The 72,089-nt window shown below is 42.8% G+C and overlaps 1 protein-coding gene across 4 annotated transcripts; it reads left to right on the top strand.

The window, feature by feature from the left end:
- The first annotated feature begins 14,570 nt into the window (after positions 1-14,570).
- EMCN (endomucin) lies at positions 14,571-59,139 on the top strand. Of its 4 annotated transcripts, none has more exons than XM_083459344.1 (14): positions 14,571-14,737; positions 25,329-25,370; positions 26,050-26,079; positions 27,524-27,577; positions 30,442-30,537; positions 35,230-35,295; positions 36,947-37,054; positions 40,938-40,988; positions 41,865-41,960; positions 43,526-43,550; positions 53,080-53,141; positions 57,005-57,083; positions 57,646-57,722; positions 58,787-59,139. In XM_083459344.1, exons 1-13 carry the CDS (start codon positions 14,647-14,649, stop codon positions 57,671-57,673), a joined length of 828 nt encoding a protein of 275 aa, XP_083315470.1. In that variant the 5' UTR covers positions 14,571-14,646; the 3' UTR covers positions 57,674-57,722; positions 58,787-59,139. The 4 variants fall into 4 exon arrangements, with proteins under 4 accessions (XP_083315470.1, XP_083315471.1, XP_083315473.1 ...); XM_083459345.1 differs by having other exon boundaries at positions 14,572-14,737; positions 25,332-25,370; XM_083459347.1 differs by lacking the exon at positions 57,005-57,083 and having other exon boundaries at positions 14,573-14,731.
- Positions 59,140-72,089: the final 12,950 nt, after the last annotated feature.

Genomic DNA, 72,089 nt, shown 5'->3' with positions numbered 1-72,089 from the left:
ATGACACTTTGTATTGAGTATGAACTTTTGTATATCTTTGGACAAGTTATCAATAAATATTGATATTATAAAAGGGATGGGGGCATTTATATATTTTTGCCAAGAGTCTCATTGAAAATCAATTTTTCTTGATTTTACCGTTTTATCTTTTGTAAATGGCTTTGAGGGTTTTTTTACAATCAAGCAGTGTATACATTTTATGAAACAAACAATGAATAAAATTACAGTAGTGGAAAGTGTCAGGCGTCACATTCCAGAGTGAAGCCAGCTCCCACTGTGGGCAGATCCAGACCAACATACAATCACACACCTTTCACATGCACACAAATATAAAACCACACCTATTTTCCATGGAAACAGAAGCATGCAGGTCTTAATGACTCCACTCAAGTTTCACTTTCATTTTCTTTGCAGACATTTTTCTTTGGCAGTTTGGGGAAGGGGAACCAACCATCTAACATCCTTTATCTCTCCTGGCTCTGCAAAAGTACAGTGGTACCTTGGGTTACAGACGCCTCAGGTTACAGACTCCGCTAACCCAGAAATAGTACCTAAGGTTAAGAACTTTGCTTCAGGATGAGAACAGAAATCGTGCGGCAGCAGGAGGAGGCCCCATTAGCTAAAGTGGTACCTCAGGTTAAGAACAGTTTCAGCTTAAGAACGGACCTCCAGAACGAATTAAGTTCTTAACCCAAGGTGCCACTGTACTCAAGTATCCCAGCAGAACACAAACAAGGCCAATGTACTGTGGAACTGCAAGCCCTGTCTTACTGTTATTTATGACATAATGATGATAATAATAATAATAATAATAATAATAATAATAATAATAATAAATTTATACCCCGCCCATCTGGCTCTGCTTCCCCAGCCACTCTGGGCGGCTTCCAAAAAAATATTAAAATACTGTAATACATTAAACATTAAAAGCTTCCCTAAACAGGGCTGCCTTCAGATGTCTTCTAAAAGTCTGGTAGTTGTTGTTCTTTTTGACATCTGGTGGGAGGGCGTTCCACAGGGAGGGCGCCACTACCGAGAAGGCCCTCTGCCTGGTTCCCTGTAACATCTTGCACTGAGGGAACCGCCAGAAGGCCCTCGGCACTGGACCTCAGTGTCCAGGTAGTTGCATTTCTTTACCAAACATAAAAATACAGTTGCATTTTGAAAAACTGTGTCCATGAAGTTGCAAAACACATGGGCTCTATTTTCCAGATTTGCAAGGAGTGCAAGGCTGGATCTACACTGACCTTTGTAACATTATCAGAACGATGTTAGATATATCGTTCTAAAACGTCACAGGGCATACTGTTAAATTAAGAATGTTCCTTACCTTGTTTTCTCCATCCAAACACAGTTTCCCTACTGCTGGTTCCTGCTTGCTCTGCAGTGCCTTCTGGTGTCACATTTTAATAACGCATTATTAACGTTACAAGCAAAACGTAATGTGTCTATCTACGTTATGAAAATCATTCTTTAACCCTTCCTTAACTTCATCAACCATGAGTGTAGATCCGCCCCAAATTTCCCTCTCTGCTTTAACCTCCTTGCAGAGGAAAACTCGGCAGTAGCACATTTCTCACACCAGGAAAATCCATTTCTCTCTCAGCTGCTCCCCACGGAACAGCTGCTGCTTGGGAGGACTAGATAATGCCTGCCCACAGCTGGCATAGAGAAGGGGTTGCACACCCCTAATGTATATATAACATTCTGATCTGCAAATATTTTTTCAATAAGGCTATATAGCACCATATCAAGGCTCCAAACCCACTTTAGGGTCTGAACGTATCAGAAGATATTAGCAAATCCGCTCCACTTCCCCGTGGGGAGGAGTTGCGGTGGACCGCGTGGTGGGGGACTTAGTCACATGAGAGCCCGGACAGCCAGCCACGTGAGAACCCGAACAGCCAATCCGCTGGCTGGGGGGGTGGGGGTGGCCGGGACCATTTAAACAGAGGCGCCAGCCGGAGGGCTTCCTCTTTGGCTCGCTTCCTCAATCACCCACCCTCCCTCCCTATTTTGCAGGTTTTAGGCATTGGCCTTGCTATGGACCTCAGTTGGTCGCCATTGAGGGGCCTTGGCAAATTGGCACTGGCCATTGGGTTTTCGCCTACCTTGTAGCAATCGTCACAACTTTCTTAGGGTTGCGTTTAGGCATTGTTTAACCTTGTGATGGGGAGGGGAGGCGTGGCCATCACCTGCCCCTCCAAGCTTAAAGGAATCCAGGGGTGTTGATCTTGTCCTAAGCCCAGGGTGGGGCTAGGGCCATGACACGACTCCGATGGGAACACCAGGGGGAGCTCGAGTTGGTCTGCATCAACAGGGCTCCCCCTTCCGGACTTACCGGACTTCCTGCGCATCGGGCAGGAGTCACATATAGTCGGGTCCATTCAATGCCTAAGCCAATACAGCTCGCATTCTGTAATCAATAAAGTTGTGGCCAAAATTTGCCCAATAACATTAACCTAATATCTGTGTCCTTGTGTGTGTTATTTCTCAACAAAATTGTGGCTTCAGGGTCTTGACACGCAACCATCACCCAGCCATCCAGTAAGGTACTAAGGTTGTTTGTGTGACCATCATGATACGTCAGCAACTCTATGCCAGGACAAATTGTTGTGGTTGCTGGGCAATAGGCAACCACTGAGCAAGAGTCAGGAGACATGTCCAGGAGAAGCCAGGAATGAAGGATTTGTTGCAATGGATAAACTAGAAATAAAATACTTCCAAATAAGTGTATTTTGGAGCAGACGAAGAAAGTGAGAATAAAATGTTTATTCTTGGGGGGGAGGGAGCTCAGTGAACAAAATATAGCATTTTTCTTTAAGAGTGGTTGTATATAATGTGATCACCTGTCTTTAACATCCAAATCTCTTTTTTTAAAGAAACAAATTTATTGGCACACAGGGGACCGCACGGCAGGGGACAGTGGCTAATTTGGACAGTGACAAAGAGCCCTTTGTATTTCTTGACTCAAGTGCTTTCACACCTTAATGAAAAGCTGCTTCTAATGGACAAAGCTTTGAACCAAGCCCTTGTGCGTTTGCCAAGGATGTTTTCTTAGAAGTGTTGTAACAAAAAAAACAGGAATCTACATCTTATAAAACAGCTTTATTTGCAGGCTTAATGAAGTAATTTGTTGAGTCACCTCTTCCTTCCCTTTTTGTCTGTTTTCACTAGTGACCCTTACTAATTTGCATACTAATGTACTCCTGGCAGCCATATGTTATGGACAAAGAAAGCAATACACACATATTTGATAAAGTTTGATTTTTCTCCCCAAATGGTTGCAATATGACAGGTCTTCTTGAGCCTGGGAAATAATTATAAACTGTTTTTGCCTGGGGGTAAAATTTTGCTGCGTTTGCTAGGAGAAACAGCGAAGAAATTCACTCCAGCCAAACATGAAAATGGATTCATATAGCTATTATCAAATTTCAACCTCCTTCCTGCACTTTAATCTCTCTTGCTTATTGATCCACTAATCATGGTGTCATAGTTAGAAGCCTCTTCTCTCCCCCCCACACACCACCCCCCACTCTCCCTTTCTAGGCTGTTGCTAGAATTGGATCTGCGATGTTGAGGTCTAGTGCCTGGTTTGCCTACCGGAACTGGGATGATTATTTAGGGAACTTTCAGGTCTTCTCTGAGATCTCCTCTGATTGCCCATTTGCTTCCAGGCCAAGGTCAAGGCATTACTATTAGTGTATAAATCCCTTAACGGTTTTGGGCCACTTTACTTGCTGGATTGCCCTACCCCTTATTTGTCCACTGGACACACACGCACACCCCATTTCCATGATTTAATTTCCCACATAAACCAATGAGACATCCTTCATCCCTTCTGGAGAGGTGGGCAAACGCAGGTGGTGCTGTGGTCTAAACCACTGAGCCTCTTGGGCTTGCCAATCAGAAGGTCAGCTGAAATATACTCTATTTGCACAATGGGCCCCACATGATTGGCTAATTCCGGGATTCTCCTGTAGGCCAATCAGATTACGGATTCACTTCCACCTGGAGCTGGATTGGGTGGCTCCTGTGGAACAATCAGACTGCTGCATTCTGGGTCCTATTGTTCTAGGACCAAGCAGACTGCTGCATTCTGAATCCTATTGTTCTAGGACCAATCAGACTGCTGCATTTTGGATCCCATTCAACTCAGTACATAACACCAGCAGTTTGAACCCCCGTGATGGGGTGAGCTCCTGTTGCTCTGTCCCAGCTCCTGCCAACCTAGCAGTTCGAAAGCATGCCAGTGCAAGTAGATAATTAGGTACCATTGTGGCAAGAAGGTAAACAGCGTTTCATGCACTCTGGCTTCTGTCATGGTGTTCCATTGTGCCAGCAGTGGTTTAGTCATGCTGGTCACATGACCCAGAAAGCCGTCTGTGGACAAATGCCTGCTCCCTCTGCCTGAAAGCAAGATGTGCACCACTTAACCATCCAGGGGTCCCTTACCTTTTTACCTTTACTTTCTGGAGGGGCGGGGGAATGCAGGCATAGCCAACTGCCTGTAATATTATTAAATACCAGCTCAGCAACACAACTCAGTAAAGTTTTGGTTCAAGCATTTAAAATCATGATGCTAACTACAATTGTGGATACATCTCAATAAGAGAACAAGGGTGTTGAGCTTGCAGTTTGTTCAGTTCTTTTAACTGTTTATTGTGGCAGGAGAAACAGCATATGTGTGTCTCAGTTAATTCATTTAACACAGAAATCATTGCTAGCTTGGCTTTTCTACTGCATTAAACCTCTCTTTGGGGGCATCCATCCATCCATCCTTTGTTAACTCATAAGCTTGACATGCTCGATGGATGAAGCTATTATGGAAGCTTCCTCAGCTCTTGTAATGACACATGATAGGCTCAGGTCTGTAATGTACTGTTATCATACTTACCTGAATGGATTAAATTATCCGTCTTTCAGAGCACAAGGCACCCAGTTTCTAAAAGCCCAGCAAGAAGAATGATTGCAGATTGCAGAGGAGAATGTTCATTTTTTTGCTAAAACAATGTGAACTGAATTCAGAGCAATTATGATCCCAGTGTTTTGATGTGATTAAAAAGCTTGTTTCCCTCAAAATTACACCTTCATAAACACAAGATTTCTAACCAATGCTCATGCAGATGTGTATTTATTCCTGGATTTTGCAGGTCTGTGAATTACCCAATCTTGTGAGGCACGGTGTTAAGATGTTGGACAGAGATGGGGGTTTTTCTCCCTTCCTCAAAATACTCTGCTTTACCTTCAGGTAACCAGTTACTGAGGAACAAAAGCAGGAGAGGACTTTTGCCCTTATGACCTGCTTATAGACTTTCCAGAGGCATCTAAATTGATGTGATCCAGCAGTGCTCTTCAAATAGTCTCATGAAAATCTCAATTTTTTGTTTTGATTTCCGAATTTGGTACGGTGAATGTGCAGTCACAATTGAATAAATGTTATTGCTTGCAGCCATAGGTCATTGCTTACAGTACAGATAGAAGAAAAATGTCTGAAACATAGGCATACAGCATGACCAGTTAAGCTACCAGGACAAAGTACGACGAAAACAACAGCTTCCAAAAGCTTTCTCTTTGATCAAATTAGTGCATCGCTTTTACAGCCCACTGCCACTTTTTGCAAAAGGCCTGCAGGGATTTTCTTTGCTCAATAAGATTTATCTGAGTGTTGATAAACCACTGCACAACTTATATTGGCCATACTAGTGCACAGGGACATCAAGAAAGTCCGCTGCAGACTTAGCCAATGCTCTCCATTCATGGATACACATAAAATGTCTGAGTAATATAAGGATGTAAAGGATTTACAGTGCAGGCCTTCTACAGGACTATAAAGAAGAGAGCCCCATTGAGTTAAATGGGATTTAATCCCAGGTAAATGCAACGGATCCATAGTTTATCTAGAATTAGTTTCCATTTCCACAAAATGGAATGAAATAACTTGCCCTCTGATACTCGTTTGCCCAGGCAGGCGCATTATGTGACCCATGAGAGCAGCAAAAAAACCAGACTGTACAACGGTGATGGGATAAAATCAGGCCAAATCTCTATTGACAGTAGCAGGCAGGGCAAGGGTTGGCATGGCACTGGGTCCCAGGTTCAGTTCATCATTCCACAAGCCCCATGTTGATGGAATGGATCCGCTGGGTATGGAGCGCTCCAAACCTGTACGATGGGAGTCAGTCAGTGTTGAACCTTGCCATGGTACAAGCCAAGCAAGGAAGGTGTCAGGGTGGGACCAAGGTGCAGATTCCAACCAGGCAAATGCCAAACCCACGCTTGGACGTGCAATGGTCAATCATCCCCTCAGGCCCCTTGGGGGGGGCTACATTATGTTGATCCTGTCCAATGCCATTTCTGCCCTCATACAAACAACATTCTTCTGCCTAACAGAGGAAAGCCATAATTTCACTTTGGGAAGGGCGGGGGGGGGGACCCCAACCAATTGCCAATCAGGTTGAGAGAGAGAGAAAATTCCTTTCCAGCCTGTCAACCAATGACCCAAAATTGCTTTAACCTGAGGGTGGGTGGGTGGAAAGCTCACAAAGCTCCAGGGGAAGCAGCCTTATATAGGCTTTCCTTCCCTCTCTTCAGCAAGGGTTCATGTGCCCAGGTTTATCCCATGAGCCCATCACATAGAGGAGAGTATATCTGAAGGAACATCTCCACTCCCATCATTCACTGAGGTCCAATGCCAAGGGCCTTCTGTCGGTTCCCTCACTGTGAGAAGTCAAGTTACAGGGAACCAGGCAGAGGGCCTTCTCGGTGGTGGCACCCGCCCTGTGGAATGTCCTCCCACCAGATGTCAAAGAGAACAACAACTACCAGACTTTTAGAAGACATCTGAAGGCAGCCCTGTTTAGGGAAGCTTTTAATGTTTGATGCATTACAGTATTTTAATATTTTGTTGGAAGCCACCCAGAGTGGCTGGGGAAGCCCAACCGGATGGGTGGGGTATAAATAGAAAAGTATTATTATTATTATTATTATTATTATTATTATTATTATTATTATTATTTATTGTGGGCAAAACGTTCCTTGCTTGCTTGCTTGCTTGCTTGCTTCTTTTACCCAGTAGCTTAGTTTAAAGGTTGTCTTCCAACCCTGGCTAGTTAGAAATGCCACAACAACAGATGAGTGCATGCTAGAATATACTGTTACGATGAAAAGCCCAGCAGTGTAATAAATTACTATAAGTGTGCATGTGTGAAAAATCGTCTCTACTTTCAACCTTTCTATGGGTAATTTGAAATATTGGCTTTCAGCAAGTTGCCCTGAACACTTCTGATTTTCGGCTGGTTACTTTACTGGCACAATTGATGGCTTTCCGTGGCATGGAAAATATTTCATCCTGCTTTATATGTCTTATATAAATTGGAAAGTGGAAACACAGACAGCAAGGGTGGGGGGAGGGGAGGTGTGATAGCTGGAAGGAAGCAGATACAAAGCTGATCACCAAGCAGATGTAGTATCGGGGCATGTTTTTTGAACACCGACAGAACTTCTGCCTATTGCTGTTAGGATTTCTGGGCTGATTTCCACAATCACCAGTGTGTGGTAACTGCTAGAAATTTGTGGAACCTGCTGAATTATGATTATTTTTTTACTATACATGGTAAATTAAAATATTCATCTCACACACATATACACATTCTTCCAATCTGAGGGCCAAACGAGACATGACAAGTGCATATTTGCATTTATATATGCCTTTTTTAAAATGCAAATAACATCAGCTGAAGGGGTGGGTGTGTGATAATGATGAGGATTGCAGCAGGCATATGGGGGAATGTAACCTTTTCCTTCCCTGCTGGAGTCCTAAGGAAAATCCCTCCTCTGAAACTTTGCACTGGGAAGAAATCTGCAAACCCCACCCAGCACTAATGGGGCACTTGCTCCCAAGGCCAACACTTCAGAGGAGGGAATTTCTTCATGATTTTAGCAGGGGAATTGAAGAGTTCAATTCCCCATACACAAACTGTTGCAGCCCTAATAATTGCCACATACATTTTTTAAATGTGAATTCCATTTGAATTAAAATGCAGGTTGATAAAATTTAAAGAGATAGAATGGCAATTTCAGAAAATAAGCTATTTCTTGCTTGCTTGCTTCCTCCCCTCCCCTTCCCCCCCCCACCACATACCATTCTAATGCTACCAAGGTGGACTAATGATATAAGTACTTAATGAGTAGACCTGGCATCAATAATAATAATAATAATAATTTATTATTTATACCCCGCCCATCTGGCTGGATTTCCCCAGTCACTCTGGGCGGCTTCCAACAAAACAGGAAAAATACATTACACGCCCAAGCTTTTTCAATAGGTAGACCAGGAGTCTGAAAAATCCCAAAGCATCCTGTATATGTGTATGTTTAGGGAGGGGAAGCCTAGCCTCCCATGTTGGGCATTGGGATGGAAAAATATATATCTCTATCTATCATAACTGTTTCCGACACTTCCTCCAAGGAACACAAGATACACGAGATTTTCCTTACATAACATCATTTCATTTTTTTCAACAACCTTGTGAGGATCTTTAGGCTGCAAAATAGTGACTGGTCCAAAGCCATTGGCTCAATGGGAACTGGAATCTAGGTATCCCAAATCTTTTGCTCACTGCCGCAGCATGGCTTAGCCCTTGAGGTTCCAGGATAACTAGACTCCTCCTTCAAGGGGGAGGCAAAACAGCTGGGAAGCAACAGTCCAGATCTCCATCCCAGATGGTTGGCCAGCCAGCTGGCTGATGCCTCAAGCCATCCCTGAACAGTGTGCACTGGAGTCAGGAACTGCTGACTAACCCATATGGCGATGGGACACTTGTGGAGAGCCATTGTGGTGCGGTGTGGTGCTTGGAGTGTTGGACTAAAACCTGAGAGACTAGGAATCTAGATCCCATTCAGCCATGATTACCTCACTGGGTGACTTGGGGCTGTCACTGTCTCTCCATCTAACCTACCTGGCAGGGTCAGTGTAAGGCTAAAATGAGGAGAGGTAGAACCCTGTACTTTGAGCAACTTGGAGAAGAAGACGGGGTATTAATAAAACATCAAGTCATGCCTACTGATTGAACTCTGTGAAGTGTGAGATTCAAGAGGGGGTTGTTGTTGTTGTTGTGTGTGAAAGAAGCAATGGCAAGAGATCCAATGATGCAATGATTTGCAGCTGTGGAAAAACAATTTAAGCCACTATCAATGTAAGCCTGGTTTGTGCACCAAAATAAAGGAGAGACAGCTGATAGGCACGGCTAATAATGTTAAACTGAAGGAAGTTGTACCTCTTTATCTGCATTGCTAAGGCCTCTGCTCTATGACATAAACTTGGCTTTGACGGGTTTTGGCCCAGGGAAGCTGTTGGCATCATTTCCTGACTCACAGAATTGCTGTATTCTGAAGTGGAAAGCTACACCCAGTGAATTGAAACAAACAAACAAACAGGAGTCTGGGCGCGCGCACGCACACACACACGCGCACGCACACACACAATGGCATAGAAGTCATTGCAGCAATGGAATGCACAAACTATCATCAGGTTGGCTTGCTTAAAAGGCAGACTGAATAAATCCTCACTTGTTCCTGGTGTCTGCTGAGCTGGATGAAGACCAAGGCTGCTAAACCAGTGCTAGAGTATCTCGGCTCACAGGAAGCCCCAGATAGCTCAGGGACTGCATATAAACTCCGTAACAGCCCTACCTCAGAAATATTTAGAGTGGTTAAAGCAAGTCACCCTTGGGGGGGACAGGATTGGATCTTGGGTGTGTAAAAGGTGCTGTGGCCAGGAGTGCTTTTGCCCAGCTTTGGCTAGGATGCCCTAACTGTGCCTCTTCCTGGAGAATAGAGATCTGGCCACGGTGATACATGCTTCTCATTTCAATTTGTGCAATGCACTCTCATGGAGCTACCCTGGAAGACTGTTTGGAAACTTGAGGGGTTGTAAAATGCAGCCACCAGATGGTTGTCTGATGTGTGCTTTATGAACTATTGAAGAATAATCTTTTATCCACTGCACTGGCTTCCAAGTTGCTCATTCTTGCCTATAAGGCCTTAAATGGATTGGGACCAAGAAAGACCACCTCCGTCTCTTGCGAGCATGCCTTAAATGTATGATCTCCATCAGAAACCCTGTTGTATGTCTCACAATTAGGAGAAGCTAGGCTCATTGGTACTTGGGACAGGGCCTTTTTGGTTGCAGCACCCCTCCACACTGTGGAACTTCCTCTCTTGGAAGTTCAAGTTGGCCTGAACTTGCAAAACTTTCAGCAGGCTGTAAAAACTTTTTTTTCTTTTGCCTGGCCTTTGATTCAAAACAATCTGCCCTCCAGTTCTGTTTCAATAAAGATTTTGTCCTGTTTAAGTGGTGTGTTGTTTTTTTAAAAAAAATTCCTGTGTTGTTTTTTATTACTGTATATTGCCAGGTTGCGGGGGTGGGGATGGTGTTCTTGTGAGCCAGAAGGTAATTAATAATCAATCAACTGCTTAGGGGCTTACAAAAAAACGACATCAACTATCTCTTATTTCCCAAAGGCCACAGCACCGTCATGATTTTGTGATTTTATTCCACCACCACAAGGGATGAAATGTTTACAAGATAACTGAGTTATCATCGCCCATGTCCATTTAGCTTAAATATTTTTTCACCCAACCAGCCCATCCTCTCCTCCCCATTTCCATTCCTGTTTTCACGTCGCATGTCATTTGCATTAGGATGTGATTTGTACTTAGATAGATAGCGGTTGAGCTTGCACAGTCTTTTGGAAAATTGAGGCCTGGGCCCGACACACAGCTTCTGTTTTGCTTCGTGCGAGACAGCCAAGAGTATAATCAGAGCAAGCATTTTGAATAACAAAAGATGCCAAGGAGACTGACTCACTGTTTCCGATTTAATTAGCTTGGATCAGGATGTGGGGCTCATAAACACATATTGGGAAGGGGGACTTTATATGACACAATTATTCACAGAGTCCGTGGGCCTCAGTTTTGCTTTGCCTTGTCTCAGACTTCCAATCTCCTAAGCATGATGTTTTGTCTGGCTGCAGCCAACCAATAACCTTTTCCTTAACGGTGTATCGGGTTTTGCTTCTGATGAGCTGCTCAAGATGAACAAATCAACCTATTCCCATGTCAGCTCTGCGTGCTTTCAGTCGTAAGTCTTAAAAGACACAACATTTAAAATGTGTGTTTTACTTGCATGGAGCTTTCCTTTACGTGTGCACTTTCCCTTAAAATATACATTTCATATGCATTTCCCTCCCTAAAAATAAGCACCTTTGAATGCATTTTCTGCGAGGAGAGTAGGATGAGGTTATATCCTTAACCAAAACTGTATTGCAAACTTTGGAGCAGTGCACAAAGTTAATTAAGAAGTGCATTCTGATTTGCAGATAAGTCCAGGGACTGCAAATTAGCTAGGTGAGCATTAAAATATGGACTAAGCTAAATTCTCCTCCAAACCTTACACATTGCAATGCCAAGAATATTGCTCTTTGCCTGATCCAAAGATGGATATGGGCTGGCACTTTCTCTTTTCAACAATGCATAGCAGTGTTTTGGATCAGGTTAGCCATATTGATTTGTATGCTGTTGGTGGATTATTGTCACTGTCCTGTTGGGCTGTATATGTGATAAAGGGGAGCCATACCGGGGTGAAGGCATCTTCTTCTGTTTGTCCCCATGTCAGTTTCAGTTTATTAGTTAATTTTTCTAGTAGGGCTGTTTCCCATACTATTTGGTACCATTGGTCCATGCTTACTCCTGACAGGTCTCTCCAGTGTCTGGTTATGGTGTTTCTGGCTGCTGAGAGCAGGTGGGTTATGAGTTCTTTGTGGTGTAAATGGGCATTGTTGTCTTGGAAGATGTTTAGTAGGGCCAATTCTGGGGTGATGTCTATTACTTGCTTAGTTATTTTACATAAACACCCACCCACCTCACCCACACACGAAAACAAAGATCACCACAGCCAATCACAAGCAAACAATCACACCCTAGGCCAACCCCAACCTCTCTCATCACCAAAGGAACACAAGTGAACAACACAAGCAACGCTGACACCAAACTCTACATACATTAAACATAATAGAAACACCGCCACCCAACCCCACCCCTATCCATCCTCCCTCTCTCCACCCCCTCTCTTTTTTCTTTTTTCTTTTCTTCTCCCCCTAATGCCTCAACAAATGAAATGGATTTGTAAAAATGTTACATGGGGGAAAAAAATACGAGGCACTACACTTCTGTAAAACAAGAAAATCCTATATATATATTATAAAAAAACAATGCATAGCAGTCAACTTTTCCCTTTTCTTGGGAGGAATCCTATTCGGAATAAGGGAATTTCCCTTAAAAAAAGGAAAACATTGACAGCTATGCAACAATGTATTATTTACTTCCTTACTTACAGACTTCTAGTCTGCCTTTCACACACACACCACAAGACACCTTACAGATAATTGTCATAAAAAACTATAAATTCAACAATATGAGCAAAGCAGTAAAAATAAATAAATAAATAAATAACAGCACATCTTAAAACAGAACAAGCCAGTTGGCACACAGAGAAATGAACAATAACACCCTTCTGAACTAAGGTCACGACTACACCATACATTTAAAGCACATTTATAGGACATAGCTCCCCCAAAAGAATCCTGGGAACTGTAAGTTTACCCCTCACAGAGCTACAATTTCCATAACTCTTACCACATTACAGTTCCCAGAATCCTTTAGGGAAAGCAGGAGGAAATGAAAATTTTGAAATTGAAAAATATGCCATTGCTGTGTTTTTTCCAGCACCCTTAGAGATTGAAAGGCATTTTGTTACTTTAGTAACAAAGCATTATGTATAACTTGGCTAGCCATTAAATTATTATGTTTGTTATTTTAAAAATACAATGAATTCAGTTAATAATTAAACATTGAATTTACTTTATTTATTTTAAAAAATGTTTGTTTGATTGATTGATTGATTGATTATACCCTGTCTTTCCCCCAACAGGATTTATTTCTAGCTTTAATTAGAAATGCAAGTTAGTCATGATGATTAACTTCAGTGGGTCTACTCTGAGTAGGGTTAGCACTGAATACTACGCAATGTCTCCTACAGTCCTCTAGAGCAGCTGTTTTGGGACTACAACTCCCATCATCCCTAGCTAACAGGACCAGTGTCAGGGATGATGGGAGTTGTAGTCCCAAAACAGCCGGAGGGCCGAGTTTGGGGATGCCTGCTTTAGAGTATCAAGCAGACTTCAAGCACTCATTTCCACAAAAAGAGCCATGAAAACAAGCCAAGATTCAATTAATATGACTTGAAATGTAATCAGTCCATGCAACTCATACTTCCCTGCTACTAAATTTGTATCTGACAAGGGAAGGCAACTGAGCTTTGAGCAGTTCTTGCCCATGATGTAAATTATTGCCAAGAAGAAGAATCGGGAATGGGCTGCGTTGAGGATTATGTGGAAGGGCTGAGGGGTTTCAGCAAGGTGGGGAATGACTCAGTCATGGGACTGAAAATACATCATATGATTGTCACCCTAGGAGAGATGATGGAGGAAGAAATAGCGTTGCTTGTGGCAGGCCATGAAGACAACAATGATTGCAGTAACTGGCCAATCAGTTGCTTTGGCTGAAGATCACCTTTAGCTTCTCCTGTGAACCTCCTCCAGCTAATCCTTAGATTACAGTGGTACCTAGGGTTACATACGCTTCAGGTTACATACGCTTCCGGTTACACACTCCACTAACCCAGAAATAGTGCTTCAGGTTAAGAACTTTGCTTCAGGATGAGAACAGAAATTGTGCTCTGGCGGCGCGGCGGCAGCAGGAGGCCCCATTAGCTAAAGTGGTGCTTCAGGTTAAGAACAGTTTCAGGTTAAGAACGGACCTCCAGAACGAACTAAGTACTTAACCCAAGGTACCACTGTATCTGGTTCTGAAACTACTTTTGCTCCCCTCTACTCTAACCTCTTGGTTCAGTCCTCAGGGCAGGGGCTAAGGAAAGGAAGACAAAAAATTTGTCTGAAGGCAGGAAAGCAAACTGATGGCTTGTCTTTCATCACTTTATTTCCAGAAGTGCTCAGCTTATTTCTTCCTCTCGGTTGCTTTAATAAGCTGTTCCCCCAAAATGATAAAAAATAATATGAGGAGTGAAGAAAAATCAATTTGAAATTGCATGTTACCTGAATGAGGACATACTGAAGGTGTGTTAGAGCATAGATAAACAGAGATATAGCTATAACTATAGCTATAGATGAAATAGAGATAGAGATAGAGATAGAGATAGAGATAGAGATAGAGATAGAGATAGAGATAGAGATAGAGATAGAGATAGAGACAGAGACAGAGACAGATAGATTGTAGATATATAAAAACTGTGAATCTGGTCCTCTTCTCAAGCAAGATCTGCTCCCTTTGGAACCTTTCCTGACCTCTGAGGCTGAAGAAGAACAAACTAAAGTAGTAACAAAAACATGATTGCCTGCCAAGGAAAAGGAGTTCCTGCTAAAGGGCTGAAACAATAAATCTGAATTCCCAGAGAGAGTCTGTCGTATTTCCTCCTGTTCTTTATCAAGCTCCCAAAAATAAGCAGGACTGGGCAGTGGCCATTCATATGGGGATAGAGTTTGGTGCTTTACTGCCTTTGGAAAAGGAATGCCTGCAGCACAGAGAACAAGCACTATGGAGCTGTTGGGCAGAGTCCTCCTCTCTGTGGCTTTGTTGACCTGCTGTGTCCGCGGTAATGGTACGTTCCTCTTTGCTACTCTTTTCTGGCTTGCTTGCTCGCTCAGAGCAGCTGGGGACAAGTAGAGGTTCCTGGCTAGGAAAAGGTTTGCCTGCTATACTGCTTTTTCTTGGGCTATACTAGAGAGTGCTTCATTGCCACACATGCATGGACTGGCTGATTGCATGACGAGAGAAGGAACAAAGAAGGTTATTTCTTATGGATCTCAGTGTATCCAGAGAATAATATCTCTTGCTGGTCAGCTCTTCTGCAGCTCTAGTATTTGAGAGTGGGCAGAAAAATCTTATTTATTTACCTATTACATAGGGCCCCTAGGCATGGTCACTTAGCCTAATTCACCACAACTGGTAGCTCCTTGAACACATCATACCTCCTGGAGATTAACCCCATCAGACCTTTTATTATAAGCAAAGAATAAGGCTGCATGTCTAAGAACACATACTAGGAACTAAGCGCCTTTGAAGGTAGCAGAAATTGCTTCTGAATACACATGCAGATATTTGTACTTTTAAGAGCAGTAAGGTAAGTGTTGTTCAAAGGAGATTGAAACAGGTAGAGGAGTAAAACTGAGAGGGGAGTGTTGCCTTATTGCAGTGTCATTTTCTAATTTTGTTCTTTTTAAATTTTTAATTTTGAAGGGAATGGGACAAGGAGAATAAGAAATAAACACACAGATTAACACAGAGATATCATTGGGACTATGCAGATCTAGGATTCTTTCTTATTTTAACTTTGGATTCTAATCATTGTATATCATTCAATCAGTTTTTGCAGTCTGTAGTACAGCATTGTTGTGTTTTTTACAGTCCACAGTATTCAATTTTTAAGCAAAACAAAGGCTGATAACCAGAGAACAACTGGAGCTGTTATTTGAAAAGACAGTAATTCCATTTGATGCTAGGAAATGTTGTTTTTTTGCAGAAGGTGCTGTTTTGTGCAGTTGTCTCCTTTAAAAAGATGCAAAGTCTATACCCTTCAACAGATATATTATAAAAAGACCAGTTGATTGAATGGTTACTAACCATGTAGCCGAATGCCTGCTGCTAAGTAATCACAAGTATTGGATCAAAGTCTTTTCCTCGGCTTACTCATTAGAATGGAAATAAACAGAAGCTTGGTGTGGCATAACCCATGTTGTTGGGCAGGCTTGCTGCTGTTCAAAATGCTGACAAGGAGGTTGGCACCAATGGTATCATCACTGAAAGATCTGCTTTCAAACCCATGTCATGTCAGCATACACTCTGAAAATCCTCATTGGAGCCCCATTGGTGTCCTTCAGCATTTAGAAGAAGGAGCCCTGATGCCATGGTTAAACTTTGAAGGGGTTGTATGACTTCTACAATTCAAGATGGAAAGGGGTCAATACCAGCAGACACAGCTCGGTATCCTGGTTATGAGAAAGTAGGGGTGGGGAAATTGGTCAATTTCAATTCTTCCAGTCTTCAGCTTTCCACATCTCCTCATCAGTTTGCAAACTCTTTTTTAAAAAATATCCTCAAGGAAATCAAAAGTCAAAGCATCGCAAGAGGTGTTGAAATTTCGGGAGGTTGGATAGTTACAGTGGAATGGTCTTGAGTGTGGGGTGCACTTTCTTATTATTTATCATTATTAATTTGTTTTAAAAAATCAAAAGCATTTTAGTGCTAATTTATGCCAATATACATGTGTTTGTATGCAAGTTTGCCTAATACAGTGGTACCTCAGGTTAAGTACTTAATTCGTTCTGGAGGTCCGTTCTTAACCTGAAACTGTTCTTAACCTGAAGCACCACTTTAGCTAATGGGGCCTCCCGCTGCTGCCGCGCCACCTGAGCACAATTTCTGTTCTCATCCTGAAGCAAAGTTCTTAACCCGAGGTACTATTTATGGGTTAGCGGAGTCTGTAACCTGAAGAGTCTGTAACCCGAGGTACCACTGTATACCATTTTTGTTGAGCAATTCCCCCCATTATATGCACTTTTGTACATGTTACTTGGCTGCAGAACTGCATTGCAAAATTCAGAGAAGCATGGCTTTTGAAAGATGACTTGCGTTGGTTCATGTATTGTTTCAGCAAGAGCAAGTGCAAAGATAGGTTTACCTTTAAATACAAATGAAATCTAATTCCCCCCACCATCCCCCACTGCAACTTGGAAAGTGCCCCCTGTTGGTTCTTGATGTTTCTCCCCTGCTGTGGCCATGCTTCATTTTCTACGTATCTCTCTTCCTTCCAAATCAATGGCTGCACCTTCCCCCCCCCCCCAAACTGGTGAGTAATTACTACAGGTTGGGGAGGTATATTTCAGCCTGGGCAGGCCTTCTCTATTAGAGCTTCTTCCTAATTGAGTTCAGAGTGGAAGGGTAGCCAAATGACAACTTTGGATAGTGACTTAACCCAAACTGCCTAATGCTGAGTTTCATGACACCCCACATCCAAAACGAACAGCCTACGCCAAGGATGGAGAACTTGGAACTCTTCAGTTGTTGATGGACTACAACGTCCACCATCCCTGACCTTTAACCATGCTGACTGGATCTGATGGGAGTTGTTGTTCAACAGCATCAGTGGGGCAACCAGTTCCCCACCCCTGTGCTATTATTTGAATGGAGGGGCTTGCATTTTCAAGCCCCTTCCCCTCTGCAAATACGTAAAGGTAAAGGGACCCCTGACCATTAGGTCCAGTCATGACCGACTCTGGGGTTGCAGTGCTCATCTCGCTTTGTTTGCCGAGGGAGCCGGCGTACAGCTTCCGGGTCATGTGGCCAGCATGACTAAGCCGCCTCTGGTGAACCAGAGCAGTGCACGGAAACGCCGTTTACCTTCCCGCTGGAGCGGTACCTATTTATCTACTTGCACTTTGATGTGCTTTTGAACTGCTAGGTGGGCAGGAGCTGGGACCGAACAACGGGAGCTCACCCCGTCGCAGGGATTCGAACCGCCAACCTTCTGATCAGCAAGCCCTAGGCTCTGTGGTTTAACGCACAGTGCCACCCGCGTCCCTTGCAAATACATACCCCATCCCTAATTGTACATAAAGATATTTAAATTGTGTGGACAATGCCCCTAGCAATTAGCAACCATTGTCCTCAGTTCTTCTCTTCCTTGTTGGCATAAATTAGAGAAATATTAAAACTACTTTAGGAATAATCCAGTTCTTAAGACATGCTGCTAATAAGCAAAACCATTCACACAATTACCCTAATCCTATTTGTGTTGACCTAGTAGCATCTTCCATATTTTTCATTAATTAGAGATTAAAATGACCTGACCTACTTAGGGATATTATCCAGCTCTTTGAAAGGCAGTATATATATAAAAATACACACATATTCCTTCTTTGAATATATTTTCCACAGCTTTGTCCAATCAAGGTTTTTAATTTACATGTCTTGAATGCCAAGGGGTTTAGCTACTCTCTCTTTTCATTGCAAGCTGATGTAATGGGTCTCACCACATGGTTATTTTGGGTGATATTCCATTTAAACGAATGCTATGACTGTTTAACAAAAATAAAAACCCACCCTATTGCTCTGTGTAATGATCATCCCATTTCCCTTTATCTAGTTTCCATCCTTCTTTGGTTTTTGGGATTCTGATGCTTTGTGGGGTTTTTTTGAAATTGTCGTCCTTAGCTGGGCTTCTCAACCCAGTCATATTGAGAAAGGGCACACCCTGCTAAGAATGGGTGACCCAACTGCATCCCCACAAGTCATTGCTTTTGATAATCTGTAATAGCCATGTGTGGCACTATGGGTTAAACCACAGAGTCTAGGACTTGCCGATTAGAAGGTTGGCGGTTCGAATCCCCGCGATGGGGTGAGCTCCCGTTGCTCCGTCCCTGCTCCTGCCAACATAGCAGTTCAAAAGCACGTCAAAGTGCAAGTAGATAAATAGGTACCGCTCCGGCGGGAAGGTAAACGGCGTTTCCGTGCGGTGCTCTGGTTTGCCAGAAGCGGCTTAGTCATGCTGGCCATATGACCAGGAAGCTGTACGCCAGCTCCCTCGGCCAATAAAGCGAGATGAGCGCCGCAACCCCAGAGTCGGTCACGAATGGACTTAATGGTCAGGGGTCCCTTTACCTTTTAATAGCCATGCGTAACTTTCTACTAGATGCTTTTTACAAGCATGGGCTTCCTTTACAAAGCTCTGCATGCAGCAGGCTGTTATCTCTGCCATTTTATTCAAAGTAGCCTCATAGAAAATGTTGGAAGCTGCCTGATACTACCAAGTCCACACCTTCCAACGCGACACAGGGAAAAACCAGGATGCCATCTTCTGGGGCCGCATTCCCATGCAAGTCATGTGACCTGCATGAGATCATGGCCCTGGGAAAAGTACTTTTCGGGGATGAGATTGCATCCTGAAAGAGCACAAGAGCACAGGGCCCAAAATGGCCATAATAATTTAAAATTCAGAATTAAAAACAGTTAAATTAGGTTACTGTCACAAGAATAGGCTGGTTCCTGAAAACACACGACTCCAGTGTACGAGAACGAGGCTAAATCCCAGGTTAGGGCATCTGGTGAGTTTGGTGTTGTTGTTTTTTCCCCTCAGCCTAAGTCTGCCTCTCCAGATATCACAAAAAAGAGCCCTCCACAGCTTTTGAAATGGCTTTACCATAATCCTTTGGGCTGGCCAAAGTGTGCTCTCCTGAACAAGTAGATCTTTTATATGGAAACTACAAGTGATTCTTTGCTGAGGGGACTAGTTGCACACAGAGAATGCTGTTCAGCGCGAGAGACTGTGGTGGAAGTGCCCCTTCTGCTCCTTCATTGAGGCTGCTCACCCCTGCTGCCCAAGAATTTCAGGCAGCTTATCTTTCTGCGAGTTTAATTAAGAAGAGAGAGCCCTGACCATCCATCAAAATAAACTTCAGTATAAGCCGTAGAATTTCAATGGGGGTGGGGGAGAAAGAGTGATAATGTCAAGAGCTTGGATTCATTATGCAGTGGAACCCTTTTTCTTCCAGGAGGGCAAAGCAAAGCAATGTCAGGAGCTGCCTCATACTCTTTGTTCACCCAGCTCAATACAGTCTGCTCTGGCATCAGCTCTCCAGGGTCTCAAGCATACATCTTCCCCTTCTTTGCTACTTGGTATTTTTCTGTGGAGGTATCAGAGACTGAACCTTGCACCTTTGGTTTGAAAAGCATATGCTCTGTCACCAACCTGTGGTCCTTCCTACCTCATTGACGTCCATCAGACATTACTTTGTTTCTTCATTTAGCTATCTTCTACCAAAGGCTGCTCACATGTAATCATCATCTGGATGATTTGAAGTTCTAGGTGTGTATTTTCAGTGTCCTGTAACGTGCCATATTCCACATTTGTGTACATAGTTTGGGGGACAGGACCCAGACTTGAAGGGAAATTCTGCTTCTATACATAACTGTGGCATTATGGGAAGTCTTGCTTCTTTTCTCTGGCATTCTGGGAAGTCTCGCTTATAAGCTTTTCTCTGCTTCTGCACACACTGTACAACCTGTTCCAAAGACCAAGACATTCCCTCATTTCCCTAGACTGCATCAGTTCATCTTAAGTTCATGAAAAACACTATGACCTGTTCTCAATGCATAGCTGACCACATCTATGGAACTTGATTATTATATTTTTTCATGTTATGATCAATCATTAGTAATTGTTTTAGTCATGTTATATCAATCTTTAGTTATAATTTAATTAGGAGGTTTCATGCCTGTCTAGTTCCAGCTCCGTTTCCCAGCCTTTAATCTATTGGTGATTAATGTCTATATGTAATCCTCACCTTGCACTTGTGTGAACCAATCAGCAACAAGTTGCTTTGTGTTTGTATCAACCAATCAGCCACAAGCACACCTGTGGCAATGTTTGTAATATTCAATAAAACAGAGTTCTCGGGGCTTGCTCCAGGAGACGCCTCTCACATGACACCTGCTACTCGTCTGTCGTGGTTTCATTCCAACATCGACTAACCTGGGTCATGGCTCAGTGGCAACACATCTGGCTTGCATTCAGAAGGTCCCAGGAAAACTAGATAGACCAGTAGACAAACTCTTGCAAGGCAGGTTCCTACTTTCCTTTGTTTACAAGGGAAGGACCATGGTAGAGCATCTGCCTTGCTGCCATCTTCCCTGTGGGTCCCTGCAGGAGTGCTGAGGTTTCCCATTGCAGATTAGCAGCCAGAACCTTTGATGTAACCTGTAGCTATGTATTACATAAAAGTGTACAAGCAGAGATGCTGCCTGACAGTAACATTCCCTTCCCCGATCTAGGATATTTTGATGTGTGATGCAGCTGTTCATATACACTCAGAGCACTTTGTACATAACGTTGTTCTTTTTTAAAATATATATATATTTATTTGGTTTCTCAAATTAAACTTTTACTGTCACATGTCCAACTTACAACATAAAAACAAGATTCCAAGGAATCTCCTTGACTTCCCTCCTCCCCTTTGTGGGTTCTCTTGTTAATCATTTCCTCCTGCACCTTTTATGATAATCCAAAACCTTTTACCTCTCCATTGTGTCCAAAACTCACCATTAAACTACAAGTGATATTCCAATCCTACTAATGATTTTAACTGTTTACGATGGTTTCTAAGATAAGTTATGATTTTTCCCCATTCCCTATTAAAATCTTGCTCTTCCTGATTTCTGATTCTTCTGGTCATTTTGGCCATTTCGGCATAATCCATCAACTTGATCTGCCATTCTTCTCTGGTAGGGGCTTTATCTTCTTTCCATCTCTGGGCCAATAACATCCACACAGCCGTGGTCGCATACATAAATAATCTTATGTGCTCCCTTGGGATTTCAGCACCTAGAATTCCTACAAGGAAGGCTTCAGGGGGGTTTTTTAAAGAAAAGTTTACTTTAAACATTTTTTTTCAACTCATTATATATCATTTCCCAGAATTCTTTTTACTACCTTACATTTCCACCACATATGATAAAAGGTGCCTTCTTTTTCCTTACATTTCCAGCATACATTTGATCCCGTTTTATACATTTCTGCTAATTTACTAGGAGTTAAATACCAGCAGTACATCATTGTCATAAAAAAAAATCTTTCAACGTGTAACATACTGTGAATTTTAAATCCCAATTCCATAACTTCTCCCATGCTGTAAGTTGTATATTATACCCAAAGTCTCTTGCCCAGTATAGTATATACGGTGTTCAAAGGCTCATTTTAATGGCAGTCACAGGATGAGCCCAGACAGGGGAGCCGAGAGGCTGAGGGCCCTCCCAAAAAATTCAAGGAGAAGGCTGAGCCCCCTCAATATTCCACAGCGACCATGCACATGTTGGGCATGCATAACATGCAATGTGCTCACATCACTCACACACACCGCATGGCATGCTCGCGTCACTCATGCAAGCCATGTGGCATGTGGTCAACACATCAGCACATCACATGGCATACGAGAGTGACATCAGCACGTCACATGGCATATGCGAGTGACATCAGCATGTCACATGGCCCCAGCCTCCTCAATCATGGGGGCAAGCCAGCACACTTGAGCCCAGAGATCACCTCTTTGTCCAAGCAGCCACTAAACTTTAGACTCAAGTTTTCACTTTCTGGAGAAAACTGAGCATAAATAAGTCTGTAAACAGGAGCGAGCAGCCATCTCGGGGAGGGGGGGGGAATGCAGTTGGAACCACAGTAATAACTCCTGACATGCTACCTCAGTTCACACTAACGGTTCCTCATATGGAGAAAGGTTGCCATATCCGCGAACGTGTCTGCGTGATGGTGTGGAGGAATTCAGCAGAGAAGCTGTTAGGTAAATGCAACCCTATCATTTCTACTAACTGACACGTTCTGAAACCATTTGCCAATCAAAACACAGCCATCCTTTGAAATTCTCACTTCTCCAAATGTTGTACAAAAATGTATGATATAGGGCAACGTGTGCACAGAAATGCATATATCAGTGCAAACACCGTGCAAAAATACGTTATATTTGCTTTGCTAAAATGTGTGCATGAGGCAAAAGTGCATTGAAAACATGTATATTGGGAGACGTTTGCACTAAAATGCGGTTGGAATTTCATAGGATCTTTGGGGGGGGTGAGGAAAGGCCACAAACTGATGTAGAAATGTGCAGAACCTAGCTAAAGACTGGGGTGGTGGGAGAAACTAAGAAGAACCAAAATGGACAGATTTGCGCATGTAAGAGAAGTCAGTGGATAGAGTGGGGGAAACAGCTCTTCTGTTGTGTAGCAAACGATGGGCGGTGTTCTTTTTGCATTATTCGGTCGTATCTCGGTGTGTTGCTGTCTTGACCTTGCAGCTGTGACTGTAATGCTCATATTTTTAGCATATCCTGTTATCTTTCACACACTCCCTGCAGCCACACCCTCACTGCACTTCTCCCCCTGACACATTCCTGGAAGTGACTGCATTGGGATCAGGGAACAGAGACGGACTCCCACACGAAGCTTTCCGTGGGAATGTTGCTAGTCACTTCCACCAGGGATGGCAAATCCCTGCCGAATCCAGCCCAAGAGAGCCTTTCCTCTCAATGCTTGAAGAGATGAAGCTGTTGCAGCTAAAGGGATATCAGAAAAGCACAGGCTGGGGGAGGAATAAGCAGGTGACTGCTAAATAGAGGAGGCCATGAGAGGACGGGCAATCTTTCTATCACTGTAACAAATAAGGGGAACAAATGAGCGGAAGGGCCATAGCTCAGTGTATAGAGCATCTGCCTGGCAAGTGGAAGGTCCCAAGTTCAATCCCCGGTATCTCCAGGTAGGGCTGGGGAGACCCCTATCTAAAACCCTGAATAGCTGCCTCCAGTCAGTGTAGACAATACTGAGCTAATGGACCAATGGTCTGACTCAGAATAAGACAGCTTCCTAGATTTCTATGACAGCCTTCCCCAACATGAGCCTTCTAGATACATACATACAGTCCAGCAACATCTGGGGGAACCACCCTTGAATTAAAGCAGGCATGAGGAGCCCTGGTCATTCCTGGTCATTGGCCATGCTTGCTGGGGCTGATGGGAGTTGCAGCTCAGCAACATCTGGAAGACCACAGGTTCCTCTCACCTGGATTAAAGGATTAGTCCCATCCCTAAGCAAAATAGCTGACTTGTTGGTAACCACTCTGTGAATGCTCCTAGACAGACATTCATTGTTGACTCTGCTGCTCGTGTGTGCAATTGTTGTTGGGGTTTTTTGCAGCATCCACACAATACTGCTGACATCAAAATGCCAACCCTATTCCTCCCCAGGAATAGTGGACATAGTGGACAGTGAGATGAATAATGCAATATTGGAAGAAACTGAACTGCAGCAGACCAGAAACAGCACCGATTGTGATGAATACAGGTTGGAACAGGAATTGCTGCCTTCTTACATCTCTACCTCTAGGCTGCAATCCTGTCTACATTTACCAGGGAGCAACCCCCATCTTACTGAGTGTGATTTTATTCAGAGTAAACATACACAGGATTGCTCTACACATCATTTAAGAGGGAATAAGCTATTAAAATGTGAACTTAAAAATTGCCCCCCAACAAATCAGGGGCCTTAACAATAAACAAAGTCTCTGAAATGACACGCTCTTGAAGGGAGAGGCTCACAACTAAAGTTGCTTAAAATCCTATAAACTTCAGCTTCTTCTATAGATGCAAACCAGGCTTTTCATCCATTCATGAAGTAATAAGATGGTTCGAATGTCACATAATTTTCTCTGCCTATGTGATTTCCCCAAACATCTCCTCCTGTGCTGCTATATATTTTCTGCAATAAGGATTGCAATTTACATTGCACATTTGCACCGAAAAATTCAGACCTGTCATCACTGGCAATGGCTTTTTCTGTGTCTGGGTTTGCTACTATAATTTGCTTTTCACACTGTAATAACTGCCATATAATTAAGCTTTTCATAGTGGATTGACCCCTTGCACAGCAAAGTCAATGTGCTGAGAACAGGGGCACTTAAGTCTATTTACTGGAAAGAAATTATACGAAGCCCAGCTCTCCAAATGTTTAGCCTAGCTTCTTTTGGCTATGCAGCCATGCTATCGACTTCTGCTTATAGGTGCAAGTCCAGGAAAAAGCTTCCACTTAAAGGCACCGCCCAATTCCTGTTCCTGCTTTGGAGAAGAAAAAGAGAGAGAGTACAATTTTCATAAAGAGGAAGCAAACTATTGCTCTTTCTGCAAACTGGTCTTTTCCTAAAATTACAAACCTGGTATCTCCTACTGTAGCTGTGAAATCATCATAATTTCAATAAGGAATATCAGCAAAACACAACTAGCAACTACCCACATTTTAACGAAAGGAGGATGGAAAAGATCAAAGTTGTAAAATCCCCCCCCCCCAATGGACAAGCTGCCCCGAACACATTCTAGTACTGGTAGATAATAGGGAAATGCACCCAAATGGTGATTGGAATGGTAGCACCTTATACCATTAAATAAGTGATGATCTATAACAGAAAAGGTTAATCAATAAACCATCAAAGGAAAGCATTACCAACTGTTCAAACAGCTGCTCAGCAGAATGACTTCTGCTTTCATGGCATTGCCTCTGAGTGCTAATTCTTCATTTGACAGAGATTGTTGAGAACAATGATTAACACTCATACTTATGTGTGTGTTTTTTAAAATCTTCAGGAGACACAAATACAACAACCAGCAAGGCCCCAACAACTCCTGGTAAGCAACAACCCTTTATTGTCTTATTTTTAACCATCTCTTGAGAACAGGCCCATACATTAGAGTGGCTTTGTTCCAGAAAAAGCAACTTCTTCCCTGTTGCTGTTTATCAGCAAAGCACATCATTGGTCCCTGCTGATTCTGGGCTTAACTATGATGGCGCGTGAGAGCCAGTGCAGTCAGCTTAGTGGTTACAGTGTCAGGCTAAGATCAGAAAGATCTGGTTTAAATCACTTCTCGTGCCCAGGGTGAGTATTCACTATCTCTTCCCAACCTACTTCACAGAGTTGTTGTGGGGATAAAAGAGTGAGGAGAGAACCATATATACATCACCTTAAGCAGGGTATAATGTAAATAACAGGAGTAATAGTAATAGTAAATATGTAATGCCTTGCTTCCTCTGTCATTCCCAAGGATTGTCAGAACTCCAGGGGATCACTAACTTTCAGAAACCCTTGTTCTTGCAATCTGGGGTGCTCATATCATCACTGATCCTGTCTGTTAGTTTGTTTTATTTCTCCAGGTATTCCTTTTACGCTCCCACAACCTTCCTTTAGCATAGGTCCCTTCCTTATGAAATCCCTTCTCAACAATTATTATTAAGATGGCTGTTTAGTGTAACATTAATCTGAACTGCAAGATAAATCACAACAATGAATGCTTAATGTTATTTGTACAGGATCAACCACAACTATCTCAGCAACTAAAGGTAAGCTATATAATTGTATACAATTGTCTGGAATTTTAAAGTCACTGCAAATCATTTATACTAATTCATGTAAACAATCGTTTTTAGCTTACTTCAGTGTCCATTGAAGGGTCCACTCGATTGGGTTAAACGCCTTTGCATTTGGTTTCCATTGCGTTCATTTGCAAGGACTTTGCTTCAAGGTTTCCATTTCAGATCGAAATGGATATATATATATATATATGGAGAAGTTGGAAATTAGTGTTATAGTACATGTAACAGGCAGGCTCCTTACTGTGGAGGTGAGAGGAATCCAATGGAAGAGGAGATATAATATTCAAAAGTGAAACATGATAGGGCAATGGAGTCTGCTCCATTAGGGCAAATGGGCACTGCCCTACTAACCTTGATTTCACGAAGCCCACTTGTCTGCCTTCTGACTTGCAACCAGTCCTTATCTCCAGATAAGGTCCAGGCAGAAAGTACTATTTGTAGATCTCTGGGTTATTTGTAGTTAATGACCAATAACATCTGACTCCCAGTGGTTCAAAAATAGCACCAGCCTTTCTCCCCGAATTAGGCCTCTAATTTGTGGGGTGGGGGACTATGATTTTTTTGTGAAAGAACTATGACCTCATTTCTGGTACTGAAGACAAAGTCTTGGGCCGAGAGATCCTTTGTTCTTTCATTCTAAGTGTATATATGCCCTTCTTACGTTTTGATACAGCTGGTATTTGGGTTTGTGGGTGGGAAGCTGATCTTATAGGTTGGCAGTTCACCCAACCCTGCTTTAGATAATGATCAAGAATCCAGAAGTGAATTTTGAAGCATGCACTCACACCCACCATTCATATTTTCATAATAAAGCCGATACCAATTTGCAGTTAACTAGGATATCTTAGGGAATACTTTCTCTCAAATAGATCTGTCCAGTCACTAAGGTCTTCTTCCTGGGGCTACTTTTCCAAATTTTAAAAAACAAGGTTCTCTACTTAAATCATGATTTGTGTGCAGGAGTAGATTGTCCCTCAAGTATCATGGTATGAAGACCTTTACTTCTCAAATAAAGTACAGCGAAATTGAAGGGTATTGTAACTTCAGAGGCCAATAAAAATTGTCAAATGCCTGGCTGAGCTCAGGAAGAGAATAGATTTTATTTTATTTTTTAAAAGGTATATTAAAGCAGTAAAGACACAGCGGTTTCATATACCAAAACCGCTCTCTTCATCTCCGAATACAAGCACAAAAGGGACAGGCAATGCTGCGAGATGGAATATTTGGCATGGTATATTTGAAATATGCTTTCAGGTAACTTTTATTTGAAATGTGGCATATATTGCCATGAGATATTACCATGTTCCAAAAGACCATCGGTCAACATATCTGAACCTTCTCCTTTCCCTCAAGCAGACTAGGTTGTTTTTAATAATAAAACTCATTTTGCTTTACCTTACCCTTCTCATAGCAAGCCAAGAAACCTCTTCCTCTTCCACGACCACAAGCAAAGCTGAAACTGCAGGTAATTTCTTCAACATTTGAATTATTTTTTTTGCATGTGATTTTCTTCTTCTAGCTTCTGCTCTTTGATTAATCCATATCAGATGCTTTCCGCATGGGGTGCTGCACATAAAACCCTGTTTCACTGTGAAAGTGAGTTACAGTGAAGTTTGAAGAACGCATTCTATATCTTGGCCACATCTGCACCATACATTGAAAGCCCTCCTACACCACTTTAACAGTTCCAAAGAATTATGGGAGCTGTAGCTCGTTAAGGGTGCTAAGACCCCTCCTGCCCTACCAGAGGTACCATTTCCAGTTGCCTGGGAAGCAAGATTGATTGTTAAACCACTCTGGAAACTATACACCTATGAAGAGAATAGGGTTTCCTAATGACTCTCATCATCTTTAGCAAACAGCAGCTTCCAGGATCCTTTGGGGGAAATCATGACTGTTTAAAGTAGTATAATACTGCTTCAAATGTAGGGTGTGGATGTGGACTTAGATTATGATTAATAATTATTATTATTATTGCTGCTGCTGCTGTTGACCTACAACTCCCATCATTCCCATCCATGCTGGTTACAATGGTCAGGCCTGATGTGGGTTATAGTTCAACAACATCTGTGGAGGGACCCAAGCTTAGACAGTTGTCAGGCTTTGGGGATATGCCCCCCCATTGGCCGTGGATAAGCAGGACAAAGCGAAAAGAGTCACTTACCATTTAAAGAGTCTTTAATGATCACAGTAAAACAACACAGCTATTCTCGGAATGAAGGTGTTCCAATTAAGGTTTATACCCACTTTCCCCCTTGTCACTTCCGCTTCTTGCAACCTGATCTCACAACCACTGTGCTTTTTGTGTAGCCACTTTATCTGCTCTCATTGACCTTGGACTGATAGGCTGGACACTTTCCAGCGAAAGAGAGTCTGTTAGCCCTCTCTCTTCCTGTTCTTCTTTACTTAGCTGTTCAACACCCCGCCCCCCCAGTTCTTCCCAACTTTTGTCTTCAGAACTATGCCCCTCTGCAAACCACTGTTCCAAATCTGTACTGTTCCATTGCTCCTGGGCAGCTTCTGGATCCTGGGCAGGAGCAGTGGGAGGGTGAGGCTCCCACCATTCCTCATCAGAGCTGTACTCCTCAGCCTGGTCTCTGACAACAGTATTGTAGGCAGTACTGTGCATGAGAGGCCTGTGGTCTGACTTGGAATAAGCTCGCTTCCTGAACTAAGCAGATCCGGGGCCGGCTGGGAAACCTACCTGAGAAAACCCAATGCAATATGGTTGAAAGGTAGGATATAATTGAGATGATGTATTTATTTACTAGTATAAAATGTGTTCATCCTGACTTTCGATATCAGGGTGGTGCAGAGCATTAAACAAAAACAAACAAGCAACAGCAAACCAGCTAGAACTTGCACAGTTAAGGCTGAAATCCTATGCAGACTTGCCTGGGAATATTTGGCTCAACCCTATCATTTTAGTTGACTTTCCCAGTATCTTCTTCTGTTCTGAGTCTTAGACACTTAACGCTGCTAGCATAAGAAGGGAATGGAGCTACACACACACGCACACACCCCAGTTTAAAGGAAAAGCATGCACTGGCATCCGGAACAGTGTGGTAGTAAAAAAGCAAATCATGTTTGGAATGATTTCCTCAGAGTGCCATTTACTCTTCTTGAAGTGATTAATTCTGTGCCACTGTCTACGAGTGAGGCTGTGTTTTCCCTTTGAAGAGCTGCACTCTGATGAAGGTGAACACTTTTTTCATTTTCGAAAACGCTTTAGCGGCATTTGCTAATTCATTTTTTGCAACTCCTCTGCAACGTAAGTGGGTAATAATATCATCATTCCTGCTTTATAGAGAAGCCCAGAGCTATTGCAAGAGTCAGCGACAGAAAAAGAGGGCAAAAATGGAAGCTGTAGATGGAGGTAGCTTTCTCAATAGCTCTGACTTCAAAGCTGCTCTACTGTTTATGTGGGTATTTAAAACAACAATTAATTTTTTAATCATGGGGGGTGGGGGAATGCTATGAATCAATGAACACCCATATAATATGGGCACAATTTACTGCTTCCCCCCCTCAAATTAAAATCCCCATATGCTTTCTAGAACATGTAAACAGTGATTTCATCATGTGGAGTTGAAATCATAGAGCACCTGACTGTGCAAAGCTTTAATAGAAATGGAGATTTAGGAAAGCAGCATTTTCCATTTGATTCTGTAATTGCCACATGCAGCACTGCTCCCATTGCACAGCAGTTCCATCTTCTGCCCAAAACTATGCTATTCATGTCAGCTTAAGGGAAGAAGTCCCTGAGAAGCATCCTGCAACAGAAATAAAGCACGTCATCAACAAGGAGTGGGTGAAGCTGGTCCATTGTGGCAAAATTACATAACTTACATGATTTACATTGGGTGGCATTCAGCTAAGTTTACACAGGGAAGACCTATTGAAATGAATGAACATGACTAATGAAATAATGAACATGAATGTGTGGACACCGTCAATTTTCACTCCCAGTTTCATTTTCATGTGAATTTTCTGACATCCCTACAGGGCAACAAAAATTAGACCTGAATTCCTTGTTCTTTCTCTTTGGACAATATTTCTGTCTGTGATGAGGATGTTTATATAGTCTCAGGTATAGCCACAGGAAGTGAATAATCACACATCTGGATCAACAGGAGTGTCATTTACATATGCAGACAATGGCTTGGAGCTGCATCAGGAACACGGAAAGTAAACAGCATGGAATGCTGGGAGTTCTGTTGTCTTTTCATAAGCAGTGTTAGCAATAAACCATAAGTGTGTTGCAGATCGGCTATGTTTATTTGGCAGAGGAAGAGTAACAGGGGAAAAAATGTGTGTTCATTGTTTCAGGTAAAACGACAACTACTGCGAATTCTTCAGCAATAGCCCGACCAACACAGGCCTCTGCACATGGGTCACTATCAACACCCAACAACACAGCAAGCTGTAAGTATTGTGTTTCTCTGGCTCACTGGTGAATTCATTGTAAGCCATACCTGAGGGTGAGAAAGGGCCACCATGGCTGTGAAGCAGGGCATTGGTTTGTGGTGAAAGTCTTGACTCACTGATGGAGCACATACATTGCACGCCAAAACCTCCCAGGTTCAATTCCCCAGAATTTGCAAGAGACTCCTATGTGAAATCTTTGAAATCTGCTACCAATAGACCATAAAAGGTAAAGGGACCCCTGACCATTAGGTCCAGTCGCGGACGACTCTGGGGTTGCGGCGCTCATCTCGCTTTATTGGCCGAGGGAGCCGGCGTACAGCTTCTGGGTCATGTGGCCAGCATGACTAAGCCACTTCTGGCAAACCAGAGCAGCGCATGGAAACGCCATTTACCTTCCCGCTGGAGCGATACCTATGTATCTACTTGCACTTTGATGTGCTTTCGAACTGCTAGGTTGGCAGGAGCAGGGACCAAGCAACAGGAGCTCACCCCGTCACGGGGATTTGAACCGCCAACCTTCTGATCGGCAAGCCCTAGGCTCTGTGGTTTAACCCACAGCGCCACCCGCGTTCCACCAATAGACCATACTGAGCTAGTTTAACCAATGATCTAACTTGGTACAAGGCAGTTTTCGATGTGTGACCCAGCTTCTTACCCCTGTGTTGGTGAACATGGGAGTGAAGAGCACTGGCGTAAGAGTGTTGGCTAGTCTTCATGCAGCCACAGCTGAAATAAAGGCTATGTACATGCAGGGTCTGGAATCTGTAGGTCCACACCAGTTTAAAGTCTGCCCACCCCTGCAGTAAACCAGCATATTAATTGATGATGCTATCATTCTACAATATTTCCAGAGGGGTAGCTATGGTAATCTGCTGCAGCAGGAACAACAAAGAGGTCTGTGGCACATTAGCAATAAATCTGTTAGATCCTTAACACACTGCAAGACTCTTTTTCATGGTAGGCAGAAAAATGATGATGACAGACAGACAGTGTTGTATCTGCTCGCAAACTGCTCTCTGCAATGTCTCCACTGAACACATCTTGAGGAATAAGGTCATAGACCTGCATATGTAATTTTACAATCTATTGATACTTCATATATTTCAAAATAAATAGAGGAGAAGGAGAAATACTGGACTGGATATTACTTTTGTAGGGCAGTTAGTGGCATAATTCATATGAAGCAATGTTGTGGAACCCCTCTGTCCCCTAGATTTTGGAGAAAGGTAAAATGGCAAGGGATCCAATTTCAAATCTCCACTGTCTCTTCTGTTTTTGGCCCTCAGTCTTGGGGATCAAGTGATAATAAAACCCAATTTTCTTGCACATGGTGCATCAGGCTAGATGAAGACATTTTATTTGGCTTCTGAGCAGTTCTTTTGGGTCCACAGCTCAACTTTCAACACCTAAGCCTCTCTGAATATGAAAGGCCCCTAAGGAAGGGGAAAGTCTGACCCTTCGGTTCTTTGCAGAAGGTCATGCCAGTTGACTCTCGCATAACTCAAGCATAGCTACCGTCAGCCTTCTGCATAAGGGTGTCTTATGCGGAAACTGTGGCTCTCCAGATTTTGTTGGACTCCAACTTCCATCAGCCCCAGTCAACATAGCCAATGTTCAGGGCTGAAGGGAGCAAGGCCGGCCCACTCATGAGGTAAGGTGAGGTGACTGCCTCAGGCGGCAGCATCCACCAGTGCAGCAAATCCTAGTGTTGATTTTTCTTCCCCTCTTGTTCCTGATGTAAATATTCCCTCACCCCTTCTTCCCTGGTGGGGAGGGGGGTGCCATTTTAGGGATTGCCTCAGGCGCCAAAATGTCTTGGGCCTGCCTTTGATGGAAGATGTAGCCCAACCAAATCTGGAGGGCCACAGGTTCCCCATCCTTGCTTTAGTTTGTGAATGTGTCCATTATTATGGATGCTGTAGACATTAAAAAACATATGTACCCATAAATAATTGCACACAAAGGCATCTCAATTAACCATAGTCTTTGGATGCACATCTTTTATTTTATACTTACCTACAGCACTAAAATACTGAACTGTCTGTCTCTGCTGTTACTGCACCAAATGAAGATTTGCTGATGTAGAGCTGATGCTGTAGGCTATGAAGAAGCTTTTGCTTTTGTTTTGCTTTTGTCGTTCCACTTTATAGCAGAAGTCCTAATGGATAGAAACAAACCAAAACGAAAAGCCCACAAATGTGACTCCTTTTCTTTTAGGTCTTGGAGAAGTTCCTCACTTGAGGGTATCCATAGAACACAACCACCTATAATTAACCTGTACTGAAAGCTAAAGCTTGTGGCATGTAAGGAAAAGCTAATAAGCAAAGGCAGGCCTGTCTCTACAGCTTAATTCATGGTAGTGCCCTGAATGCATACTGGAAGTTGACTACTTCCTTGCCCATAGTAGACCAACCTAGAACAATACCATTGTTAAAATAAAAAAAATTCCTTCCAGTAGCACCTTAAAGACCAACTAAGTTAGTTCTTGGTATGAGCTTTCGTGTGCATGCACACGAAAGCTCATACCAAGAACTAACTTAGTTGGTCTTTAAGGTGCTACTGGAAGGAATTTTTTTTATTTTGACTATGGCAGACCAACACGGCTACCTATCTACTACTAATACCATTGTTGATGGTTTTTACGATCAGCTTCAAAGCTGAGCTTCTCCACCCATTCCAAGTGACTTCCTCAAGGGGTTTCGAGAAGAGGACAATGGCAGACGAGGCCTACCATGCCCATGAACTGCTTGTAAGCTTCCCACTAGCATCTGGTTGGCCACTGTAGAAAAACGATGCTAGATAGGAATTTGGTCTAATCCAGCAGACCTTTTCCTGGGTTCTTCACATTTATTTTGCCCCAACGTTGAGGAAAACAGCTGTAGAAAAGACCTGGGAGTGCTGCAGCATTTGGATTAGCAAAGGCATAAAAGTTGTTGCTCACGGAACTACACACTTTCCAGCAACCATAAAAAAGACAGCTCTCAGGATTCTTTGGGGAAAGTCATGTGTTTTACATGTATGGTGTATATGCAGCCTCAGTCAGCACTGTGCAAGTGTTGGGCAGCTGCTGACTATTCACCCTTTCTGGCATCAGCAAACCACCCCGCCCCCCCCCCCCCCAGATCAGCTCGCAGCAGTCAGTGGTTTCTTCTTTTAAAAAAATAACTGTGTGACTACTAGTCAGGATAAACAGAACAGTCTGTTTCTGGCCTTTCAGTTTCAGGTGGGTTCATTCGTAAGACCTACTTCATACCAATTTGGGACTCTTCTAAAAATGTACCAAAGGCATTTTTTAGATACGTATCAATGCATTTTATCTCAATATATACCTTCCCATATGCATTTTATCCTAAAACACTTTTTAAAAATGAATTTGATACTTTTCGTTGTCTGGAACAGCATTGTGACATTCGGAGGAGTGCAGAAATTGAAGAATAGTTGCATTCTTATCAGTGTATTAATCCAGATGAGGTGAATTAGGCCAGTATGCCCCATGATTGTAAAATGAAGGGCGGGATAAAAGTGTACCAACTAAATAATTAAACAGGCATCAAAGGAAATCCTCCTCCTTCCCTATCTGCCTGCCCCCAATAGCTTGAGCACTCCCTCGGGTAATAAAAGTTACTGATAGTCTGAAGAGGGATTGGCAGATTTTGCTGTGGGAAGATGTGCTTTGCAGCATATCTAAGTCTCTCCTCTGAAAATCAGAATTTCAAACCAAGGCATTCCTGGCCCTTTTTTCTTTTATATAACTTTATATTCTAGGTTTATATTCTAGGCTTTATATTTTCTAGGTTGGTCCTGCCAATTTAGCAGTTCAAAAGCACGTCAAAGTACAAGTAGATAAATAGGTACCACTCTGGCGGGAAGGTAAACAGCGTTTCTGTGCACTGCTCTGGTTCGCCAGAAGCGGCTTAGTCATGCTGGCCACATGACCTGGAAGCTGTACGCTGGCTCCCTCGGCCACTAAAGCGAGATGAGCGCCGCAACCCCAGAGTCGGTCACGACTGGACCTAATGGTCAGGGGTCCCTTTACCTATGGAATGACGTTCTTCAGGTATTCAGACACTGTGGTGCTTAGAACAAAACACCCCAAAGATAATCCCACCCTCTGCACACCCAGCTGATCTCTGTATTCTGCAGAAGATGGCATCATACAACTAGCATTTCATTGTGAGGTCCATTGTCAAGTGCCAGAATCAGGCCTTTATTGCGCCTACTCTTTGAAATTCACAGCATCAGATAACCTCCATCCCTATTGTCTGTCTGGGAACTTTTTGAAAATCTTCCTCTTTTAACATGATTTTTTCAAATCATTCATTGTTCATTTAATTGATTTTCAAATTGTTGTTTAAATTGATTTTTTCCCTAAATTGCTTTTATATGTGTAATTGTTTCATGAATGTTTTTATTGTATTGTAAATCGTCTCAAGAAGCCTCTTGGGAAGTGATTCATAAATGAAATAAATAACTAATAATAATAATAATAATAATAATAATAATAATAATAATAATAATAACAATAGGCACAGTTTTAAAGAAAAAGATGCAGGGACCTAAGGATGTTGAGACAACAGCTCTGCACGATTACTCTGGTTTTCCCCACACTTGCATACTGATTATTCCTTTGACAAATATGTTTTGAGAACAGCAGTTAACACACTGTCATTTATCTTATCAAAATATCAGCAGGGACAGCTGAATCACCAGCACCGAGCTCTGTGACTTCATCTCACTTGGCTCTAACAACTCCTGGTAAGACATCCCCTTTATAATCTAATTCATAATCAACTGTTGACAACTGGCCCATTAAACAATTATATGACTGTATTATAGCAGCGGTTTTGCTTCTGTGCTGCGAAGTTGAGTAAAGCTTCAGTTTCCTCGCAGTAGATGCAGACAGAGGTTTTTTATGGTTGATTTTTACCTGTAGCTTCTGGTTGTCGGGTAAACTCAATGAAAGGCTTGCAGGGGATGGGTCCAAGGAAAAGCATCTCCCAGCATGCTCCAGGGAACAAAAAGAATAACCTTTCAGGGGATGCTGTCCTTTCGGTCGGTTTTGGGGCATCCATGTGCCTTCCTTTGCAGAGGTGAGTGCTCTGCTTGAAAAGCCATCCAGTCCCAAGCCTGGTTTAAATTGCCCACCAGCAGTTGTCATCAGGACAGGGGACTAAATAAGCACCCAGGTCACTATCCTCCCTGCTGTGATGAGATGTATTGCATTAAAAAAAAAAAAGACTATTTCTAACTTTGCACCCATAAAACAAAGCAGCATGCACACAATTTATGAAAAGCTGTGCTTTTTATGGATAATGCATTTTCTGATTCCCACCCCACCCCCAATGCATAAGCATCCATACTGGTTGACAAACCTAAACTATATATAGACCAATGCTCTACCTTGGTATAAGGCAAGTTTCTTCTGCTCATATGTCATCTTGCAGCAGCCCTTGGGAAGGCTACACCTTTTGTCCTGGCATGTTGCTACAAAGCATGATGAGGCAGGGAAGAGATAGGGTTATCTCCCCTCCTCCCCTCTCCCAATGTGCCATGGCTACTCCCACCAGCCAGATAAGTAGAGGAAAATGTTCTACAGATGGGAGCTGGTGGGGAAGTTCTTTTAGGAAGGTAGTTGTGGCGTTTGCCCTCCTAGGTGTGTGACATCATACTGGGTTCATAAGGAAAGGGTTAACTAATTGTAAAATGACTAACCAATGGGAACCCAAGGGGCAGAGTTAACTGTGTATAAAGTTTAAGCACAGAGGGGGTTTTTTGGAGGAGTTAGAGTTAGGGTGGTTGAGAAGACAGTCTGGAGTTAGAAGAGACAGAGAAGATAAGTCTGTGGGTTGGGCTAGTCTGGTGTGAGAGAGGGAGAGAATTTCTTAAGAGGAGTCAGTCAAACAGTTGAGATAATCAGACAGAAGGTATTAGGAAGGTATAGGCCGGTAAAGAAACTAAGATTAAGATACTCACAGGAATATTATCTGAGAAACCATAAACTTGTTAATGTTTGTACAATAAACTTGGTGGGTTTTTCTGGTTCACTTTTAACAACTGTCTGGACTCAGTGTTCTACCAGAGAGTAACTGGTTGGTGGCAGCGGGGAAGCGAGCACAGTGGTGGCACAGGGATCAATAGACCGTTAAACGTCTGGGGACCCTGTGTGATTGTCACAATGGTGGACTGGCAAAGAGGGGATTCACCTCTACCCTGCCCCTCCGGATTCACTTCCACACTATCTCACCAGATCTCTCAGTGTCTTATAAAAAGTCTGGTATGGGCACTCAGAAAGAGAGAGGGAGAGAAACTGCCTTTGTTTCTGACTGCAAGCAGTGCTTCCTACCTAGACAAGAGTCTAAACCTTAGAGTGGTGTTTGTGTTTAACATGAGATTTCCTTCCTTACAGATCAACATAACAAGACAGCGACGACAACAAGGGCACTGCCCAGCGAGAAGGCCACTCAGAGAAGCATACAAGACACGCTTCAAAAAGTAACTGAAGTTCCAACTGAAAGTAAGTAAAGATTGTCTCCTATTTTACCTCCAGACTGCCAGCATTTTGTGGGAGGGATTCCAGCGAATATGGAAAATTTAGCAATTGACATGGGTTGAAGTGCTTTATCCCCCTGGTGCATCAAATTCACTTCAAAAAACCAGTTTTGCATGTAGGGAAAGTTGTGGGGTAAATGCATTAAAATGTGTGGAATTAATAAATGATTAACAGGAACACCATTCTCCCATTCACACTGTGATTCCACTCCCCTTCCCTTCTTGCTTTGTGGCAAACCATAATTTGATATTATATATACAAAGCAGCAAACTTTCAGCTTGCCCTACAAATCTGAGTTGATAATCGGGACTCATAAATGAGTCACATACGGAGCAGCCAGTCCGTGCTTTAAGTTCTTGAGATCTTCTACTTTTGTCCTTTTTTCATTATTGAATTTCTATCCCACCCTTCCGCCCCCAGGAGCCCAGGGCAGAAAACAGAAACACAAAAACAAAGCAAAAACATTTTAACACTGTAAAAACAATTTAAAATCTGTTACAGTTTAAAACATCTAAAAATAGTTACAGTTAAAAATATTCTTCCATCCAACAGTCTTAGGGGTGCCACCAAATGCCGGGGTAAACAGGAATGTTTTCAAATGCCTCCTGAAAGCTCCAGGTGTTCAGGATAAAGGACCTTTCCCGCAGTGGGTTCATTTGTAACCACTTTCAGCAGGTTTTATTTCTATAATTTGGATAATTGGGAAGTTTAGAACAACATACGTATGTGTCATTTTTTAAAAATGAAAAAGTGTAGATCTTGTTTGAGCTCCTCCACCTCCAAATTACAAAAACATACTTTGTGTATTTTAGCATCCCCTTTGAGCAATCAGTCAGGAGCGTACTTGAGCTTAGCTTCATTTGGTTGCCATCCAAAAAGGAAGGGGGGAAAGAAACAAACGGAAGAAGACTGCAGTTGTTTAGTCAAAGGGCCATTTGAGGACACAATGGAGGGACGATGGTTTGGGGTCTCTGTCTCCCATGCCATCTGCTGGTCTGTTAACCACCTGCTAGAATGAGGCAAGGCAGCAATGCAAAAAAGAAGGGGAAAAACAGGAGGCTTTCTCTCTCCCCGCTTCATAGCTCATTGCCCAACAACAACTTATTCCAGACAATATTGCCCTCCTCATTTTTCAGTAATGAGTCTGGAAGTCTTCCCAGATTCTTTTTATAGGGCAGCTGCCCCTCTAAATTCACAGCCCCCAAAGGAGTGTGAGGTTGACATGGAAAAGGCATAGAACAAGTTCAATAAGTCTGCCAGTCATTGTCAATTTCTTGGGCTTTCTATAGCGATGACTGATGCGGTGCAAATTGCTCATTAAAGGCGAACTGAAAACCATGATACTGTTGACCAGATATGCCTAACAGCACAAGGATATAAACAGCAGCTTGAGATTACTTGTCCATCTAGATAAGCACAGTAGTGCTTATTCTGACTGATGGCAACAGTCTGGTGGCTACAGGAGATCCTTTAAGTCAGGTCTGGAGAACATTTGGACTTCCAGATGTTGCTCAACTACAACCAACTTCAGCCCTAGCAAGCATGGCCAATGACGGGGGGTGATGGGAGTTGTGATTCAGCAACACATGGAGGGCCAAATGTCCCCTTCACCTACTCTATGTGACCTCGGGAGATACCAACAATTTAACCTGTAGCTTTATAGCAAGGGTGGGGAGAGTTTTTGCAGCCCAAGGATTTGACATCCCCTTGGTCAGCCCTTCAGGGGAACATGGCAGTGGCCAAGACAACAGTGAATGTGGCCAATGTGAGCATTTTAGCTTTTTCCAAGCCTTGTTGCTGAAGGATGGTTACCCATTCCCTCCTCTGCTGCTTTTTCCAGGAAGACCTTCCTTTCCTCTGAAGCTATGAGTATCCTGAAAATGGCTCCATCACACTGCAGTTAGGCTTGGAAAAAGCCTTCCATTGGTTCCAACAGAAGGCTTTCTTCAAGCCTTGTTGCATCAGGGAGGGGCAGATGAGACTGTTGGCTGTGGGGGGAAGGGTGGCAGCAGGAGCTCTGTAAGGCCTGCAAGTTATATAATAATATAATAATAATTTATTATTTATACCCTACCCATCTGGCTGGGGAGACCCAGCCACCCTGGGAGGCTTCCAGCAAAGTATTAAAATACAGTGGTTATGTATTTTAGTGATTCCACACCCTTGTTTTACAGGCCATTGCAGACAAAATTTATGTTCTGCTACCGTGCTATAGGGCATTCAATTCTCGGCCATATGGCAAACTTACCTTTCACAAATGGGGGGAAAGGAAACCCTAGGAATAAATATAATGATCACGATTCACAACAGAATTTATAGTAAGGTTGCAATCCTTTGATATGCCTTATTTTGGTAAATACTGAAAGAAATATAGGAATTAAAGCATCTCAAAAACTTGGAGGTTAATATGTGGGCTTTTTATTTTTTAAAAAAATCACCTAGGATTCAGATAATAAGGTAAAGGTTAGTGTGGACTGAGAAATGCTATTACTCAAGAAAGAAAGTAAAACAGATGCATTTTTAAGACAATAACATCACCTAGAATGTAGGTTTCTTAAGTGTGTATGAAAATTCAAGAAAACATAATAATGGATGCCAGATTATTTTTCAAATAAATAATATCACATAGTAGGGAGGCAGAAAACTGCTGACCAGCATAAGATTTTGGTTAATTCAATAAGGTTGAACCTGGATCAGCAAAAAATGTAATCTAGTTTTAATGAGACCAGCAATGTCAATGAAGAGGGCTATAACAAAATCCCTGAAAAGCATTAAATAAACCATATACTATTGGGGTGGGTGGGTGGGTGGGTGTATGAGGGGGGAGAGATCTGTGAAGTTGAGGTACTTGGATTTAATTCAGTCTAAATCTCTTGGAAGCAAATTATATTTAGTTGGCTTAAATTCTAAGCACACAAAATAGAATCAGGGGAGTGAAATTGGGTTATATCCAAGTGGACTGGGCTAATATTTGAGTTATAGATCGTTCCTAGCTTGGGATGGAAAAGAAATTTGATTCAGTTCATATTTAAAACCATATCTACCTGATTTGCTCTTTTTAAAACAACACATGAACTGAAGTACAGCCACCCTTCTTCAAATTTTTCAAGGAAGTTCATCGCTCAAGCAGTATATGTATACTTTAGGGTAAAATGTGCAGACCCATATATTAGTGAAAATAACATACAAGAATGGGGAAACAGATTTGCAGAAATGTGTACATTAAGCAAAACCAAGGCTTTTTTTCAGCCAGAACTCATTCTAAGAGAAGAAGGGAGGTGTTTATGGCGAGTTACGGCACTTCCTTTTCTTAAAAAAATAGCACTGAGCAAAACTGCGTACAAAAAGGCGTCTTTTGGGAGAAATTTGTTACTAAAATGCTGGTGAATTTTCCAAAAATAAGTAAATCACAAACTACTGTGGATATGTGGAGAACTGACACTGGGAAAATGAGAAGGGAGAGAGGCGGAACCAAAGCAGCTTCTCTTGTCAGAATAGTATCATAATAATTGCTCTTAAGTCTACTGGTGACTTGGAACTGGACAGCAGTGGGATGCGGGGAGATAGGAAGGCTGCAGTTGTGTTCATCTAAAGGCAGCCTTGTTTAGGGAAGCTTTTAATGATTAATAGATTATTGTGTTTTAGTGTTTGGTTGGAAGCCGCCCAGAGTGGCTGGGGAAACCCAGCCAGATGGGCGGGGTATAAATAAATTATTATTATTATTATTATTATTATTATTATTATTATTATTATTATTATTATTCAGCTGCTAGCTGAATTATTTTTTTAAAAGCAGAAACCATGCAAGTGAATCTTTTACTTTAATCACTATTTTTCTTTCTCGTAGGCAACACTGAAAATGCACACTCCGAAAAACAGGATCACCCCTCTTATACCAGTAAGTACACTGAGTGTGGTGGTTTCAAGGCAGCTGCCGAAATAAATTTGTCAGCAACTTAACTTCGGTCCTTTATGGACAGTGAACCTAATTACAGAAAGCTGTCTACCTGCCTGCATAAGACCTACCTGCAAGAGTGACAGGCTCTAATGAGAGCAGAACTGACATCGCCTTTCACCCTCTGAGCCCTGAAATTATTCTTGAGGATGGAGGTCAAAGCCTCAGTATCATGCAAGTGATAACCCTGGATCAGGTCATTCTTACAGAGAGCATGAACAGGGGGGATATGTCTGCCCAATAACATCACAAATACAACAGAAATCATAGAGAATAGTTAACAAATCATCAGTAAAACAACGTGTGGCATTTGCCTCCTATCAAAGGCAGCAGTTCAGTCCCGGACAAAGAAACCCACATACATACACACACACAAACATAACATAGCATAACAACATAACATAACATGCACACACAATGCAATGCGCACACACAAATTGGAATTTTACTGCAGTTGCTGCTGACACTTTTTTGAAATCTCACCCTTCATTCCCCTAGGGAAAGTGTTATACACCTTTAGGCCTGTCAAGGAAGGGTATATATGGACTCAGGCCTCGCAGCAAGGATATTGCTGTTTACTGCAAAGGCCTTGGAACCGGGGAGGAAGTCAGGTTATGGTCTTTCATAATGGCTGTAAGCCTGCCACCCAGTGGTTGCACTGGAAAATAGGGAAGCTGGGAAATTAGGTAAGAATTTCCACTGCAGGCACTGTGTAGAAAGTGGTCAGGGCGGAACATGTTTTGCGTGTTTTTTCTTTTAAAAAAGAATCTAAGATGTTGGCATGTATGAATTAAAACAGTTTTTCTCCATTGCATGCAGCCATTATTTTGCCGGTCATCATTGCCTTGATAGTCATATCCCTTTCCGTATTCCTTCTGGTGACTTTGTACAGAATGTGCTCGAAGACAACTCCAGGTATCTATTCAACTTTTAACCAAAAAATAAATAAATATTATTATTTTTTTGAAAAATATATAAAACGGGTTTGAATTATATTTCCCGTTGTAATTTCAGCTGCAGCATATTTGTTAGAATATTTTTGAACTGATTGGGATTTTTTGCGATTTGTAATCGTGATGTTCAACATGTCGCACTGAGTTCTTGCTTATCCAGCCTAAGCATCATCAACCAGCCTCCTTGCCACAAGAGGGAGCTGTCAGCAGGATTTTGGACACCCCACGGTTTGCAGAAGAACAGGAAACGAGTCCAATGAAGACTCTCAGTCTTTGCAGAGTAATGACTGATTGCAGAGGGTAGCTGTACTGCAGAGGGTAGCTAGAATCCCAAACATCAGCTCTATTCACAGCAATATTAAGTTGCAGATCAACATACCCATGACTAAACAAATAACGCTTTGGTCTCCCTTCCCTGGGGGGTTGTCTATATGAGTTTGTATTTTATTCTGTATCTATGTTATGGGTCGTTGGACCGTAATAAAGATTATACATATACATATATACATACATATACATATATATATATATATATATATATATGCAGGTTTTGGTGTCCTCGGGTGTCTTCCCGTGTAAAAGTTGGGGTGTCTACACGGGAAGACACCCGAGGACACCAAAACCTGCATTCCTGTACCCGTGAAAATCTACGAAAACAAATATATATATATATATATATATATATTCAGTTGCAAGGGGGAATAGGGGGGATTCAATTCAGTTCACATTTAAAGACGTTTCTGCCTAATTCACACTTTCTGAAACAATATGCAAACCAAAACAGAGCCAGCCTTCAAAATTTACACTTCTCAGAATTTTGTGATGCAGTTCTCCTGCCAAGTAATGTGTACAACAATACATATGTTAGGGTAAAGTGTGTGACAACATGCATAGATTAGGGAAGATAACACACAAAAATGCACTATAAGTATTAGGGGAAATATACTTTGCAACTAATATGTATATTAGGCAAAAGTACATACCAGAAAACAGAAAATAAGGGTGTAACTACTTTTATTCTGAATTTTGATTTGTTTTAACCCATTATGGGGCTTACTGCTGAAGGCCGGTAATAAATAGAAGAAGAAGAAGAAGAAGAAGAAGAAGAAGAAGAAGAAGAAGAAGAAATTTTCACAAAAATGTTTATCTATTTTCATGAGGGCTTTTACAAATCACATTTGTTAATTAATATGGAAAGGTAGAGAACTGAAGATTTGAAACCTGAGGGATTGTGAGAAACTGTAATTCACATATTTACCCATCCGTACTCATAAAAGAGACGGTAGTTAGGCTCCCATTCTTATTGCTCCAGAAATGGCTTACAACTGTATAACCCTAGCAAGTAAATCATTCCTTATTGCCAAATTCAGTGAAAGCTCACATTGCATTATTATTCTGATATGCAAGAAAGAGAAAATCCTGGCATGTGAAAGAGTTACATGTGATGGAGAAGACTAGGTAGGAATCTTACTCCCTGACAATTAGCGTTGGGATATCCGTATCATGTGAATTTCCTTCTCCTTTCAGAGAGACAAGAAAACGGAACTGAACAGTAAGTTGTTTTCCTTTTTCCTTTCCTCCCATCCTATGTTAATATAAAGGTGCCTTATGGAAGCAGTCCCTTGAAGGCAGCGAGAGCCAGGATGGTACCCTCCAGATGCTGTGGGGCTCCCCACACCCATCAGCCCCAGCCAGCATGATGAGAGTCGTAGCCTCGCGTTGGCTACCTCTGCTATAATGGTCCAGGTTTTGAAAATAACTAGGCCATTCTGCCACTAGTTCAGCTATCTTGCAATTCCTGTCCCTGCAACCCAGGCGTGCATGTTCTTCAAATTCAGAAGAACCCCACTGTGGCACTGGCTTTCTGACAGTTTCTTTTGAGATACACATCTGGACTTATCAAGAAGGTCTTGACATCTCTACAGTACATGGTCAAGCTCATTCCCATAAATGAGAGAGAGACGAGAGATTTGGAGAAGTCCGTTCACAAAAATACACTGACACGGTCCTTCTTGATCTGTGTGCATTGCCTCTTCATATTTGTCACTGTGTGAGAACAAAACACACCTGATGTCTGCAAGGATTCATGCAGCTTTATCAGCCTGCCTCCTCTATTCAGTAGCTATCAGCCTCTGTAATAACCAGTGTGGGCTTGTTTGGGAGATAAAACTTCAGAATGAGGGCAGCTGGGAAGATTGATTTCTATCACTCCCCTGACAACACAGAGCCAGGCAACATCTTTCTTCCATAACTGCTTCATGGAATCATGGAGTTGGGATGGTCAACTGCAAATGCAGAAAATTGGCTGCTACAGAATCCCTCAATAGCCTTTTAAAAGGTTATTAAGCCTCTGCTTGAAAACTTCTACCACTTTCAGTGCTATTTAGTCCCACTGCTGAACACACTATATACCCTGTGGTAGCCAGTCCCAGTTGGGATTGGTGGGGCAGAAGACAAGGAGGCCGACAGTAGGTGGCGCCAGGGCCAACAACAGATTTGTTGTTGTCTAATCATTTAGTCGTGTCCGACTCTTCATGACCCCATGGACCAGAGCACGCCAGGCACTCCTGTCTTCCACTGCCTCCCGCAGTTTGGTCAAATTCATGCTGGTAGCTTCAAGAACACTGTCCAACCATCTCGTCCTCTGTCATCCCCTTCTCCTTGTGCCCTCAATTTTCCCCAACATCAGGGTCTTTTCCAGGGAGTCTTCTCTTCTCATGAGGTGGCCAAAGTATTGGAGCCTCAGCTTCAGGATCTGTCCTTCCAGTGAGCACTCAGGGCTGATTTCCTTAAGAATGGATAGGTTTGATCTTCTTGCAGTCCATGCAAGAGTCTCTTCTAGCACCATAATTCAAAACCATCAATTCTTCGGCGATCTGTCTTCTTTATGGTCCAGCTCTCACTTCCAACAACAGATAGTGCCAGCTTGTTCTCACTTTGACCCCTGCTGATCAGTGTGAATCTTCCTCCCTGTTGAGTTCTAGAAGGCTAAGGAGAAGGAAGTTGACAGCCAGGACCTCTCCACCACCTCACCCTTCCCACCCTCCCTTTCTCCCTCCCAGTAAGCAGCAGTAACTCTGCTGCCAGAAGGTCATGTGAGCACCACCCTCACAGTCTGCTACAGCAGCCTCAGGACCACTCCTTGGAATGGGAGTAAGTAAGAGGGCAGACAGAAGGGCATATTGAAGTTATTGGGACAGTGTCTCATTTGCCCCAACAGACATGCCTTTGCTGTTTATTCTGCCAGGAAGTCCTTCCTCACATTAATACAAGTCGTGTCCTCCCTAAAAGAGGGCACGTGTTGCAGTGAGACCTGGAGACTGACCACCTGTGTTGTGGGTGGGTAAGATTGGTCAGCCACAACACCCAATTGGTAGATCCCTCGATGTTGGGTTCAATCTGGCCAATGGGGTGCAGTCTAAACGGATCAAGGGACCTATATATACCCATGCATATATACCCAAGAGCTTCCTCTTTTGGCTCGTGTATTCGGAATACCAGCCCACCTCACCCTACTTTTAGGGCATTTTGCGACTGAACTTGCTATGCCGTTGTGTGTCGTCTGTCGTTGGGACAGGGGTACGGTAGAAATTTTCCCCATTTGGCTGATTGGCAGTTGCCACTTGGGTTTCACCTGCCACATAGCAAATCGTCACAACTTGTAAGGTTGTGGATAGGCACTGGCTCAGGTGATAGGGATGGGATAACAGTCTTGCCATCCCTTTGTGAAGGGTATTTCATTAAAGGAATCCAGGGACTCAACTGGTTTGGTCAATCCGCAAGAGGGGCTGTGCCCGTGCCTGAGTCCAGGGGGGCATCTGGGTGGTGAACATAGTCTGTTCCTGGCTTTTCGCCTACCCAGGTGTTCACCCTTGGTTGACCTATGCTGGTGCCCTGGGTCAGCGCTGCCTGCAAGAGTGCAGGGAGCTAGTCAAGCTATGCAACCACTCACCTTCTGTAATCAATAAAGCTGTGGCCTAAATTCTGCAAAAAACCAAAACTAGGGGGAGGTCTCTGGGTCTGAACATGCAAAATCCCCTTTCTTATAATTTGAATGACTTTCGTGTTGTAAATGTATTTCGCAGAAAGAGTCCCAGGTAGCCTACTATCGCCAATACACACCTAAATTCTGTAGCAGCAGTGACTGTTCCCAGTTCTCAAATGGCCCATACCTTGTCCATCCTTGTTTATATTGTTTTTTTAGAAATCAATTATGTGCAGGAAGAAGTTGCCTTTTTCTTTATTAAGTCCTTTATTTGCTGATTCAGGTGGACTTCCTGGAGAGGTTTGGCACATTCCTCTGCTGCTGACCCAAATACCAAGCTATACTCTCTAACTACAATAAAATTCTTGACAACTTTTTTCAGCTCACTGTTACCGCTGGAAGATCTTTTTCAAACTTTTTCTTTTTTTTTTTTTATAAAATTTTTATTGGTTTTACAACATTTTTAAGAAAAACAGACAAACATTAAAAAATGACAAACATACACGTATAGTTTCGAACATATTTTCATAAACCTCTTTTCTTGGACTTCCCCATACCCCCCCTCTCTGCATCCCAATGTCCATAGTTCAACTAGCAACTCCCAGTTGTTACTTTCCAATCTCTATCATCTTAGTCCTCTTTTATAATCTGACCTTATATCCCTGTACCCCTTTGTTTCTGGAAACCACGGCATTTTAGCATTCATTAAGTTTATAGTAGTCCTTAAGATAGCTTTTGAATTTTCTCCATTCTTCTTCCACCGTCTCTTTTCGTTGGTCACGGATTCTGCCTGTCATCTCGGCCAGTGTCATATAGTCCATCACTTTCATCTGCCATTCTTCCAAAGTGGGTAAATCTTGTGTCTTCCAATACTTTGCGATGAGTATTCTTGCTGCTGTTGTGGCATACATGAAAAAAGCTCTATCTTTCTTTGTCACCAATTGGCCGACAATGCCCAAGAGAAAGGCCTCTGGTTTTTTAGGAAAGGTACATTTAAGTACCTTTTTCATTTCATTGTAGATCATTTCCCAGAAGGCCTTAATCTTCGGGCATGTCCACCAAAGGTGATAAAAGGTACCTTCAGTCTCTTTACATTTCCAACATTTGTTATCGGGCAAATGATAGATTTTTGCCAGCTTGACTGGGGTCATGTACCACCTGTATACCATTTTCATAATGTTTTCCTTTAAGGCATTACATGCCGTAAATTTTATACCGGTGTTCCATAACCATTCCCAGTCAGCTGACATAATGTTATGTCCAACATCCTGAGCCCACTTAATCATAGCCGATTTAACTGTTTCATCCTGTGTGTTCCATTTCAACAACAAGTTATACATTCTAGATAAATTCTTAGTATTGGGTTCTAACAGTTCGGTTTCTAATTTTGATTTTTCCACCTGGAAACCGACTTTCCTGTCCTGTTTAAAAAATTCCATTATTTGGCGATATTGGAACCAATTTTCTACTTTATGCTTCAATTTCTCCTGACTTTGTAGTTTGAACTTATCTCCATCCTGTTCTAAAATTTCCCAATACTTCGGCCATCCGACCTCCATATTGAGTTTCTTCACTGCTTTAGCCTCCACTGGTGACACCCATCTAGGGGTTTTGTTTTCCAATAGATCTTTATATCTTATCCAAACATTAAACAATGCTTTTCTGACAATGTGATTTTTAAAGGCACTGTTAACTTTATCATACCAAAGATATGCATGCCAACCAAAAGTGTTGTTGAAACCTTCCAGATCCAAGATGTCCGTGTTCTCGAGGAGCATCCATTCTTTGAGCCAGCAAAAAGCTGCTGCCTCATAGTACAATTTTAAGTCCGGCAGGGCGAAACCCCCTCTTTCTTTAACATCTGTCAATATTTTAAATTTAATTCGGGGCTTTTTGCCCTGCCAGACAAATTTCGAGATATCTTTGTGCCACCTCTTAAAACATTCCATCTTATCAATAATCTGCAAGGTCTGAAACAAAAATAACATTCTAGGCAATACATTCATTTTAATTACTGCAATTCGGCCTAACATTGACAGTTTCAAATTTGACCATATTTCTAAATCTTTTTTAATTTCTGACCAACATTTTTCATAGTTGTCCTTGTACAAATTCTGATTCTTAGATGTTAAGTAAACCCCTAGGTATTTAACCTTCTTGACCACAGTCAAACCTGTTTCCTCTTGAAATTTCTCCTTTTCCATATCTGTTAGGTTTTTCCCTAAAACTTTGGTTTTTTGCTTGTTCAACTTAAATCCAGCTACCTGGCCAAACTGTTGTATTATTTCTAAAACCTTTTTCGTACTAGTGTTTGGCTCTTGCAAAGTCAATACTAGGTCATCTGCGAACGCTCTTAACTTATAATGTTTAGCTCCGACCTGCACACCTTTAACCTGCTGGTCATTTCTTATCATATTCAGCAACACCTCCAGAACTGAAATAAAAAGTAATGGGGAAATCGGGCACCCCTGTCGTGTTCCTTTTTCTATCTTAAGTTCCTCAGTCACAACATTGTTTACAATCAGTTTGGCTTTTTGTTCAGAATATATTGCAGCCATACCATTCTCAAAACCCTGACCTACCCCCATCCCATGAAGATTCTTCCTCATGAAACTCCAAGAAATATTGTCAAAGGCTTTCTCCGCATCCACAAAGATCAATACTGCTTTAGTGTTTATATTCACCTCTAGCTTTTCCAAAATATCTATTACATTCCTTACATTGTCTGCTAGATGTCTTTTAGGGAGAAAGCCTGTTTGGTCTTTATGAATCTTCTCCATCAAGACTCTTTTAAATCTTTTTGCCAAAATGTCTGCAAAAATTTTGTAATCCACATTAAGCAAAGATATTGGGCGGTAGTTCTTAAGTTGGGTCTTTTCAGTCTCTGACTTTGGTATGAGTGAAATATATGCCTCTTTCCACGATTCAGGTGCCTTTTTTCCCTCAAGGATCTCATTACAAACTTCTCTTAGTGGTTGGATCAACCATTCCTTCAGCGATTTGTAGTATCTGGAAGTCAGTCCATCTGGTCCCGGAGATTTGCCCAGTTGCATATTCTGAATGGCAGCCTCTACCTCTTGTTCTGAGATTCTCTGGTTCAAATCCATCTTACTTTGATGAGAGATGTTTTGTAGTCCATATTTTCCGAGGAATTTGTCTATATCTTCTTCATTTTGCGGGCCTTGGGTGTAGAGTTTTTTAAAATAACTTAAAAAGCAATTTCTGATTTCATTGGGTTTGGATATGTTCTTTACATCCACCTCTAGGCTTGTAACTGTATTTAGTTTCTGCCTTTTCTTCAGTTGCCATGCCAAAAGTTTGCCACATTTATTTGCTGATTCAAAAGTCTTTTGCTTCATTTGCCTTATCTTCCATTCAATCTCTTGGTTCATCAATTCCATATATTGTGTTTGATATAATTTGATCTCTCTTAAAATGTCCTGAGACTTTGGTTTTGTTCTTAATTTCCTCTCTCCTTCCTTTATCATTTCCAGAATCTTCTCTTTTTTCTCATTTTGTTTTTTCCTCTTTATTGAGTTTTGTTGAATCAAAAATCCTCTCATCACCGCTTTACTTGCGTCCCAGATCACTCTTTTCTCCACGTCGGTCCTCAAATTTATTTCAAAATAGTCTTTTAGGGTCTTTTGGGCCTTCGTGAGAATCTCCTTATCTCGAAAGAGGGTGTCATTCATTCTCCATCTAAATTGACCAGTTATTGTGAGTTTCATCTCCATCTTCACGGCGTTATGGTCGGAGCAAGTTTTTGGGCAGATTTCCACTTTCTTAATCTTTGGAGCCATTCCACTAGTAACCCAGATTTGATCAATTCTGGTCCAGGTCATCATTGCTTGGGAGAAAAAGGTTCCCTCTCTCTCCAGAGGATTCCTTGTTCTCCAAATATCTATCAAGTCCATATTTTCAGTCATTTCAAAAAAAGTCTTAGGGAGTCTCCCTTCTTTGGTGACTGTAAGTCTTTGTGCCTTATCCATATTGGTGGAGACCACGCCATTCATGTCTCCCATAATTATCATATTGTAATCCAGATAGTCCATCAAAGTTTCATGAAGTCTCTTAAAGAAGTCGGATTTGCCTTCATTTGGTGCATAAATTCCAACAACTAAAAATTTTTCTCCTTGTACTTGTATCTCCACAGCCAGATATCTCCCTTGTTCATCTTTGAATATCATTTTTGGAGCCCATTTCTCCTTCACATATATTACCACTCCTCTCTTCTTAACTTTGTCTGATGAAATAAATTCTTGTCCTAGCCTTTTATTTGAAAGTAATCTCCTGTGGGCTCTGGTTATGTGAGTTTCTTGTAAGCATATCAAGTCCAATTGTTCTCTATTCAATATATGAAATACTTGTCTCCTCTTCAAAGGCCCATTGAGCCCATTACAATTCCAACTAAGGAATTGCAGAGCCATCTTGTTATTTTCCTAAGGCTCCTCCAACAGCTCCAAGTTGTTGCTCTTCTTCTGATGGTGGTGGTTTTTGTCCAAACGAGAGATTCAGGATATCCAGTGCTCTCCTCTGTTCTGCAAGTGCGTCCACAGTCCCCTTCTGTAAGTCCTCCTGGTATCTTGCCAAAAATTTGTCTTTATCTTGAATTGTCTTTATTTTCACTTTCTTTGCCTTGTAGTCGAATGACAGTCCTTGTGGGAACTCCCACCTGAAGCGAATAGAATTCTTCTTTAGCAAGAGAACCAAGTCCTTGTAGAAGTTTCTTAAATCCAAAATGTATTTTGGGATGTCTTTAAAGATCTGTACAGCTGAATTTCCAATTTGCAAGGCCTTTTCAAAGTGTAATCCTAGTATTTTGTCTCTTTCCTCCTTGGATCTGAGTGTAATCAGACAGTCTCTCGGTGTCTTTCTGTCTTGCTTTTTCCCCAATCTAAAAGCAGTCGTAATTTTGAATTCGTCTTCCTCAAGGTCCCAGCAATCCGCAAACTCCCGTGTCAAATATTCCACAAGGCTGTCTCTTTCATTCTCCGGAATCAGTCTTAATTTTAAGTTTCTCTCTTTCCTCTGTAACTCCCACAAGGCCAAAGTTGCATCATGCTCATAGACCTTCTTGGCAAGCGGCTCTAATTTCTCCTGTGTCTCTCCAGCAGTGGCTTTGGCCTCTTCGGCAATTTGGCGCGTGGTGGCGTTTTCCTCTACCAATTTATTTATAGATTCTGTATTCTGGTTTAATCTTGCTGATATTTCTGTTAATTTTTGTGTGTTCTCTGAAGTCTGTTTTGTCAAAGACTCCAGAGTTTGGTTTATTTTGAGCAGGGCCTCTGTCACAGCTTCCATAGAAACGGCTGCTCCTTTGTCTTGACCTGTTGTTCCTGCTGATCCGGCTGTTGCGCCTGAGATTGAGCCTCTTTTCTTTGCCTGTTGCAGCTGCAACTGTTGTTGTTGTTGTTGTTGCTTGATCTTGGCTCTTGTGACTATCTCTTCTTGTGGGCCACTCATGTCAAGGTCAATTCCCACGGGATTTATTCTCCCTTGGAAAATTCCACTGTCTTAAGCCGTGCCGAGCTTTACTTTATCCTCTAGAGGGAGCAAATCAAAATGGCCATGGAGCAAAATTTCCAAATACAAAAACAAAGGAGACAGTCCAAGAAGTAAGAAAAAAGGGAATTAACACAGTCAAAGTCAGTGTTGCTAAATGCTTATAACTTCAAATTGCCACAGTTGCCCAATTTATACTGTTTCTTCTTATAATATACAGTAGTCAGGCACTGTGGAAACTTTGTATCAAAGTATCGCTTCACAGGAAAAAGTCAGTTCAGTGTACTGAAAAGGCAGACCGTTTCGTGCTTTCAAATAGATGAGACAGCAGAGGTTTTTTCCCCCAAATAAATCATGCAGTTATTGGTCAGATTCACCTCCCCTCTGCCCTGCTTGCTAGAGGGGAGATCAAAGGTTTAAATGTCCGGTTTAGCTGATCAAAGAGCGGGTTTAAACGGATGCAGGTTTAGAGCTCCGTTGCTTTCGCTTTCATGCAGTTGGGGGGAGGCAGACTTCCTTTGTTTAAATCTCCCCCGTTTTTAGCCCAATTTTTAAAATTCAAAGAGTCCCGGTTATTTTTCAGCTCTTACTCACGGGGAATCAGTCCAAATTTTCTTTTCAGGAAGGAATCGGCGCTCTCCGCTTATGGCGACGCGGCTTCACTTCGCAGGCTGGGTAGCGACTCTCAGCACCGCGCTCACTCCCGATGTCGATCCGTAGCCTTTAAAAAGGCTCTTTCACGGTACCGGGGGGCGCAAAGGTGCCCACCGAGTCTCCTTGTTCTCAGGCTTCAGCGCCTGGGATTTTAGGGGTCCCCCGCTTGCCGTAGCGGGTAAGACCCAAACTTGCGAAGCAGTCCTTCTCCGGAGCTCGGAGCTAGGACCGCCATTAAGCGCTGGCACCGACCGGAAGTCCCGATCTTACCTGGCAGGGGAGACACCTTGATCTTTTTCAAACTTTTTCAAACGGCATTTGCCAAATAGTATTATGAATCTAGTCCGTTTGGCTATTCTTTCAGATAGAGTTGGTTTTTCCAAAATTCTACTGTCCCTATCTGGTTCAGAAAATGCAATTGCTGCTTACAGTAACTTAGAGAGTATTCACCTTGAAAACGCATTGATACAGAACCTGTTTCCTTCACAAGGGGTGCTTCCGGACTCTTGCTATTTGGGGGCAGTATTCAACCGTAGATTGGCAGATTAAGGTTGCACAATTAAAGTTGATTTCATGCTCTTGAGCAACAAATTATCCCTCCCTCCCTCCCCCCCCCCAAGAAAATTCATATTTTTTTTCTGATAAGGAAAAATACACTGAAAAGTGTGAGATAACTATTATTTGATGCAACATCCAGCTCTGTCCCAGAAGGTGAAGGTGTCCTCAGTGGCCAGGAGTTTCTTTTACCAACTTCAGTTGGTAAGACAGTCCTGGCCATTCCTGTATTGGAATAACTTGACCACAGTCATCCATTTACTTATTTATTTAAATACAGTATTTATGTACTGCTTGGATCAGCTAAATTGAATCCTCTTCTAGAAATGTACTCCCCCCCCCCATGATTTAAATGTCTCCAAACACCTTCAACATCTCCCAACAGAGCCCCATCGGATAAAGAGAATGTGAAGCTTATTTCTGTGAAGACAACTTCTCCAGAAAATGGTAAGTCATGATTGCTCATCACTACCTATAGAGTGGTACCTTGGGTTACAGATGCTTCAGGTTACAGACACTTCAGGTTACAGACTCCGCTAACCCAGAAATAGTACCTCGGGTTAAGAACTTTGCTTCAGGATGAGAACAGAAATCGTGCGGCAGTGGCAGGAGGCCCCATTAACTCTGCTCCTAGTGGTTGGGGGAGAGCCAGTGTGGTGTAGTGGTTAAGAGCGGTAGACTCATAATCTGGTGAACCGGGTTCGCGTCTCCGCTCCTCCACATGCAGCTGCCGGGCGACCTTGGGCTAGTCACACTTCTTTGAAGTCTCTCAGCCTCACTCACCTCACAGAGTGTTTGTTGTGGGGGAGGAAGGAAAAGGAGAATGTTAGCCGCTTTGAGACTCCTTCAGGTAGTGATAAAGCGGGATATCAAATCCAAATTATTATTATTATTATTCAGAAAGATGTTTCCTTTAAACTTAACCATTTTTAAAGAAACCTACCCTTTACTTCTTGCTAGTTCCCAGTACAGTGGTACCTCAGGTTACCTGAACAGTTTCAGGTTAAGAACGGACCTCCAGGATGAATTAAGTTCTTAACCTGAGGTACCACTGTACTGGGAACTAGCAAGAAGTAAAGGGTGGGTTTCTTTAAAAATGGTTAAGTTTAAAGGAAACATCTTTTTTTCTATTACCATTTCTATTAGACGTCATAGTTGGCCTGGGCATGAAAAGAGTGTACCCCTGTGGCACTCGGGGCAGAGACCCATGTGACACAAATTTGCATTAAATTTGCATATTCTAAATTATGTGTATAAGTGCCTCCGCTGGGTGAATAGAGTCTCACCCAGTAAGTTTCTCAAAAGCTACAGAATGGGGCCAGAGGTTTGGAGCCCAACTCAAAAAACCTGAAGCTCAGCCCCTCTAACAATGCCCACAGCACATCCTCAACATGCCCAGCACACCTCTGAGGCTCCCCATTACAGGGGAAGAGCAGTCATACTTTTCTCTATTTACTTACCGTTACAATCCCTCCCCTCTACGGCTGGCCCTACCATGAGGCAGAGTGAGTCTGCTGCCTCAGGTGGTGGATGCTGTGGGAGGCGTCTCCATCTTGCCCTTCTCCTGAGGGGACAAAATATCTTGGGTCAGCCCTGCTCCTTCCTTCCATTACAGAACTCAAGTAGGTATATAACAGGAAGTAGCAGTAAATCATGCCACGCAATTTGGAGTTCACTCTTTATAAACAGGAGTGTTAGGCCTCATGAGCACAGCAACTCATATTCAGTAGGTCTTGCCCCCATGAAGCAGTGGCTAAGGCTGAAGGTCCCTGTCTCCCCGCAGCTTCCTTCCTAGGATTTTTTCCCAAGCAATCAAAGACTGTGTCTGTGCATCGCCCATCTCTCCTCCACCCTTTTCATGGCACTCCTGGTTCTGGGAGACAAGGGGGAAGGGGAGACACCTGTGACTCTTCACCAGCCTGATTCATCTCTGCCTTTTGGCCTCTCTCCTCCCATCCTCCTGCTTCAGCTTCTGCCTCTGATTCAGGATCTCTTTCTGTCACAGACTTTCCCAGCTCACTAAGCCCTGTTGCCTCCTTAGCTTCCAACACCTGCTCCGAGTCTTCTCACCTCGAGAGCCAATGTGGTGTAGTGGTTAAGAGTGGTAGTCTCGTAATCTGGGGAACCGGGTTCGCGTCTCTGCTCCTCCACATGCAGCTGCCGGGCGACCTTGGGCTAGTCACACTTCTCTGAAGTCTCTCAGCCCCACTCACCTCACATAGTGTTTGTTGTGGGGGAGGAAGGGAAAGGAGAATGTTAGCCGCTGTGAGACTCCTGAAGGGGAGTGAAAGGCGGGATATCAAATCCAAACTCTTCTTCTTCTTCTCTTTGTTGTCCCACCAGCACTCCCCAGGCTCTGAGCCTTCTTCCCTTGGGAGTTCCCCAGCTGGTTCCTCCTACCATTCCTCTGTGTCCAACCAGTACAAGACAGTATACCTGTGGTTCTCAGGGACTCACTCATCCCTGCACTGACCAGACCCACGCCTAAGCTCCAGCAAGATGCTTCCTTCAGACCAGACCCTAGGATTGATTATCCCACTGAAAAATCCCGAATAAAGCCTTCCCAAAATTCTAGGACTCAGTAGAACGCAGTTCAAAAAACACTACTATAGAGTTATCAAAGTATTCCTCTTAGCCTTGGTGATGTCTAACTTGCAGCAACAGGAGAATCACACTGACAGATTCTTTATTTTTTTAGGAAATTGGGAATGAGCTTCTAATGCCTCTGGGAGCTTCTGAATCTTCCACCTTGGCTCTGAGTCCTCTTTTTGCAGAGCAAAAGCTTGATAAACTCGTTACTGAACAATGTTGTGTGCATACTATATTTGGAAGAGAACTGAGTCATAACCACTCGAGAAACATTATTTTTCCCTGCTTCCCTCTCACACTCCAGCTAATTTGATTCATATTTAATACACTTTGCAGCTGAATTTTCAGAAGTTTAATACCTTTTCAGCTCACACACATTTCCATAAGTATAAAATCCACTTTTGCCTTTCAGGTCCTATAGAATGTTCAGGGGTTGTTTTTCCAGGAAAAGGGCTTGAAAGTAAAGGTTCTTCTCCCTCTAAATCCTCCTTGGATGTTCCTTTTTCATATGTGTAATCACATTCACCTTTATCTGTGTCTTCTAAAGGAGCAAGGCTAATTTTTTGAGATCTGTACACAACCCAGGTCAAAGCAGTTCAATAACAGCAGGAAATGCACAGAAAGATGGGCAACTGCCCAAAAGGTATAGCTTAGTTCTGTGTTGAAGTGTAGATTTAACACATAACCATGGTTTAAGAAAACTTAACCATGGTTATGGGTTATCTCTGCTCTGGTTCACACAGTTGCTGCTTGACTTGGGATGCGAATGAAATTCGATTCAGTTCTCATGCAAAGGTGATCTTTACATCCACATTTTCCAAAGCAAAGCATGAACCAGAACACAACCATGCTTTGAAATTCGCACTTCTCTGAATTTGGCAGTGCTATTCTCCCACCAAGTAATATACATGGGTAAATAAGCACAACAACATGCATGTATTTGTGAAAATAGAACACACAAATGTTAGGAGAAATTGCTTTGCAAAATATATTAGGCAAAATTGCATATTAGGAGAAATTAGCATTAAAATTATGGTGAATTTTCGTGATGACTTAAAAAAAATCACTAACTGACGTGGTAATGTGGCGAACTGAACTTCAGATTAGAGGTATTAGAAATGAAGAGAAAAATTACAGATTCGCCCATCCCTATTTTTGGCAAAAGATAACATAGGCTATTGACCCCATCAGTCATCTGTGGTGGCACATCTAGTACCTGTTTTATATTCAAGACAGTGAATTAACTGTGCACTGTCCCCTGAACCAAAGCACAACCCATCCTCTCTCTTTTTTCCTTGATCTGGGGGATGGTGAGAACTCTTGCAGGTCTGCATTAAGAGCCCTGCCAGAAAGCTCCATAAAACCTTGTTAATACACCAGTGATGTTACCAATATCTGTGCAGGGCCTGAATTCCTTAACTGTGATTCAAGAGACAGCGCAATGCCTTTGTAAGCATAATAAGCACCCCGCTGGATCAGACCAAAGGCCTATCTAGGCCAGCATCCTGTTTTCACTATGGCCAACCAGATAGGTCTACAAGCAAGATGTTAGCACAATAACACTTTCCTGCTCATGATCTGTAGCCTCTGGCATTCTGTATGCTGATGGAGCCAAGCAGATTTGGTTTTCACCTAATATAGTTTAGTAAGATTTCGTACTATGCTTTACATCTCCAATATATATCTACTCCCCATTAACATTTATTTTCCTTCTGGGCCAGGAATGTCCAGTTTCTTGAATCTTTCCTCATATGACTTGCCTTTAGGCATGTCATTACCTTTGGAGCCCTTCAAACCAATGTGAGTACTCCCATTGGTTACAAGATTTCAGGCAAGGTCCATGCATTTGACTGTGTGCTTAGAAATTTGGTCTAAATTGATGCCATGAAGGTTGAGCTTAAGTTACTTCCAGAAGACACTTACTGTGGTAGTAGAATATGTGTGTGTGTGTGTGTGTGTGTGTGTGTGTGTGTGTAGAGCTACATCAGGGGAAGCCAATGTGGTGAGACCTCCAGATGCACTGGACTACAACTCCCATCAGCCCCAGCTAGCATCACAAACTATAAATGATGATAGGAGTTGTAGTCCAAAACATATCTCTGAGCTACCTATACTTGGGAAAAGATTAACCTTCGCCCCTCCCTTTTATTAGAACTACAAATGAGTAGCTGAACTCATTTCTAATTATGCATCTATATGCAATGCAGACATACTAGATTAATATGTGGGGCACATTTCTCTGGTAGCTCTCATTTCTGTGGCTCTCCTCCACTGACTGCAATGGCCCATGGCTAATATAGCAAACTCTGGTGTGATTACGCCTTTGTGCCCAATTAATTGACATGTACTTCCTATTTCTTAGGCGATCAGGGTTCTCAAGGGAAGAATAGAACTCGGCAGCAGAATGATTCGTCTTCTTCACACCTTGGCAACAAACGGGTATGTTCAGGACCTTCCATTTGCTAAACATGGCCGTGATATTTCTTTTTTTTTAGTGCTAATCAAATGTTTTTCATTGGGAAAGGCAGAGATCCCTTTTCTTAGATAAACCTTCAAAGAGTTTGGAGCAAATTCTGCTATGGGTTCCTGAACTACAATGGCAAAGTGGATATGGTGCCATTTGGAGCTTTGGCGCATTGGGGTTTACAAGCCCTGGAGAGAGAAAATGGAAGGTTGTTTATGGAAGTTTTAGGTAGAAGCTGGGCAGAATTGAACTTGGGCCTCATAAGACACTGCATAAAGGTAACATGGCACCTCCCAGCTGTATCATGAAGCAGAATACTTAGCTGAGACCATCAAACAATGAGTTTCTTCACTCCCACTGGCAGTGGCATAGGTGTGAATCACAGGTGGGGGAATTCAAAGTGTGATGACCCACCCAACTTATGCAATGAATTTTTTGCAGTACAACCAGGAGGTAGAAAACTTGCCACCAGAATACAGTTTATCATGGTGTAGGTCAGGGATCTCCAACCAATCAACCACGATCGACAGGTCGATCCCCGGATGATCACGGTCGATCTTGATCGATCATGGGATCTCTATCAATTGGTGGAAGAGAAAAACAATGGATTGAAAGCCCCGCCCCCTGCACTTTGTTCCTCCATTGCATCAAATGGGCAGTCTTCAATCATCTGTTCAATCATCCAGTATTTTTATACTGGGAGTAGATCGCAGTCTCTTGGGAGTTGGATGTGCCTAGTGTAGGTAATGTCTCAACTGGTTCTTAGGTTGTGGTTAGGAAGGACTTGGCTTCTACATTCACTTGTCCTAGAGATGTTAAGATAAGATAGAGTGGTGGGAATTTACATCTTTCCAAAGTACTGCCCATATCTGCAAATGAACCAACTCCATCTAAGAATTTGAGCTTTATAACTGCAGCTTGATACAACAGGGCTCATTTTGTTTTAGCACCCTAAAAGCAGCCTAGCTGACCTTCCTTTTATGGACCCAGAATAATTTTTCTGGAATAAATAACCCTGTGTAACATTGCCATGTTTCAGGTGTGAAGACATCCTGTTTCATGAATTCCTCCTGGAAGGAGTCACTCACCAAAGCGGACATTCCAATGGAGCAAGGTGGATTCATGGCGTCTCCACATCTACAGACAGAATGTGCACACTTACTTCATAATAGTTTTATCTACAAATTGCCACTTTCCCCTCTTATATGCCTGCTGTTTTTATATTTTTTTTATAGTGGCTCTGTTAACTGGTGTATAGTAAATATTTATTGATTTCCCCGTATGTAAAAGCACTGAAATGTTCACATTTTATAATACTAATGTCAAATCAATATTTAACCGTTGGTGAGAAATTCTGTATATATAAAAAATGTTCTGCCTGTAAAGGGTGGGGGGGAGTTAATACATTTTCTTGTACTTCCAGTTTTTCAAAAATAGACATACCGCATGGACCACATGGAGGGTTTTGAGTAGGCAGAACTGCACACTGGTGTCCTAACTTTCCATCCATAAAAGGAAGGAGTTTGTGAAATGGAGCTTTCCAACCACTCCCTTCCCTTTGCAGTTCCCCGTGCCCCCAGAAAACTCTGCTCCTAGTGGTTGGGGGAGAGCCAGTGTGGTGTAGTGGTTAAGAGCGGTAGACTCGTAATCTGGTGAACCGGGTTCGTGTCTCCGCTCCTCCACATGTAGCTGTTGGGTGACCTTGGGCTAGTCACACTTCTTTGAAGTCTCTCAGCCTCACTCACCTCACAGAGTGTTTGTTGTGGGGGAGGAAGGAAAAGGAGAATGTTAGCCGCTTTGAGACTCCTTCAGGTAGTGATAAAGCGGGATATCAAATCCAAATTATTATATAGAATCATAGAATCATAGAGTTGGAAGAGACCACAAGGGCCATCGAGTCCAACCCCCTGCCAAGCAGGAAACACCATCAGAGCACTCCTGACATATGGTTGTCAAGCCTCTGCTTAAAGACCTCCAAAGAAGGAGACTCCACCACACTCCTTGGCAGCAAATTCCACTGTCGAATTAGGTGTTTATTATTATTATTATTATTATTATTATTATTATTATTATTATTCAGAAAGCTGTGTGATCTGGGGCAGAGTACCACATACGGAGTGTGTGTTTGCAGGGGAGAATTCCCCCCTGCTTTACTTGAACTGTTCTTCAAGCACATATCTAATTCTTCAGATAATGACCTGCTTCACATATCACATACGGTAAACCAGAGTTTAAAAATAAGCCATGGTTTATTCTGCCTTATCATGTCACCCATACCTGTTCTGATGGTTAGTTTCCCCTCAAACAAACCATGAGTGGTAACCAAGGTTCATTCATGGCTTACCACTCATAGCTTGTTTGGAGGAAACAAAGTATGAGCTCAGGTTTTGATAACACGACAAGCCAGACTCTGGCTTGGTTTATCTGTGGCATGGCGGCAGCAGGAGTGGGGAAGAACTTCCACAGGGAAAGAGCATGCTGCATCATCACATGAAACCATTGTTTACAGTATTTTAAACTATGGCACAATGCAGGATTGGAGATCCTGCTGCCATCAGTATGTTGCTGGACCACAACTCCCACCATCCTTCATTGTTGGCCATGGTGGCTGCAGTGGCTGAGGTTGATGGCAGTTGGAGCCTAACAACAACTTGAGGGTTACAGTCCAAGTTTTACATGATTTGTCAGCTGTGCCAATATCACAAATGGTTTCAGTTCCTTCGATAAAGCTTTCCAAAGCTCGAGCTCATTAAAACTTATCTGCTCCCAGTGGCTGATGAGAGATTGACATTCCTTGCTATTTGATTGAATGAAAATGCCACAGGCCAGTCTTTGGAGCTCAGCAAATGCTGTGCTTCATTTTCCAAGGGCAAAGGTGGAAAAATGACGTTTTGAACTAATAGACCAAGGCACACTGGATTCTAAAGCTGTCACCTGCTGTGTCTGCTCCACCCAGAGGAGGTGCACAGTTCCTGGTGTTACCACATTTGTTATTCTTTAAAATTATAAAGGTTCTGTAAGCTTGGGGGTAATACATTAGTTTTATTTACTTATATATGGCAGGAACAACAAAAAAAAGATGTACAGAGATCCATGTGAGCAAGTGAATGAAATAAATCAAATGTGCAAATTGTGCATCAAAGCCATGAGATGGGATATAAATGCATTAAAAATAGAATATTGGAGAAATTGAGGAGGTGCTGAGTATGCTCCTAAGCTTGAAGTCCACTTGGGGCTTTCCTAAATTAAGAGCATTTAGCTGTTTATACCATATTTCCCCCATATGAATTAGACCACAGTAGTTCACACCCAGGGACGCAGGTGGCGCTGTGGGTTAAACCACAGAGCCTAGGACTTGCCGATCAGAAGGCTGGCAGTTCGAATCCCCACGACGGGGTGAACTCCCGTTGCTCGGTCCCTACTCCTGCCAACCTACCAGTTTGAAAGCACATAAAAGTGCAGGTAGATAAATAGGTACCACTCCAGCGGGAAGGTAAACGGCGTTTCCGTGTGCTGCTCTGGTTCGCCAGAAGCGGCTTAGTCATGCTGGCCACATGACCCAGAAGCTGTACGCCAGCTCCCTCGGCCAATAAAGCGAGATGAGCACCACAACCCCAGAGTCGGCCATGACTGGACCTAACAGTCAGGGGTCCCTTTACCTTTTAGTTCACACCCATACATATTTGAATTTGTTCATGAGGAGCAAATTTGGTTGCTGATTTTGTTGATTCTGTTATGCCAATTAAATATGGACCGGGCATATGTAGTAGTGGGCATGGAAAGGGGAGCAGAAGGACAAGAGGTGACTAGCATTAGATGAAGGTTGAATTCTTCATGTGTCCATCTACTTAAATAAAAGATGGGGCACTTTGGACGACTGGTGTGTGTGGAAAGTTTCTTCTGCATCTCCCCCCTTATCAATTCATGGGGGGGGGGATTGCATTTGAACATTAGTACATAAGTTTTGTTGTGCTTATTTTACATTTGAGGTGGCTGAGGTTTTCGTCAGTGCCCTGAGAAACAGGAGGGGAAACAAAGGCTTATTTGCAGAGGATTTTTTTTGCGGGGGGGGGGGTGTTTAGATTGTTGAGAACTGCCCTGAGACCTGCGGGTATAGGGTGGTATACAAATTTAAATAATAACAGCAGCAATTTATGAGGGCAGCTTTCGGCACAGAACCACCCCTGAAAATCCTGGTAATCTTCTTCAGCCTTTCCACTTGTGGAATTTTAGACCTGGATCTAACTTCTGCAATGCAGGTAAATATTTGATAATGAGAGCTGTATGGGAGGCAGAACTGGTTAAGACTTCAACTCCCTTGTCATTATGGAAAAGGTTAAGCCTCCTGGTTTTATAATCGCCCAAACCTGCCTCAGTGCTTTCGAAATTGAGAAGTGAGGATGATTTATTGTGCTGGAAATTCCTTATCCTCTGTTGCTTTTCAGCTTAGTTGTCACTGAGCTTCTTACAAATCTCACATAAAGGGCACGGATGTGGCAATTTGCAAATGCTTGAAGGTAATCCCTATAGTTTTATCTACACTTTCAGCTAACTTTGTTGTCTACTGCAAGCATTATGCAAACAAGGATACAAAATCGGAAAGATTTCTCACTCAGAACTGAACAGATTATCTCAACAGAAGTCCCTTATTTAAGGGATTATACTTGAAGAAGGATAAATAAATATTAGATGTTTTTAAATAGAGCTGCTCCAGAAAGCCAGCAACCATTGTGTTCAGGTAGGATATTGGGTGTTTTCTGTTGTATCTAAATATTGCTACAAAAATTCTGGTATACTTAATCTAATCCACAATACTTTCCTTGTAAGCATCTCAAAGTTTTTCAATACGTTCATGTTGTAGCAATTCCATTCTCTGCTATTATGGTATATTTTTTTACTCTGTACTGGAATCCTTTCAAACCAGCCTATCCTCTCCCGTTATACCGAACCCTGCTATGTTATTTTTACCTTAACATTGCACATGCAGTTATAAAGACATCACATCACAAATCCAGGAAGGTACTATAAAAAATAATATTATTGGGTTATGCTAATTCAGTACACTAGGCAAAAGCAGGGCTTTAAAGGATCAGAAGGAGATTTTGGCCCTTTTTGCACTACACATGTAAAGCATCATCATACTGCATTAAACAGGCATGGCTTCCCCAAAGAATTATGGGAACTGTAGTTTGTTAAGGGAACTGAACATTGATAAGAGACTCCTATTCCTTCAAAGGAATTTCTGCCAGTTGGAGAATTTGCACAAATATCCCATTCTCACTTTATCCCAATCACCTTTTAAATCCGGCCCACGAACGGTCCGGGAATCAGCGTGTTTTTACATGAGTAGAATGTGTTCTTTTATTTAAAATGCATCTCTGGCTTATTTGTGGGGCATAGGAATTCATTCTTTTTCTTCTTCTTCTTCAGTATATAGTCTGCCCCCCCCCACAAGGTCTGAGGGACAGAGGACCGGCCCCCTGCTGAAAAAGTTTGCTGACACCTGTCCTAGAGTAACTCTGGAAGGAAAAAGTAAAGGCTTTACCTTTCCAATTCTGCATACATGTCCTTTGGTTCACAAGGGTGAACCACCCCAATATGAATATGCCCTCCACAGCAGCCTTCACTACACCAGACATCCTATAAGTTTTGCAAATCCTTAGCTGTTGAACCAAGATACATACATCTAAATTAAGTCAATAAAATCCCCATTATTGCTGTTGGGGTGGGAAAACGGAAATGGGAAATTATGAAGTCTTATTAAATGTTTGCTCAGGCAAACTCACTTTGCTGCACATTTGCATACCATTTTCATCCCAAGGTGTCAGGCATTTCGCAGATATGCAAAACCTGCAGGCTAAATGTTTGTGTCATGCCAGATATATAAAAAAGACAGGGCAGTATTTTTTAAAGAGCAACCATGACAGCGAAATTCATTGCTTTCTGTGCAATTGCTTGCCAACTTCCTGCACATACTTTTTCCCTAGCCGTAAAAGCAGCAGCCGTTGCAGTCTTTTGATGCAGGACCCAAAATGGATTACAGAATGTGTATTGTTCATGCTCCTTCCTTCATTCTCTTTCTCAACAGGCCTAAGCATAGCCACCAATCTCGTTAGTACCTCCTCCTCAACGCTGCCATATAACAATACTAAAAGCTTATTGACAGTCTCATTAACAGATGGGTTAAGGAGAGAGAGAGAGAGTGTGTGTGTGTGTGTGTGTGTGTGTGTGTGTGTGTGTGTGTGTGTGTCCATTTCATTGTGAAGTGAAACGGCTTGTAATGGCCTTGAACGTATTTTCTGGTGTGTCATTTTCCGCTCTTGCCTTCTGCATTGATAACATTCAGAAAGACACAGGGCAATCTGCTGTTTCCAAGTGAATACTGGTGACAGCCTTATGTTCATGTCAGTTAATCTTCCAATGAATGAGAACCTGCAATCTCAGCAGGGCATTGGCTTTCTTTGAAAACTGAGTTATTGGTGGGCCAACCTGAAGATGCTCTCGCTAAACACTAGATGGTGCAGTGTGCAGGCTCTGACCTTTAGTTTGCAGGAATTGCTGGTAACTGCCAAAGCTGGTAAGGTACAACTGGAACTGAGCATTTTGCCATTATTTCTATCTAAGCATATTCTAGCCTTGTGGCAAAGGAGATGTGATTATTTCTAATTTGTCATTCATCATATTTATGCCTTTGAGGTAATTCGATGAATGGCAATATTGGTGAAGAACCTGCCTTATAATGAGTCAAATGAACAGTGCCTTCTAGTTTGGTAATGCGTACAACAAGCAACAAATTTGCAGGGTTACAGGCAGTGGGGGAGAACTTTGTTTCAGCAGCACCTTGCTGCTAGCAAAGTGCTTTGAAGCTGCAAGTTTGGGCATTCAAAGCACCAAATGGTGCCATCATTGTGAGATCAGGTGATTGACATTCTATCAAGGCTAATCTTGATAAGGATCTGGCCCACGGAGTCAAAGAGTTTTCCCACTCCTGCAACAGATGCTTGAGAACCAACATAAGTACCGTATTTTTCACTCCATAAGGCGCGCCTAGTTTTTAGAGGGGGAAATCAAGAAAAAAAATCGTCTTTCCCTCCCAGCCCCAAAGAGCAGCGAACAGGCTGCGCGCAGCCTGTCCACTTCTCCCAGAGCTCCTCTTTAGCCATGCGGAACCTCTCCCTGCCGGAGGGGTTGCACGCGGCTATGGCACAAGCCAAGACAGCAAGCGGGATGGATCCCGCTCGCTGTTTTGGCTTCCTCTTTAACTGCGTGCAACCTCTCCAGCCGGGAGAGGCTGCACGGGGCTAAAGAAGCCATAGCTGCGTGCAGCCTCTCCCTGCCGGAGGGGCTGCGCACAGCTATCCCTGAAGCCTTCGAGCGCAGCGCAAGTTCCCGCTGTGCTCCTCAGGCTTCGGGTTCCTTATGCTGAAGCCAGGAGAGCAAGACTCTCCTGGCTTCAGTGAAAGGAACCTGAAGCCTCCGGAACGCAGCGGGAACTCACGCTGCGCTCCGAAGGCTTCAGGCGGCTATCCCTGAAGCCTGGAGAGCGAGAGGGGTCGGTGTGCACCGATGCCTCTCGCTCTCCAGGCTTCATCAAAAGCAACGCGAAGCCTCCAGAGCGCGGAGGAAGCGCTCCCTCTGTGCTTCAGAGGCTTCGCGTTGCTATCGCTGAAGCCAAGGAGCCTGCATTTGCTCCATAGGATGCACACACATTTCCTCTTAATTTTTGGAGGGGGAAAAGTGCATCCTATAGAGTGAAAAATACGGTAAATAAATTTTCATTTTGTGTGCATAATATCTGCATGAAATCCCAGGATCATAGAGTTGGAAAGGCTCCAAAAGGTCAAGTAGTTCAATCCTCTACTGATGCAGGATATCCCTTACTATAACAGTGACCATCCAGCCTCTGCTTCAAAACCTCAAGAGAAATATGTACAATACTCAAGCTGAATAGGGAGATGCACACTGACAACAAGGTAGACAACACCGAATTCCCTAAAAGCAATAGCATTTAGCCCTCCTAAGAATCTATTTGACTGCTAGGCACACTAAACCAGGCTTCCTCAACCTTGGCCCTCCAGATGTTTTGAGACTACAGTTCCCATCATCCCTGACCACTGGTCCTGCTAGCTAGGGATCATGGGAGTTGTAGGCCAAAAACATATGGAGGGTCGAGGTTGAGGAAGCCTGCACTAAAGGGTAACTTCCTCCTCCTTCCTCCTTCCCTAGCTGAAATCAAATTTCATATTTCATATTTTGTAAAATATTTCTGTCCTGCCTTATGTCAACCGATATCCGTGTAGGGTACCTATTCCACAAAATAGTTAATTCAATGCAACTGAGCCACATCAAATTACGATCGACAATAATATCAGCTACCAGGAAGATCAGAAATCAGCTACCAAGCAGAAGGGATTTGCTTAGCTATTCCCTTTGGCACCCATCCAAAAAAGCAGTAGGGCATCTTATATCTAATAGCCACCAGCCATCAAATACTATTAATCAAGCGATCAATCTTGACACAAGAGGTCTGCCATAAAGCCACAGCTCTATATGCATGCATCCTTGGAAGTATGCACCACAGGACTAATGGCGATGACTTGCACATGAATATGCACGGGATCATGGTTGCATACAGACTGAATGTGTAGTAAGCTGATTGAGAGCATACTTTTTTCCTATAAAAAGTTACATGTAGTGCAAATAAGGTCTTTCTCCATTAATCATCCTTTACTCAGTTCAGCTTACTTGATTCATTCAGGGGTTTTTTTAATATGCCGTTCCAGAAAGTATTTCCTGATCTTAAGAAGTACCCTATTGCTAAGATCGCTTCAGAGAAAGGTCTTTGCAATAATAAGGCATCTGCTTCAGGGATATGTTCCGCTATCTCGGTGACATCTGTTGCAAACCGATAATCCTGTTTTATAGCTCACACTGGCTTCTCCACATTAGTTGATTCTCCCCCTTTGGTTTTGAATTTTATTTTATTTCTACAGTCAGGAAAAATAAAAATGTTCAAGCCTCCATTGAACTTAAGCTCCATGCTTAACGCATGGAGGCCTGGCCTCCAGCATTCATTCGTCAACCTCAGATAGAACATTTATAGGGCAATCTTATCACCATTGACTCAGAAATGAGTGCCGTTGAATTAAATGGGGCTGAATCACAGAAAAGCTGCTGTCTTATTCTCCAACAGACCTCTCCTGTCTTTGTACATAAGCTGTAACCATTGTGTGATAATAAGCAAATGATATAAAGCTGGTCTTTGTCTCACTTGCATGCTACCTGGAAATATGAACTAGCTGAAAGAGGCAACCCCCTGCCATTATGCAGGGGGGGGTGTCTCTATAACATATTTAAAGTAATTGCTAATCCTGCCCCCAAATATTACTCATTTCCAGTATGTCAATGATTTCACTTAAGGCAGTGTTTCCCAACCTTTTTTGGGCAAAGGCACACTTGTTTCATGAAAAAAATCTCGAGGCACACCACCATTAGAAAATGTTTAAAAAATTAACTCTGTGCCTATATTGACTATATATAAAGTAACTCTCTTTAATAGGAATCAAATAAACACAAAGAAAGTATTTTATAATTACTTTATCGAAAAAAATTCTGAGTTGTAAGAATGGGCTTGTATCATGCCAGATGGGGAAAGGTCACTTTTTACTTATGTAAAAAAAAAAAAAAAATAGTAACAGCATAGAAGGTAATGGTTAGGCTAGCATCCCTCTTCCAAATATGCTAGGTTTTTATTTGCAGGGACTGTTCTACATGGGAAAGCATTCAGCACTGTCATTCTCCCATCTGCCATCTGAATTGGTACTATTCTGGGTCAACTTACTCTGCTGCATGTGTAGATGAGGTCTTATTAACATTTAAGCTGAGAAAAGTATGACGTTTCAGTAGACAGTCTGCAAAATGGCACCAAGTGTGGGGGAGGGGGCAGAACAGGTTTCAGATACAGGATATTAAGCATACACGTACCTCAGATTGAACTGGTTGCTTGCTTTGCAAGTTTTCATTTCCCAAATGACTGCCTTGGCAAGCGCAATACCTGCCAGGCTCAACGCCGGTCTCGCGCTGCCGCTTCCCGCGCTCTCAAGGCCCCGGGAGGAGGAAGGCGTGAAGGGAATCCCGAAGGCGCGAAAACCTCACGCATGCGCAGGCCTTCCGCCTGCGACAGCCCAGTAGGCCGGCCTAGCCTAGCCATGTGGCAAGAGCAGCAAGAGCAGGCAAGAGCTAGCGTGCGGCAAGAGCAGTCAAGAGCTAGCGTGCGGCAGAGCGGCGATGGGATGTGGGAGGGAGGGAGCTCCTCGCCGCCGCCGCCCCGCCTCTCGCCGCCCGACTCGCCCGCCTCCCTCCCACGGCACACCAGGCAACGTCTCGCGGCACACTAGTGTGCCGCGGAACACCGGTTGGGAAACACTGACTTAAGGCAAGCCCTTCCAAGGCCATGTACATTCTTAAAAACACAGGGTGGTAAACAACACCACACCTGCTCAGAGTAGACCCATTGAAGTTAATAGGTATTGCCAACTTAGGTTCATTCTGTTATGTATTAAGATTAGTGGCAGTTCTCCCTCAGGGCCACCAGTATGTAAATGAAGGATTGAAAACTGTTCTCCTGATTGGTTAGCTAGTTGTGAGTTGTTACTGTTTCAACTTACTTAGTATTATATCAAGCAGCCAGCTAGGTTGCAGTCAGTCTGATTCCAGGAGCAGTTGTAACTGCTGCAATAAAGAGCTGTGAATCCAACAGAGCTGTGTCCTTCGTCCATCTTTCCCACTATTCAACACATTCACTTCAATGGGTCTAATCCGAGTAGGATATAGTTGAATACAACCCATTACAATTTAAACAGTATCTTCACCATTTTTTACAAGAGGATAGAACCTGGATGAGTAGTTGGGGTCGGGTGCTCAAGCTTCAAAAGCTTCCATTTGCTTTCAACCTTTGTTGAAGCTGGTTGCTGTCTGTGAGCTCTCTGGGCTCTGCACATGAGTGCTACAGCTTTTAGTTTATTAGCGATCTCCGGCTGATTTTGGGGTATCTCCCCTTTTCCATCAGGGACAATGCCTTCTCCAAGTGTCCATCTAAAGTGCTTAAATTGGTCTTCAATAAGTTATTCCGGGGCATTGCAGAGTTTTAATGTCGTACTTTTATTCATGTCCATCATTAGAAATTATACACCATTGTGCTGCAGTGAAAGAAAGAGCGCTTAAAGGAAATTATAGATCTGACTTCTCATGTGAAAATGGAAGGAGCTTGTCTGCTGCTGCTGCTGCAAAAAAAAAAAAAAAAAAAAACGTTCATTCTCAAGAAGACGTGTGTCTCCCCTTCATTTCTCTAAAGGCATGATTTGTCTAGACTTCCTCCACAACAAATCAAGCTGAAACAACCAGATGAGGGATTTAGAGATATCTTTCAGAGCAAGAGCTGGATAAGATTCTGCATGCCCCATGGGGCTCTGGGATCTTTCTCTAACCCGGAGGGTGGCTGGTTGTGCTGCAACACAGGGCCCTTCCCAGGAGCTAACTGGATTAGCCAGATGACTTTGGCAGGGGTGCAGGGACTGGGAGTGGACCTGAGAGAGAACCTTCTCGCTCTGGTCTACTACTAGAGCATAAACTGAATGCTCCTATGGGACTGACTTCGGTCAGTATTGATGGGATAGCTCAGTTGGTATAGCATGAGACTCTTGATCTTAGGACTGTGGGTTCAAGCCCCACATGAGGCAAAATAAAATTAGTAGTAGTAGTAGTAGTAGTACCCCACCCATCTGGCTGGGTTTCCCCAGCCACTCTGGGCGGCTTCCAACAAAGATTAAAAATACATCAAAATGTCACACATTAAAAACTTCCCGAACAGGGCTGTCTTCTAAATGTCAGGTAGTTGTTTATCTCTTTGATATCTGATGGGACGGTGTTCCACAGGGCAGGCGCCACTACAGAGAAGGCCCTCAACCTGGTTCCCTGTAGCTTTGCTTCTCACAGCGAGGGAACTGCCAGAAGGCCCTCGGCACTGGACCTCAGTGTCCGGGCAGAATGATGGGGGTGGAGACGCTCCTTCAGGTATACTGGACCGAGGCCGTTTAAGGCTTTAAAGGTCAACACCATCACTTTGAATTGTGTTCAGAAGATTCCTGCACTGCAGGAAGTTGGACTAGATGGCCCTCGTGGTTCCTTCCAGCTATACAATTCTATGATTCTGTAATACTGATACTACATGCCAGCATAGAACTCTCAGAAGGGAAAATGGAAGGCCCCCACATACACACACACACAAAATGCTGACCAACAAACCTCAAAAATACCAAGCTGATTTCAAATCAAGCCAAAGAGCTTCACCCGTCACTGATGTTTCCCAAAAATGTTCACATATTCTAAGTGGGACGTGCTCAGAAAAGGAAGGGGTTGCTGGTATGCCCTAATATTTTTCTCCAAGGGTCTTTAATTATGTTCAGATGAGACTCCATACCCATTCGGTTTTCAGCAGCAGCTTCAGGAATAGGATCATTAATAGGCTGTTGGTATTCAGAGCCAATATTAAATCTAGCCAAGTGGTAGCCATTATGCAAATGCATTCCGCCTTTGCTTATCCTGGTCTGATGTGCAAATTGGCTGTTTCTCTGCACTTTTGAAGCTGCATTAATTATTCTAGAATATATACAAACAGCATATCTGATGGATTGCACCAAAGAGTTATAGGCAGCATTAAGGATCTGAACATTGTGAAAGATTTAAATTCACCTGTGCTCCTCAGAATGTGCAGAATGCAAGGGAAGAAGTGGGTGTGGGAGAAAAGGAAAATTCCCTTAACTGGAGACTCAGAATAATGATCTGCAGCAGAACTGTGAAAATACAAATCCCAGACCATGGAGGAGAGATGCAACATATGGACCATAGCTCAGTGGTAGAGTGCATGCTTTGCATGCCCCAGATTCAATGCTCGGCATCTCCAGGTAGAGTTGCCTGAAATCCCATCCTGAACCCCTTGAGGATTGCTGCCAGTTAGTTAAAAAAAATACTGAGCTAGTTGTATCAAGTTACTACAAGCCAGTTCTCAGCAATCCGATGCCCTCCAGTTGTTTTGGACTACACCTCCCATCAGCCAGGGCAACCGTAGAGTAACAAAGGAAATGGAGCCACTTCCCCTTTCACAACGCAGTTTTCCCCATTCATTGAGCTCTCTGATTTTCTGTGCATGTGCATTTGTACTCAGTTGCTCCACATCCTGGGTGGTGGTTGTTGTTTTTTGAGAAACTATTCTCCAGTAGCACTGTTACAATTTCCACTTACAACTGGGTTTTTGACAAAATTCAACAGCAGTCAAGAGTACCACTTTGCCTGTTTGGGTGCATCCAGGTGGGAGTTTTGAGGGGTGGTTGATTCATGTTGAGCGTGCATCTCCCCATTCTGTACCTATACAGCCACAACTACATCCCACAATGCTCCCCTGTCTTTCCAGGTCATTAGCTCTGCAGGTGGTGATGCTAGAAGGCCAATGTTCACAGCAGATATTGTACTGGGGCCTGTAAAAAGAGATAGCCAAATCCACTCTATTTACTTTCTCAGTTCCTGCCGTCTAGTGTGGGACAAGTACTGAGCCAACACTATGATAAGCTGCAAAGCTTTTTGTTTTATTTATTTTTTAAAAAATATTTAATTGACTACACCGTGACTGTAATAAAAGATGAAGCAGAGGATGATTTATCTCTGCAACAGCTTTCACAATGTGGAACTATTGATTGTTGTATGTGAAAGAAATTTTCAATTAAATTTCTCATCCTCTAGCCTTGGCTGCTGATTTAGAAGAAATGGCTTGTCGTTCTGTTGATGAAACAGCTGTTTTTCAGCCAGCTGGAGCCTGAAGTTGCTGGCAAGAGTTCCCCAAACAGATAATCACAGTTCCGTGGCAGAGAGGTAGCATAGTGTGGCTTTCCTCTACATTCACAGAATAGGGCTTTCTCAACACATCCTTCACTCTACAATACTCCGCAGCCCCTCATCTGCTCCTAGGGCTCTGGGTGCTTTGGAAAATGGGGTGGGAAACTGTATATGGAAGGGGGCTCCAATGAATGCAGGAGGAACTTAAGATCCAATGATAGCCCTAGATCAGCACTCCTCCGGCAACGTCAGCTCCGAAGAAGAAACGGACCCACTCCCTGGTCCATCCCATGTGAGGCCATGGACCCCAGAATCTTGAGCTCCAAAAAGATGCTTCTGCTGTCAGATTTTGGTGGCTTGACCACAGACCCTTAGGGAGATCAAGAGAACCCAGAGGAGAGATCATCACAGCTGGAAACCTTGAAGGATCCAACAAGTGCAGAAGGCCATGACAC

Source organism: Podarcis liolepis (genome assembly GCF_965112155.1).
Source record: "Podarcis liolepis genome assembly, chromosome: 9".
In the NCBI taxonomy this organism is placed as follows: domain Eukaryota; kingdom Metazoa; phylum Chordata; class Lepidosauria; order Squamata; family Lacertidae; genus Podarcis; species Podarcis liolepis.
This window is presented reverse-complemented; position numbering and strand designations above follow the sequence as displayed.

Bases quoted from the DNA above. Each gene is read 5' to 3' on its own strand.
- EMCN (XM_083459344.1), top strand. From the start codon at position 14,647: ATGCCTGCAGCACAGAGAACAAGCACTATGGAGCTGTTGGGCAGAGTC. The intron at 14,738-25,328 runs GTACGTTCCTCT...TAAAATCTTCAG, and splicing joins CTGCTGTGTCCGCGGTAATG to GAGACACAAATACAACAACC. The intron at 37,055-40,937 runs GTAAGTAAAGAT...TCTTTCTCGTAG, and splicing joins AACTGAAGTTCCAACTGAAA to GCAACACTGAAAATGCACAC.